This window comes from Stegastes partitus, unplaced genomic scaffold (assembly GCF_000690725.1).
Source record: "Stegastes partitus isolate 25-593 unplaced genomic scaffold, Stegastes_partitus-1.0.2 Scaffold3630, whole genome shotgun sequence".
Lineage (NCBI taxonomy): Eukaryota > Metazoa > Chordata > Actinopteri > Pomacentridae > Stegastes > Stegastes partitus.
Window position 1 is genome coordinate 28,191 of NW_007581361.1, and position 72,089 is coordinate 100,279.

At 39.9% G+C, this 72,089-nt stretch overlaps 2 protein-coding genes across 3 annotated transcripts; one reads left to right on the plus strand and one right to left on the minus strand.

Moving 5' to 3' along the window:
* The first annotated feature begins 1,220 nt into the window (after nt 1-1,220).
* neil3 (nei-like DNA glycosylase 3) lies at nt 1,221-10,365 on the plus strand. 2 transcript variants are annotated; one of them, XM_008306211.1, is made up of 10 exons: nt 1,221-1,384; nt 1,509-1,618; nt 3,197-3,331; nt 3,736-3,949; nt 4,880-4,954; nt 5,279-5,445; nt 7,364-7,527; nt 8,809-9,223; nt 9,544-9,724; nt 9,857-10,365. In XM_008306211.1, exons 1-10 carry the CDS (start codon nt 1,280-1,282, stop codon nt 10,037-10,039), a joined length of 1,749 nt encoding a protein of 582 aa, XP_008304433.1. In that variant the 5' UTR covers nt 1,221-1,279; the 3' UTR covers nt 10,040-10,365. The 2 variants fall into 2 exon arrangements, with proteins under 2 accessions (XP_008304433.1, XP_008304434.1); XM_008306212.1 differs by lacking the exon at nt 3,197-3,331.
* Nucleotides 10,361-22,459, minus strand: aga (aspartylglucosaminidase). The gene is made up of 9 exons (XM_008306210.1): nt 22,144-22,459; nt 18,919-19,072; nt 17,528-17,640; nt 16,647-16,759; nt 14,930-15,038; nt 14,417-14,492; nt 13,438-13,545; nt 11,406-11,539; nt 10,361-10,577 (listed from the first exon to the last, which is right to left on the minus strand). Exons 1-9 carry the CDS (start codon nt 22,274-22,276, stop codon nt 10,477-10,479), a joined length of 1,041 nt encoding a protein of 346 aa, XP_008304432.1. The 5' UTR covers nt 22,277-22,459; the 3' UTR covers nt 10,361-10,476.
* Nucleotides 22,460-72,089: the final 49,630 nt, after the last annotated feature.

The following is a 72,089-nucleotide window of genomic DNA, read 5'->3' on the forward strand; positions in this document are numbered from 1 at the left end:
AACAAAAACATCAGTCATAAAATTCTCTTTCTCACTGTGGGTAGATTCTCAAAAAGCATTTTATATATATGTATGTTACTGGACTTATTCTTTATTTGTTTTGACCTTTTCTGCTCCTTAATCCCTTATTTGTTTTTATTATTCTCTTTTTGAATTTGTGCATGGACACTGTTTGCTGGGAGGAAGAGTACATTTCATAAGAATGATTTATAAATAAATGAATAAATATCGAATCTGAATTGAAAGAAACAAAACAAAAAACTATTGAATGCTTGAATGAAAAGAACACACACACACACACACACACACAAACACACAAAATCTTAGCTAATTAGTCATTTTGGTCATGAATTTGTTGCTAATGCATAAGACTAACTTTATTTTTAAATATTGATGTTGCGCTTACTTCAAATGCAAAATAGCTGTTGCGCAACACATATTGAAATAGTTTTTAAAAAAATTCAATAGTTGGATTCTTGCCAATTTATTCAGAATTGATATTCCTAGGACGTAAGTTACAACTTTACCATCTATAATTTTACTTTAGGGGCATTTTCTTCCCTGTTTACTCCATTTTTTACAACAGTATTTTAAACATGCATATCTATACAGGTGTAAAATGAAGTTCTTCCCCAATTCTAACCACCACTGGTATGATAAAGCATGTGTAAGCACAGGTCAGGATACTGTCGTCCTCAGATTTATTCATGGTGGTTCAACAGAAATATTTTTTGAAAAACAACAAACAAACAAAAAAACAAGCAAACAAGCACGATGGGACCCGTAAACTAATATTTTGTTGAACAACCCTTTGAGCCAATCACTGCAATCAAGAGTTTTCTGTAACTCTCAATCAGACTTCTGCACCTGTTGACAGGTGTTTTGATATTTGGCCCACTGCAAAGTGCTCTATTTTGACAGTTTTGTATGTTTTTTTTTTAATTATTATTTTCAACCACAATTTAAAAGCAATGTCTTATTTCACTAAATTGTAATTTAGCAATTTTTTATTTATTATTACTTTTTTCAGTTTCTAGTTATTTGAGTAACTAGGGTGAATTTTGCCCTTTCTTTAATGGAAGGATATGAATGAATTTGAGGACAACTATAAAGATGTTACTGTCCCTTTAATGCAGCATCTTTATGCGGCCCCTAATACAGCGTAATGCGCATGCGCAAAATTAAACATTATGGCGGGGAACGAGGACGTCAACAAACCCTGTAGCTGTTGAGCTGCTGATGAACAGTGTTCTACTGACTTTACATACTGAACTTGAAGATGGTTGAAGGACCGGGTTGCACATTAAACGGAGAGAAAATCCGTTCAAAAGTCAAGACAGGACAGAAACTAAAAGAGTTCAAGGGCAGTTTATTAACATCAACCGTAAGTTAACCTACGTTGTCATGACGCAGTTAGTTACTTAGCACAATTAGCACGTAGCCACAAGCCTCGTAGCTGTTAGTTTGTTGGCTTCTGCTGCTTTTAACTAGTTTATGTCCCTTTACAGAAAAACGACTCTGGGACAAGTGCTTACCGCCGTTTTCATGGCTGTCAGTACACCGGTGTCGACACCCTGGGCAAGGAACTTTTCATGTACTTCGGTCCAAGAGCTTTGAGGTAAATCGCGCAGTCGAGCAGCCACTAGCTTAGTCAGCTGCCTGGGGTTTCTGGGGAGACGCCAGACTCTGTTATCCGTCAGATTGTGTGACCGGATTAGGAATTTCTTGCAGACTTTGTTGTCACTATCACTATGTCAGACATTTCATTTGAGAGCAGTGGGTGCCGACCACGGAGCCTGTATAGTGTTTACATGCTGTCACACATTTTGATATCTTATTTAGTTGTGCCAAAAATCGGCGAGACCCCAGATTTCGCGACTTCAGCTGGAGGATTAGCGACACGCAAAACAGTGAAGGGTCGAGCAGACACTGACAGCTCAAGTGTCGGTGCTGTGCAGGCAGAACTGTTTCTGCTTTACAGCTATCAAAATTCCTGACCTTGTCTGTATTTGCTTCTTTACAGGCATTAGTTTACTGTGGAGGCTCAGTCCTTGGTATCAGTTTTCTTTACAATCATGTCAATATATATGATAAAAGAATATTTCCTGTGAAAATAAAGCTGTAGGTTTGCTCGAGACGTTGTTTTTTTCTCAAAGTGTCCACTTAAATTAACGTCATATTTATTTGTTTGTGCTGTTTTCTGTATGGGACTACTGTGAATTTAACCTTTCAGTTTTCGTTTTTTTTTATTTGTGATTGTAAGAAGAAATGGATGACAGATATCGGCAAAACCATTTTTATTTCTCAATATGCAATTCTATTTCTCAGTGTCAGTCATAGCACAAAGAAGAATATTTTCTGGAGAGTCTGCCGACAACTTGTTTGTGAACAAAATAATGAGACAAGAATGTCTGATATTTGCTTACCCAGTGAATCACATACCCAATAAAGTCATAAAGATACTGCAATTATGCAAGAGATGTTAAAAACTGTGTGAAAAATCTATTATTTAACAGTCGATGTATCTAAATATATATAAAAATCTCCAGAGTTTAATAAAAACTGGATGCTGCCTGTATTTTTTTTTCTTGTGTACAACATTGTGTTTGTGTATATATAATTCATTTGGTGTTAAATTCACTGGATAAGTGATAAACAGAGTTCTTTTTTCTTTTTCTTTTTTTTACAAATAGGCTCTCACTTGACTTACAAGGCAGTAAATATACTTTCTTTCTATCATGATTGACACTTAAAATACAGCAGACCTTTTTTTTTCTTACAATTATCTACTTTAAAAACCCTCATACAAAAACTATACTTAAAGAAACAACACAATTGTATAACATTAATTTAATGAATGCTTTTATAAAAACAAAATGTCTCAAGCAAACTTCAGCTTCGTTGCCAGTGCAAACATAGTTATTGCACTTTATTGCATACTTTATTTCAAAAAAAGCTGACACCAAAAACTGGTAGCACTAGTAAATAGTGCCTTTTCCTTATGTATGATTATTCAAATTAATTGGTGTCAACAAGCAGCCCGAGGTGTCACTGCTTTCCACCAGAGCACCTGCAAGGATGGAGACTGTAATATTTATTATACAGCTGAGTGGCCGTGTACCAGGCCACCTTTCTGTCCTTTTGTCGTCAACTCAGGAATTTGTCTTTTACTTTCTTTCATGCTCACATCCTCTAGAGTCCACTTTGGTATGAATGGATCGATGCGTATAAACCCTGCTGAGAGGAAGGATAGAACGGGCTCCGCTCCAGTGTTGGAAATACACCTTACCAACGACATTGTGTGCTTCTTTGACAGCACAGTAGAAATAAGGTAACGGGGACACCAGCCTAGCCTAGATAGATTGAGGTGGCAGAAGTTCACCTTGGGGTGTGCGTCTCATTCAGTGAGTATGTCCTATATTCTGCTCTGTCTGAAGACAGTAGCTGTTGTTGCATGAAAAATGCAGCCTTTTTGGCTTGACATTTGTCCTGTTTATGACCTGTAAGGTGCTGGTGTAATGTCTGTTGCCAGACACACATTTATTTCTTCTGTCTGAAAATTTCACCTGCGCTGTCCCATATCATAACAAACAAACCAAAACAGAATATATGAAAGAAACAATTTTGAAATGTGTAACCTCAAGAGATCACCTGTTGACCTGATGGCACACTTGCAATAACAGAGGCCATATATTTTATAAAATCTACCAAAACTAAAAAGCTGTGTGCGTGCAGGTTAACGGAGGACTGCGAGCAGAGACTGAGGGCCATGGAGTGTCTGGATGTGTGCTCCAACAAGTTCAGCTTCTCCCGCTCTGAGGAGGCGGTGAGGAGCCAAAGTGGCAGGATGCTTTGTGACGTTCTCCTAGACCAAGCCGTCATGCCGGGAGTCGGCAACATCATTAAAAACGAAGCCCTGTTTGACTCTGGCCTCCATCCAGCCGTGAAGGTATGGAAAAGATGATGGATTGTGTTCAGCAGAGGAATAAAAAAAGAGGGTAAAAAATACAAGACAACTCACAGAAAAAGTTTAAGCCCTTGTATTATTGAGTGATGCATTGCAATGAGGAGGGTGAAATAGGGATAAGACAAACAAGCGCATTGCGGCACAGATGTGCTTTCCCCACTGTGCACTTTTGAAATGGAAGTATTTTAGTTTTTTTTTCTTCCCATATATATATCCACATTGACTGTATTGAATTTCAAGGGTTTTCCCTCTGATTTACAGCACATATTTATAAAATAACCATTAGTAAAATATTTTGTAATGCTGATCTGAACTGATACCTAAAATGTGAGAGATCCAATGCGTCACATTGCTCTCAGGGAATGTTTTAATAAGCAAACTAAACATGAAAAGTGTAGTTTTAGAGTGACCTATTCACTGCAGGTAAGAGACACTTTGCAGCATGACTACTTCTATTGCTCAACTATTACCGGGAGCTATGCTTCACTATGTCTACCTCCTTTAGAAAGTATTACATGTGATATAGGAATATAGCACACTGGACCAAAACATTAATCTTGGACTCTTGGCCCCTTCTTCTTCTGGGACCACTGAATCTTTGAGCTTCTCCTCCATTACCACGCCCCTAGCTGTCCTGAAAGAGCAACAAGTCCATTTTTTTCCCCACTCTCTGAGCCAGACTGAGGTCCTTTGCTGCTTTGGCTACAAGTCTGTATGTGATTTTTCTCCATTGCATCATTTTAAATCAAGTTTTTTCATTCATGGCTGGTGTTTTCATTGTTTATATGCTTGTATTATTGATTTGCTCACTGTGAAGCACTTTTCGCCTCTGTTTTGAAATGAAGGGCTATACAAATAAGGTTTATTCACTCTCCGGCTGTGAACTGTAACTAACTGCTGCTTCATTTTCAGGTTCAGCAGCTGACAGACGAGCACATCCACCACTTGGTGAAGATGACTCGTGATTTCACTCTTTTGTTTTACAAGGTTAGACTTTGATATATCAAATGTTAAAGTAGGCTTGTTGTACACCTGGAAGATCTGAATAGGTTTCTATTGATGTATACACATTTACTCTTAGGTATTTAGCTGACACTTCATTTAGAGTTATTTGCAAGAACAGATGAACTTAAAATCCTGTTTTGCAAAGAAAGAAGAGCATAAGTCAAAGCCCCGCTGCCTGGAGAATAGATGAGACAAATATTCCTGTCTATATACAATAGACAAGTGAGGGAACATGATTTTTTTGTTTGTCTGTTCTCTTTATCCTTCTTTTTATTCATGCTTGTCTGCCCTCCTCATCTCTATCAGTGTCGCAAATCTGGCTCTGCTCTCTACAAACATTACAAAGTCTACAAGCGTCCCCAGTGCGGCCAGTGCTTTCATACCATCACAGTCTGTCGTCTTGGAGACAACGGCAGGATGACTTACCTCTGTGAGCGCTGTCAGAAGGGAGATCCCAGCGGGGTTGACATCAGGTAGAAACCCCTGTAGACCTTTGGCACTTTGACTGAGAAGGTATTGTCTTGCATTCTTGTAAGGGCTGTTCCTCTGAAGGTTCATTCGGATATTGTTCAAAAACATGATACCAATTGTGTTTAACATCAACGGTAAACCTTTCAACATGCTTGTTTTTTTGTTTTTTTTTCAAGCAGTGTGTATTTTATACCACAAATCTGTGATGTTTTATTTACAGTACAAACTGTAAAAACATGGTGCTCAATTGCGTCTGTGGGTAGAAATTCTCAAGTGTTAAGATAAAACCTAAAATCCTCTTGTAACAGTTGGTTTGTAGTTTTTATTGGAATTCTTAATGCACTTGTTGCTAAAAATGTAATACCAGCACAGAAAGCAACATGGTTAAGCTAGGTGTCACATTTCATAACCTAATCTTTGCCGAAAGTTCTAAAGCTCTTTAGATAATATGTTCAAATTTAGAGGGGCCATCTTTGCAGGCAGATGGGCTTGGCAGGGAGTGGGAAGTGTTATGGGGGGAAATTAATGCGCATATAAGGCTGTGTTTGCCAGACAGGGCACAGGCTCAACACCTCCTGGGCTATGTTTGAGCAAAGCTTTGCGAGGGGTTAGAGTCTAAAGCCCTTACAACGCATTACACAGCTGATAAAGCAATCTGTGAGAAGTTTCCTGAAAGCCGCTGCTACTTTCTTCCTCCGTGACTGTTGGCATTGCAGATCTGCCTTCTTGTCAAACATAGTCGCACTTCATGTCAGAGCACTAATGTGCACGTTTGGATTCTTGCATATCTTCATCTTCTGCTTGAGCCACAAATGTTTGTCTTGTTAAATTTTTAGTTTCGACTGTGTCCTTTACAGTCAGCTGACAAGAATAGGTGAATCAGCTATATTTATTGCTCATTTTACATTTGCAGTTGCTATGACTAATTGTTTTCAATACAATTAGTCAGTCAGATTTATGTTTACGTATGCACACTCTGAATAAATGCACAAATAGTTCTGGAAGTATTTGTCAGCCACACACCTCGACTGTTGGATGGTGAAACGACAAAGTGGATTAAATTGAGTATAATTGGTGCCATTTTGTGGCCAATCCGTAATGACACATCTTTACATCAAACATTAACAGTCCTTCCCACAGAGAAAGAACTTGCAGTATCATCACATATTGATTTGAATAATCCTCCCAAAAAAGAAAAGAAATACCAGGAAAATAGACTCATGAATAAGTCGTTATTGTCATCATCATAATCACCCACTCGTTACTGATGCAAGGCTCTCTTCCTGACCCGTCATTATTACTTAAATAAGACGCTGTTTGAAATCTCCTTTTCAGACGTTTCACTTGTTTCGAATCTTTCATATCTATCATCTCAGTGATGTCCTTTATATCACTAAACAAACGACGTTTCTGGTATGAAGGACAATTAAAATCAAAGTTTACTGTTCTTAAACTTCATATTTACAACACATATTATAGGTAACAGTAATTTATGTCACATTGCCTTGTACTGAAGGGTAATTTTCCAAAAATGAAATTGCACTCAGTTGCCAGTTTATTAGGCACACTTTGTTATAACTAATACAGTATAATAACAATCCTGCAATAAATCCTTCCCTAATGAAGGTTATATTGTTCAGTTTTGTTGAAACTGTTTCAGAGAGGTGATAATTCAGTTTCATGGTGGTCGTTGAGGCTGTAATTTGTGCTGCTGTTGAGTTGTATTGTGTCGTGCTGTGAGATGTTTATAATATTTATCGGCATTACTTTAACTTGTGTGGGAAAATATGTGCGTGTATGTATATATGTGTGTACATAAACATATATAAGTAATTTCAGTGGCATTACACATTTTTCCTTCAATACTTGGCAACAAAGATGTGTTAGGATCATCCTTGTTGTGCTGTTTTCTTTACCCAGTAAGCTCCCCCTCAGAAACAGTTTGATCGGTTGGACCTACAATGAGAGAAGCAATGATAATGTGGCTAAGAAGGAGGAAGAGGACTGGGCCTGTCAACTCTGCACGCTCATCAACCAGCCAGCAGCAAAAGCCTGTGATGCCTGTCTCACTCCAAGACCAGAGAGTGAGTGAAATGTTCTGCCTTTATAGTCACAGAATTTAATGAGGCTTTGCTAACAAGAGCTAAAATAATAGTTGCTGTCGTTTTCTGAATGATAACATGGACAGTTTGACAACTGTGCTTAAGTACTTCTAAGCAAGACTGTAAACACCTAGTGACTCTGCAGTCAAGTGGACTAAGCTCTCTGCGGTTGTGTTTGTATGTTGCAGCACGGATAATGAGCATGTCTGTCAGTTGGCTATTTTTCTCTGACTGTCTTGAGGTATCGTGTGACAGCAGTGAACTAGTATGAAAGAAATATTCTTGCTGTGTCTCTGTTTCTACAATCAAACTGCAGCTGAATGGTTCCTTTCGTACCTTTTTACGTTATCACACTGACAAATTCTAAAAAAAAATAAGGTTTTTAAATAGTAGCCGATCGAACAACTAAACAAGTGTCACTCCATCGTTTGCCTGTGGTTTATTTTATACTGAGCTTTCCAGGCGTGGGCAAATTAATAACTTTTATATGCAAGTCTTACATTTTGAATCCAGCAGTCGGTTCAGATAATGTTCTCAGTCCAAACAAACAGGCATTTTACTGTATTTTTTTCCTGTATTTACAGTGCCCTTATATATTTATGTCTTCCACTATTGTAAGACAATAAAACATTTCCACTTCCAAGGGGGATGATTATTTTTTAGAGGAACTGTAATAGGTAATTATCTGAGTGGCCCTCAACGGTTAGGGTTAGGGTTGCTTTTTCAGCAGAGAGTCTGAGTAAGTAAGAGTGTTGGTTGTATTTTTAGATTCCTTGGAAATCCGTGAAATTGAACAACGCTTTTTTTTCTCCACAGAAAGCTGACTGAGCACTCTTGTGTTTCTCAACAGTGCCCTGATTTGCATATGTACATTTATATAAGTGCATCATCCACAGCTGGGGGTTAAGGGCTTTGCTCAAGGGCACATAGTGGTAGTTTCTGTGGGACCAGAGAGTTACACTGATTCACGTCTCCTTATTGGTGACGGATTTCATGTCCACTGTCAAAAACATGAACTTCTTTTCAGAGTATTTTAATATGGGCAGCTCCTTTCACAGAATTTTGCATATGGCCATTTTTAGCACCACAGATTGTGTGACATTTTATGTGACTACACAGCAAAGCATTATTCTGCTTACTGGCAAATTTTATAGCAAGCTAACCACGTAAAACAACCTGCATTTTATGAGAGCATCCAGTGTATGAGAATGAGCTGCAGCTGCTGAACGTGAATTGAGTTTCTCTCTGGCTCTGTCTCCACAGTCCACAAAGACAACATTAGCGCTGAAGCATCACCCTTCACCGCTGATTTGATTAAATACCCCTGCACCGCTTTCAAGAAACCACAAGAGGAGCTCAAAGTCAACTGGAGGTCTGCCTTCGGGACTTCCACCCTTGTTTTCTCTGACTTGAGCAAGAAGCCAAAGCCTGTAAACTTCCCGCTCTCCCCAGTCGGCAGTCATTTGAATTCCTTGGCGGCAGAAGGAGGTTTATATAAATACAGCGTCTGCCAAGGGACAACAAGCCCCAATTATGCCTCTGGTGGCTGGCAGAAGCAAAGTGTCGAGCTCTCCAATGGGGAATCACTGGCCTCCTACAGTCACCCATCCAAGAAAATGAGAATTGATCACAGTCCCTTTCCCAGTAACAATGCTCAAAATGGAGCCCCCAACTCAGGGTGAGTGAATCTCTTACTTGGCTATTCATGAATAAGTTTATAATAAGAGAAGTTTTTTGCAACTTCAGGGAGATGAGCGGAATAAAAAAAAAGCATGTGACTGTGGAATTTTAATGCAACACTGTTAAAAAATAAAAAGTTCACATTGATGAATAGCTATGGTAGGATTCCAGGCATATACAATTATTATCAACACACATCATCACACACGGTTAGAAAGAGGTTGTTTGCTCGCTAATAAGTGTTGATGTGACAGGTACTCCAGCTTTTTATTTACTATGTGTTGCCAACTAACAAGACTGTTCCTTCACTTCTGTCAGTATGCGCAAAATAGATGCGACAAGCCGTGCAACTTCCATTTCTTCCGGTCCCAGCGCTCCTTGTTGTGCATCCCATCGTCGCCCAGCTGTACTCAGAGTGGTCCACAAGGAGGGAGAGAATAAGGGACGGCAGTTCTACTCCTGCTCGCTTCCAAGAGAGACCAAGTGCAACTTCTTTGAGGTAAAAGTGGAAAGCAACTTATCTCTTTGCCATTGCCCTGAGTTTTAGCTTATCAACAAACGCTGTAATATGTTTACGGCAATAACGGAAAGTGTCAACGAAGTTAATAAAACCTTATTTTCTCTGTTGCAGTGGGCAGACTTGCACTTTCCTCTTTGTCACCATGGCAAACGCTGTTTAATGAGGACAGTTCTAAAACTGGGACCCAACAACGGTAGGAATTTCTACACCTGCAGCTTTCCAAGGGGTAAACAATGTGAGTTTTTCAAGTGGGCAGAAAATGGACCAGGGGTGTCCATCCTCCCTGGCTGCTAATGTGTTTTAGACATACATTACTTCTGCATAAAACTCTGAATCTTATACACTTACAAAAACACACGGAAATGAAAAGTTGCTTGATAATGCAATATTACCAACATAAAATACACGTGTGTGTGTGTCAACTATACATTTAAGGAGGAAAGTCTGTTCAATGTCTGTCCATCAGATCCTACCAAATACTATGCTTGAATAAAATGTATTTTAATTAGGTGTCAACTTGCATTTATTTTGTAACTATGTTCATCTTTTAAAGATTTTTGTTTTTATGTTATCATGATAAAATTGTGATAAACCAAATAAAGAATCCAAACGGGATAACATTTGAAGTGACCAATGTATTTATTAAAGTGACATTTTATTTAGAAAATAAGTAATTTGCATAAAAAATGAAGTGTGGAAACTTTGAAAGAGAGCATCCAGTCATACACCATCTAAAAACAATCGACAGATTTCAGGATTGGTGTGTCTGACTCAGAGTTTGACACCATGAAGTGGAACTGGTTGAAGCCGGGGACTTTGTTACAGGCTGCACCTGCGGATATGAAAAAGTAAAACAATGCACTGGTAAAGGGGGGAAACAAAGACACCTCTTTATCATTAATGTCTCATTCAGTTGTAGAATCAAATTTGCATTTTGATCTGCTTGTGCTATCTAAGTGATGGTCCCTACTGCCTTCTGTCACCTGTTAATCCAAATATCTCTTTACATTCTCATCTCAATTCCTGTAGTGCAAAGTAGGAAACATGTTTGCAAAAGGCAACAAAACACTGCAAATGTGAACAGATATAATATTGAACAAACTGTTGAAGATGAATAGATGATGAGTTTTTTGAAGGAGAATGGACAAAGGATGTGCCCTTTTGCTGTCACACTGATTTCAAACTATGTCATTGTGGTCATGAGCACTAAGCACTGTCAAGGTAGAACAGCTCTTTATGACAAACTTCAGAACAGAAGGCAATTTAATGTAACTTCCAGGTAGAAAATATTTAATTAGTGGCTGACCTTCCTACTATGACAGGATATAGAAAACGCTTCTGCGAAAATCTCAGAGTGCAACTATCACAAAATTGTATTTACTACTGTAAGTTTAGATAACTTTTGATTCTCGGTATAGCCTTAGATTGTAAAAACTTTGATTACACTAAGATGGTGTATTTTTCATACACGTGGTCTCTGTGTCGGCCTGATCTCGACTGGATTTTCTAGTGATTGTTAAATATGTTTCTTCATATGTTTACGATGTAAGTTTAACGTGCTATTAGGTGAATATATCTATGCCTACATCTCTGTCAATGCGTGTACCAGTACCTTTGGCAAGGAGCGCTACAGTCTGTATTTGCGAACCCAAACACTCACCATAATGGCCTGTTGTGTTAGCACAGATGATGGCTCCAAAGAACTCGGAGTAATGCCTCTTGATTCTGGAAATGGCCGACTTGCAGGCTGCCGAGGGATCGGCCCCGGCCCTCATCAGCTCCACGGCCAAGTAACTGTTGGCAGGATTACATGGAGTACCATGAGGCAAACTAACAAGTGCTGTCAAGGCCACCAACCAGGATGATGATAGTGATGTTCTTGAAATTATAACGTGGGATGGAGCTGATGCAAGAAATAATATGGTGTCCACAAACCCCTCAGTAAATGTAGTTTAAAAATAAAAAGCGGTATTATTCCCAGGGTCACTCCACGGTATGCAAAATCATTATGCCACTACTTGTTAAGTGTTGACAAGTGTACAAAATCAACAAATTGGGAGAAAATGTAATGTAGTAATTTGCCATTCATTTTAAATTACTTCCTCCAAGCAGAAACTATGACTGTCATTAACTCCATTAGCCTGAGGTCACTAGTGTATAACAATGTGTGACACGTCTGCAATTGGAAAAATTGACCTCTGTGGAAATATATGCTTTTCAGAATGAAAAATATTGAAGAACCTCGTTTCTCAGTCAATACTTCTGACAGGATACGTAATATGTTACATGTTATTTCTAAGACTGCACAATAAGCCAATCAGTGGATAAATTCCCTGTTTTGCAAGAGTGTGTTTTATATATACACCAATCAGCCACATTAGAACCGCTGACAGTGAATGACATTGATCATCTTGTCACATTGCAACGTCCTGCTGGAAAGTATTGGATCCTGGCTCTCGTGGCTTTTACTTTGACCTGTTCCATTCACCTGAATATTTATTGTTTTTACTTATTTACTTACTTAAACGATTCAGGATTGTGGATAATTCCAGCATACGTAACAGAAGTGTTTTTTGAAATAGCCATTTGATGTGTTATTGCTGCATTTCTACAGTGAAGTCCATTGAAAGGCTCCTGATCATAGTTAAAATATCTGGACTCCCAGTAAAATGTGGGCATTTAGAGACACACACTATTAACAAGGTTCCTCCTGAAAGAAATAGTTCTAGGAGGTGAGTCAGAAAACCATAACTGAAATCGGCAGTCCAAAGGTATGCTATATGTGAGCATGAAAGCTAAGAGCTACTGAGAAGAACAGTGTGTGCTCACCAAACTATCCGGGATAAATAAATCTTAAGGAGAAAAAAAAAAAAAAAAACCTTCTGAGACTGCCGTATTCTCACAGTCTGGAAACAAACAGTTGCTTTAGTGAAATCTTGCTTTTTCTGTGGAATGTACAAATGACAGTTTGGGGGCAAAGTAGTCACGCCTCCACTCTTTATTATACTATTTATGCACTTGCAGCTAGAGGCACTCAACCAGAAGTTGGATGTTTAAAATCTACATGTCACCAATGTCAATATTTTCGGAGCTTTTTTTTTTTTTTTCTGTCAAGGAATAGCTACATAACAGTCCTATTATGCAAAAGGTAGCTGGGAAATAAACTCAGGTTGGGACGTATGAAGGATTTGGATTCAGTCAGCACGTCTTATGGAATTTAAGATGCAACACTGGGGTTAATTGTGAGGTATGTGAGGCTGTATATTTGGGTAAGAAAAAGATACACGTACGGCTGTATGTGGACAACTGTGTCTACACTCCAACAGATGAAGCATTTATGAAGCTAAAGCAATCAAGCTGCTCTCACCTGAAGCAAAATGCTTCTGTATTTCACTACTTGGGTGAAGTCGGAGCAGTCTGTTAAAAATGTAGTCCTTTTTTTTTGCCCTTAGCTAACAATACAAAAGTCTACTAAGACACATACAACAGTGTGTCCTAGTAGACAAATTAAAACCTTAAATTAAAGGTGAAAGAATCTATGTAGGTCTGAAGATTCCTGACTTTCCCTTTTTAAATATCCTATTCAGTGGCTTTGGGGCTATCATCTTCTTGCATGCAGTAGTGTAGCCACAGACAAAAGATAAGAATACAGAAAAGACATTTTTAATTTATTAAGGACATGGTTGAGATACCTGGGTAGAAAGCACATCATTACGTCTCCATCTCCAGTAGCTGCAGCTCCACCAGCTACGCTGTCTGCATAAGCTCCTGCCCCAACAACAGGAGAGTCCCCAACACGACTGCAGGACAGAAACATGACCAGGGCTTGAAACACAGATCAGTGTCGATATTAAATGACACTAATCTAGTACCATTTTCCTAAATAATACACACTTCAAGTACATTTAGGGCAAGCCAATGCATGTGCCTTTGAATAGCTCTGCAATGCAATAATAATAAAAACAAAAAAAGCATTTCTGCGTTCATTTCACAAACCTTGTTGTAAAGCTCCAGCAGAGCACTGTCTGAAATGTCAAGAGGGTATCTCTACCACAGTGATACATTTAGTTACTCCTCTGTGATCTTTTTGGTTGCTGTTTCAAGGAAATGTTTAAGTATTCTCCAGCTTGTTTTGCTTCTGTGCAGCCTTTGCCTGATTTACCTGAGTGAACTCATTGAGTTCTGTTTTTTTCGGTGCCCTATCAAACTTGTAGTCCTGAATGCAACCTTGTTCCTACGCTTAAAATACTTGGATTGTGGATATCACAAGTAGCTGCTGGGTTTCTTTAGCATTTAAAATATTTCCAAAATGAAGACATTTTAGCGTCCTGCAGCAATTAGTGTGCTCTTTCCAGCCTCCAGGACAGTAGGTGGCAGTAACGCACCTTTAACATGATTGCCAGCTGCCAATCTGAGCAAGAGAGGACGAAGACGCCCAATTGTGCTCTCCCTTCATGACACCAAAATGGATACCATTCAGTTATTAAATGCCTCAATCAGTTCTGATCCCGATCATTGAGATCAGATCAGGACTTCGCCATCTAAACTTATACCGTATGGTCCACAAAGCCTCCATATGTTTCAAAGCATTAAAAATGAGCAAACAAAAAACATTAAAACAAAAGATCTCTCTAAAAACTCTTAGAGCTCAGATCAATGTAATCTACATACCCTGGAACCTTGTGAGTAAGTCCATTGGTTGATGTGCCGGCTGCCACGTGACCATGATGATCAAGAACAATCATCCCTGGTGAAAAAGCAAAATGTGGACACTTGAAACTCCAGCCACTGCTTGGTAGTTGAAAAATAAATAAAAAGGGGGAAGAAAAGGAGACTGATTACATTTTTTAAGCACACCACTAAATTCCTAGAAGCTCCAGGTGCACTGATCATTACATAAACCTTGCTCAGACCCATTAAAAGATTCATGTTCGAGGAATAACTCATCATTACCTTTCTCAAGATTGGATTTTTATTTAAGAAAGAAACACAAATTCAAGACCTTAAAACTGAATTGCTCCCTGGCAAACCCTGCTTTAGTCGGTCTGCCTATGCTCATTTCTGTTTGGCCTGTTATACTGCCACATATTCTCTCATACCTGTCTTGTTTCGATGAGGTGCCGGAATACTAAACTATAAAATGCCCCAGGAAAGCTGGCTTCGGTGTCAGCTGATAAAACCTACCTATAGTGTCATGGGAGTGCATATTAGCATGCCGTGCCCTCTTGCTCTGTGTCTGTGTCGCCTTGGGCCTGTAGGGTCCACAGGACTTGGAAGGATCTGGATAGACATCCTTTTGACAGGAGAGAAAACAGCATCACTGTTTGCATAACATCTTGGGACTTAATAACTGTCATAGCACACAAACAAGGCATGCTGATCTGTAAGGCACTTTGATTTAATTAAATAAAACCCTAAGCACGAGTGTCAACAAGTGGTTTGGTACCTAAGATACAATAACATATAGTGGGGGAGATTCGTACCTCTTTCAGCAGTCAAACACCATATTATAATGAAACACGGACCGTACCTGCTCATTCATTCTAAGCCGTTCTGGATCGTCAGCACAGACTGCAATGATTATCTGTCAGAGTGTAGTGCAGTATGACAAAGGGTATCCCTGTCTCTCTAATTCAAGGCTCCTTCTCTGCTCTTACAAGTGACGGAGTGAACCGGCTCGACCTGCTGGGAGGTGTGAAAAGTCCATCCTATTCCTTGGATCCTACAGGTAAGTGAAATCCTGCTAACAACTGAGATCAATGACGAGTGACGACAAGCTGTGATGTTTGTAAAAAAACAAAAAAAAAACAATGCACTGCCTTTGGTACAGGTTCACTTTAACGTGAACTAAAACTTAGAGGTCTTCTAATACATATTATGTGAGACAATTACTTTTTTTTTTTTTTTTTGACCAGGCGTTCATCATGCCAACGTTCAAATTTGCTTGCCTTTGTTCTGAAAGTGTATGTGCATTATTCATAAAGCAAAGGCTGGTATATTACCTTCATGAAGGTGAGTGGAAAACCCTCGAAAACATTCTCCTTGGTTATAAGTAATGCAAGCACAGTTTTTCTCCTCAGCAACAATCTGAAGTTTTGCAAAATAAGCATGTCGACGAAATAATGTATTTACGCTATAAAAGGAGAATAACTTTGCTCTGAAGAGTCAAGCTGTTGCGATTGTGAATTTATAACTTAACCACACCTAAACCTCAGCACAAGTTGGACTATCACTGCCAGCATACTACACATATATGGATTCTACAACTTATAAGATGCTTAACTTATCTAAAATTTATGACAGTAGTTGATGCATACAGTGTGTGTATGGTGACCAAAACTGTACATTAGTTCCTCTAGGTTTTTGTCTTGTTCCATTTTTCAGTATTTGCAGATTAACGTTTTCTATGCACCAACTCGAAAGCAAATTTTGATGTATTGTAATTAATGAAAGACATGATTCATTTCTATGGGTAGTTCGAGGAACCCTGAACCGATCGAGCGAGGGGAAAATCGGGTCGGTAGAAGTGGTTTGTTCCTCAACTTGAGTCATCATGAGTTTGAACACAATCTGTCCTTGTACTGGGTGGCCCCGAGTATAAACGGTGTAAATTAGATCAACAGAACACTGGATACTCTCTGGATAGAAAACAGTTGACGTATTGTGGAGATTTTGGGATGTTATTGGGGGATTGAATGGGAGAGTTTTAACGGATTGCAACAACTCGGTGCTGTGGGGCATTGCCTCGTCCATGAAAGCTGACTTTTTATGAACTACTTTAGTATGCCTGTCAATTTTGCAGTTTAATATCAATCTTTTAGAAGCAGCATGCCCGTAGCCAACACAAGTGAGGAAAAACACACACGCGCACACGCACACACACACACACACACACACACACCTTTCGATAATTAGGTTGGCAGTTGCCCTTCAGCCACTGAGAGAAAATATTCACAGATTTGTTGGTAGTCAGGTCTTCTGCGATGAAGCCCATGTTTTCAGCAAACACCGAAGCTATAAAGAGAGAAGTAATACTTTCAGGTCAAGTTAAACATTCTGGACCACTCTGACCTTGGGTTATGAGAAAAACAAAGGGTCACAAACAAAGAAGGCACTGGAGGCAATCTCATCTCATTTAAGCTTGTAGCCTTGGTTTGTGAATGAGGACAAGTTTGCTGCTGCTCTGAATAGTGGTGACCTTACCGCTCCCTGAAGAATGACGGTTCAATTAAAATGAATAAGCTGTTCTTCACAGACAAACTAAATTATTTGATTCCAAAGATACTTATCGCACTGGAATAATGCGTTTCAATACTAACCTACAGTTTCCTTTAAATGGCTGGTGTGCTATTCTTCTCTCTCTACTCACATACTGCCCTCATGAAAAAAAATACAAGCACACGCTTATATATGCTTTGTTTCCAGGCACTTCAGTGCTCCTCAATCAGCATTTAAGACATTATACGATAGCTTAGACTCATGCAGTCATCATTAACTGCTAATGTCAGACTTGTAGAGATTAAAGCTTATACTGCGTCTACAAGGTTTTGGCCCTAATGTACTAAGTGCCTACTTGAGATAATTAATGCAAATTCAAGTGTCCTTAAAACACATTTCAATCATTTTCTTTCAAACTCGACAAAACCTGCCACGGAGCTTGTATTAGATCAGCAAATTGAATTTACGTACTGTATGTTGTTCAGATAAATGAATGGGCTTCAAGATGTTAAGATTGATTTTTATTTTAAATTCAATCTTTCGTGGTCAACAGTCCACACATACCTGACTCTCCCACTAGCAGTGTGTGGTCAGTGTGCTCCATCACAGCTCTCGCAACCCCAATGGCATTCTTGATTCTTCTCAGGTCTGCAACTGCACCAACCTCCATTGTATCGCTGCTCACAGAGAGTAGACAGACAATGCACATTCCTGCTGGCCTCTTGGACACAAATAGTATCTGCGAGTAATCTATCTCCAAAGTGTAGGAGCAAGTCTGTCCTCACCCTGCTGACCCCCTGTACTCTTCATAGATAGCTGCCTTGAGATTAATACAAATAGTTTATTTTCTTTGGTAATAGTAGACACTTGACTTTAATCTATAATTTGACTAGAAATGCCTAAAGTAGAATATTCAGTTTTCTTCATATCTGAGTGAAGTGAACCCAAAGTTCTCATCTATTTTTTGAGTCTGCAGTTTGTGCTGGTATTGTTATTGACTGTTGTATATAACAAGACACTGAAACCTCAATAATTTCATAGAGTTGAGTCAACTGCTCCCTGACACAATATGAAAAATTTAACATTTCTACAGAGCTACTATTTATTGCCAGACGGTTCTATTGGATTACATTAAACTGTACAGGTGTTTAGATTCTTGCACTGCGAGCGCACAATATGCCCGCTGTTGATAGCTACTGGATTTCTTATGCAGCTATATTGGATCATGTGTGGGAGCCTATCCTCTCCCCACAATGTATTCATGACTATGTAACCAAAAAAAAAAAAGTCAATTTTCTGGCAAAATGAAAGAAGGAACATTCCACAGAGAAATAACAAACAGCTTTGCCGCTTTGCTTTTTTGTTGTGAGCTGACATTTACTTCTAATATTAACTTCTGAATGTGTAAATGTTTAGATTTAAGGACCTAATAATTGGCAAGCTTTCAGATCCCGATGAGACACTTAATTGGTGTTTTATTGAAGCAAGGCTAGCAGGAAAGGTCAACCAGTTAAGTCTGTAAATGTTACAGATATATAGACAGCACCGGCACAAATTGCAACAACATGACATAAAGATGTTGACAGCTGCAAGTGCCTAATAAACATGATGAAGACCTTGGACGGTTTCAATTAAACACAGGTAATTTCTAATTTTTTTAAATGTCACAAACATTCCTTTGTTCATTTATTCTTTGGTTCATGCTTAATTAAATAGTACTAAAGCATAAAATGTAGGAATAATAAAAACGGGCTTGTACTGTCTTACAAAGCTGCTTTTATGGTGCACATATGACAGCTAATATAGAAACATAATATCTGTCCGATGTTATTACCATAAAAGGAGATTTTTCATGTTAACAATCTTGACTGCTCGACTGCACTACATTTTTTTTTTTTTTTTACTATGTCATGGCCTATTTTTCCTTTTAGTAACAGTGTATGTCCGTGCTTTACCCGTTCATGATCATGGCATCCAGCGTGGTCTCTCCAGACTCATCTGGGCTCCCGCCATAACCTACACTGCCATCGCACTGCTCCATTTCACAGCGGGCACAGCCTTTCTCCACTGCATCCAGCACTGAGCCGCCAGCCTTCAGGGCACTCCATGCTACAGATGCAAGGAATCATTCAGCATGTGATATGCAATGAAACAAGTGCCGTAGCCATGAGAGGAAACACAACCTCTGCCAGTCACAGTATTGAATGTGACAGGGCGTGTTCAGCCTGTCCTAAAAATCTCTATTTGACTGAAGTTTGACAAAGACACTGCTGACAGAAGACGGTTGGTGTTATTATGATACCACAAGAAACTTCAGATGTGTGACCTTGGCTGAGCTTGATAGTGGATCAGTCTCACATTTAGATTAAAAAAAAAAAAAATTTTCATATCCTAAAAATATTGATCAATAGTATCTTAACTCATGCATGCTTTCTCGAAGATTGAGTTTAAAGGTCCCATATTGTGCCCTTTTTCAGCAAATTAATCAAAGTCAAAAGTCTTTTCTTTCTACTCAAAATATTGGAAAGACGGTTTATTTCACCATAACGGTATAAATCCTGGTTTTAGGGCTGCTCAAAATGGGCTGTTTTGCTCTGAAAACCAACGATCTGCTGCTGTTCCCATCTGCCAGAGCTCTCAATCACAGTTTAAGCTGGACAACTGTTGGTTAGTTGGTGTTACACGGTACCTGGGTCAAATTCTTTTTACTGGCTTTTGAAACTGGGAGGCTACCTCGTTGTGGCGGGGCTTGAGGAATGGCAGAGGCGATTGTCTTCACAACTTAACAGCTTTTATTTAAACCTCCAAGTTTATAACAAACAAACAAAAAAAAAACACAATAAAAATGGATTTTCACCAAAAGGGACCTTTAAATTGTGGTAAACATGTGAAACGTATTTAAATCTTTGAGTTTTAAATGAGTTCAAGTTTCATATGACGATACGTAAGATGACCGGTGTGATGGCGTCCTATTAAATCTGAAGCTGACAAGCATTTGGTCTCTGATCTCCCAAGTGCCCATGGGGGGATCAAAATACCAACTGGTACCACTGCCACCAGCTTGGCTCGACATTTTCAAAACCTTCTCCTATGTTGGGCAGGATATTACCACAATTTCCTCCTTCTATCATTTCTAATTTATCAATCTATAAATTATATTCATCCACTGTCTTCTCTGTGAGAATTTGTCTCAGGATATAATTCTTTTTCCTTTATATCAAACACAGTAATACACTCTTTTTCTTTTAGAAATTGCTGCAGAATAGAAGAGTAGATTAGCTTTCTATTGTCAGCTGCTTTTGTAAGCCCCCAAAGGGAAAGAGATCTGCATGGGCGGATCAATAGTAGTGGCTCACAGACTACACCTTTAAATATCTCCCTGCAAAACAGATAGATGGGTACATTTTTCATTTTCAGAGCCACCACGGGGAAAAGAAGTGACATGCGTCTGATAAATTAAAGGGCATCCATCTATCAAATAGTGAGATTTTGAAGTTAACTTTAATCACCTACAGGTCTGAGCTGTTGCATGAGATGTTTTGAATACCATTTCTATCATTTTCTTTTTCTTTTTTTTTTTTTCTTTTCCTCTCCGTGCTGAGCTTCGCACCTGGTGGAAATCCACTTGACGGATAAGTCACAAGCAATTTGAACATGTCCAATGTATCATCCTGAAGGAAATCAAATAGAGTGAGGGCACACCTGGCAATGGCAGTTATGAAGCCGAGTGAGTTCTGCCCATTTCATATCCGCATTTAAGACCCTATTGGTCTTATAAACTGGGCAGATAAGCTCGAGTTTAATCACAAGGACATGGAAAAAGAGAGAAAAAAAAACAAAAAAAAAAAAAGTTAAGTATAATTGTTTGAGGGGGAAATGATGAAAATACTGGTTATGAAGCCTGCCAGGGATTGTACTGCATCACACACACACAACACACAGACACACACATTACACACTGCTATTTCATGATGGAAAAAAAATCAGACAAAAAATATTTGTCCAGGACTGCAAATAACACATACCTTCTTCATCAATAAATCTGCTGATCAGTTTCTTTATCAAATGATTCATCATTTGGTCTATAAGATGTAAGAAAATAATAAAAAACAACAGTGCTGATTATTATGACTAATAAATAGCCTAATGCCAATGCCGGGTGGCGTTTTCATTTATCAACACACAACAAATCCTCACTGGATACCTCGCTGGTTTATTTATTTAGTAAGTAATTACCACAATTTATCGATTATCATAATGGTATAGCATATGATGTGACTGGATTCCTTCATAAAACTACGGTATGAGGCTAACTATGGCTGCAACTAATGGATATATTCACTGTTGATTAATCTGTCTATTATTCCCTTTATTAATAAATTAGTTGTTTAGGTTATAAAATGTCAGAAAACAGTAAAAAAAAAAAGTCAATCAGTGTTTCCAAAAGCCCAAGACGAAGTGTTTTGTGTTTTCCACAACACAAAGGTGTCAAGAAATCACAAAACTTCCAAATTTAAGAAGCTGGAATCTGTGAATTTACACTTTTTTTTTTTTAAACTAAAAAAACTACAAAAAAAAAAATAGTTGCAGATTCATTTAACAGTTGACGATTAATTAACCAACATGCAGCTCTACAGATAACTGATAACAGATTGTTCGGCAAGTAATTGCTTACGAATTTGATGCAGATGCTGTCTTTGAAAAAAAAAAATCCTAATAATAATGTCACATAATCAGAACAAATAAGACATATTAGACTGCCTGGAGGAGTGCAGATGCTTAATGCAATTACTGCTTCTCTTTATTAAACTATAATGGACCACCTTGTGATTCTTCCTCTGCAAACCTCATAGCTTATCGGCGAACATAAATACACAACATGTGGACAATGCTGTTCAACAGGAACTGTACTAGTGACCTACTGCAACTGTCAAACTGAAAGGAAAAGCACAGTGACAGTACAATATTGTAATAAGTGCAGAACTTCTTGAGACTGATCTGTCCAGAGATGTTTAAAGCCCAGACAAATGCAGAGACAGCATGTTTGTGAGCTGTTTTGACCTGGTTTTATGGACTGGTGTTATATTTGCTGTTGTGGCCAAAGTGTCACATGACTGGCTCCAGACTGAAGGAGTCTTTTCAACAACTCCGTGTAAGCGTAAATACACAGTATTTCCTACCTGCAAACGTCGCATTCTTGAAAGGCCAGGTGTTGATAACAAGAGGCAACGACGTGTGTCCAAGTGGCAGCAGAGACGCTAAAGAGTAAATGAGGAGCGACACTAACATTTTGTCTTGTCGATACGTGAACATTACAGCGACTCAACTGTCTCATTTCATAGCCACCGTCACTGCGTTAATACCTAATGTCCCAACAGACTAAATAAAACAAGAGAAGGCTGTTTACAGAGTCCGCTTTGGAGATAAAATGCAGTTTAATTGAATCAAACGTTACACTTAAACTTCCTTGTTGTGTCACATGCTGAGTGGGCGGGTCCTTCCTTAAAGGGACAGTACACGTATTGCAGAGCAGGTAGCATTAATAACAATAATACAGTCGTCCTCAAATGTATTCATGCCCGTGCATTAAAAAAAAATACAAAATTCACAGTAGTCACTTAAATAACTAGAAATGGAAAAAAGTCATAATAAATAAAAATTTGCTAAATTATAATTTAGTAAAATAAGGCATTGCTTTTGAATTGTGGTTGAAAATAATAATTTAAAAAATACATTTAAAAAAATGTCCCAGACAAATTAGAGCTCTTTGCTGATGAGCAGTGGGCCAGAATCAAAACACCTGTCAACAGGTGCAGAAGTCTGATGGAGAGTTACAGAAAACACTTGATTGCAGTGATTGGCTCAAAGGGTTGTTCAACAAAATAGTAGGTCACGGGTCCCATTTTGCTGGTTTGCTTGTTTTGTTTTGTTTTAATATTTCTGTTGAACCACAATTCAAAACCAATGTCATGATTTTTATAAAACTTTTATTTATTATTACTTTTGTCAATTTCAGCTTTTTTCAGTGACAGCTGTTGTTTTTCCTTCCTAAATGTGAGGGTATGAATAAATTTGAGGATGACTGTAATAATAACTTTATTTGAGTAGCACCTTTAAGAACAGCAATTTACAAAGTGCTTTGACAGGTAGAACATAGAAAGGCCTGGGCATACAAAAAAAGCAAAAATAAGCTGATTGTAATAGCCTTCAAGTATTTAAATAATGCATGCAAGCCTTTCAGCAGGAGTACTTCTTGTCTTTGTGGCAATTTCTAAACAACAAATGTGGAAAAAATAAATGTAAAATGCCTGGAGAATTAGTTCTGAATTATTTTGAAAGGAGGCAATCATGCTATGTGATGCAGGAAAATATGAGACGATGAAATCAGTGTCATTTCAGGTAGTTATGTTTCTCCACAGCCTCAGAGTTTACTTATTTGTTATTTGGGACCCAAAACACAGTTGTGTAAAAGTGTTTTGGCTGAATTTTGAGTATTTAATATGTTTTCAGAAAAGAAAAAAAAATAATAGTATCTCGGAAGCCATTGAAAAGTTTTAAAATCTCTAAAAATGTAGCTCCCACAGCTGTGGAATGCTCTAAGGACACAGACTAAATAGTTTTCAGCAGATCCAAATAATTGAATGGCTCCAACCAAGGCTATGTTTTTAATTTCTTGCTAGCCCTTGAAAAGGCAACAAAGTGCAAAAGAAGATGGTATTGGGGGCTCAGATAGTTCATGTTAGCATTTATGGAAGTATCCACACTTCCTATTAAATGGTTGGCATTTCCCCAACTTTTGAGATCCATAACATCAATCAGATGTGATTTGGGGCAAGCAATGCCAGTCAGGGTTCCAGATTTTCATCATTTTGACATGCAAAAATAGTGACGTGGACTCATTCATCGGACCACAAAAACTGGTGCTTCTATGTATTGTCACAGAGTTACAAGTTGATTTTATGTTGTCTTCACGTTGAGATTTAACAACATATGTAGTCAACATATTTTGACCCACCAAATGTTCCCACTACTTCCACTGAAGCGCAAAACTGATGGTGATTCAACACACATCACAATAAGTCTCGTGTTTATTGAAACACATTCCATTTGTAATGCTAATTGTTGTAACAGCGTGGCCAATTTGTAGCATTCTAACAAGCAAATATCTCACAACAAACAACATCCTTAAAATCTCACCACTCGACAGCCGTCTTGGTAATACCCCCAGGCATCAGCCTAACAAGACTGGGTCCCTATCTAAATGAATTGGGGAAAAAGCCAAAACTGTCATTTCAATTTCACTGGTCACCGGAACATAAATTACTGCATGTATGGAATCACCAGTCAAGTCTAATAAAAAAAAAAGCTTACAAATTGGGTGACGTCGCCCCAAAATAAGGCTGAAAAAGTATTTTTCTACACAAATTACAATTATTATACTTCCTCTACGTGTGCACAGTTTCATGACTGTGTGAATGTTTTCAGGTTGGGATGTATGAAGCAGATGGGACATGTGTCATACAACCATGATCCATTTTCTGTGTACCACTTTGTCCTCTGTATGGTCACGGGGGGGGGGCTGGAACTGATTCCGGCTGATTTAGGTGAAATCTTGGTGATCTTTGGTGAAATTTTCCCATAAATTTCTGTTCAAGATTCTTTAAATTGTTGAATCTCTCTCCTATAACTCTCTTCTAACAAGCTAACCTGACAATTACAAACATATTACTCGCTATTTGGTATTTCTGGTATATCCATCCATCCATTATCTATACACCGCTTAATCCTCACTAGGGTCGTGGGGGGCTGGAGTCTATCCCAGCTGACTCAGGGCGAACTACACTTGGAGACAGACAACCAAGCACAGTCACATTCACACCTACGGACAATTTAGAATCACCAATTAACCTCAACATGTTTTTGGACCTTGTGGGAGGAAGCTGGAGAACCCGGAGAGAACCCACGCTGCATGGGGAGAACATGCAAACTCCACACAGAAAGATCCCGGTGCCTCCAACCAGCGATGTTTCTGGTATGTAATAATCATGTTTATCTTTGTTTATAGAGCACTCGTAAAATCTAAGTTACAAAGGTCTTCACAATAAAAACAGACGGGTCATAAAACCATCAGAATGTAAACGACAAATTCGAACACGACATGATGTGAAAAAGAAAAACGACAACAACACAGTCATAAAAAGGGTAAAAATGTCAACGTTATTCACTGATTTCTTCTTCTCTGTCCACTGTAGTTTTCTCTCCCTGACATTCTCAGAGTATATACTGGTGCATACGGAACTAAAAGGTCAGATATGTAACTAGGAGAGAGAGAGAGAGGCCACGAAGGACCTTAAAAGTAATCACTAAAATGTTCAAATCTATCCCTAAAATGCACTGGGAGCCAGTGTAAAGAGGCTAAAACAAGAGCGGTGTGATCTCTTGGTTCTGGGTAAAGCCACAGCAGGATCACCCAGTTATTCAAACAGGTATGCAGGTTGGGTTTGCAGCCTGACAGTTTTCAGCGGTTGTAGCCTACTCAGTATTTACATCAGGGCGCTCAGATTCGACTACTTCAAGGGGGGGAAGCAGAAACCTGCCTGTACTGCTGGCAGCTCGGGATCCTGCTGACTTCTCTCGTGGGGTTAATTTACTGTGGAGATGCCAGGAAATCAAGTATTTGCTGCTTGTGCTTTCAATCGATGTTGCTGCTTGTGCTTTTAGTAGATGGTTTAGCTCAGAACAGGCCGTGCTTGGCAAATGTCAGCAGGCTGACATGAGCTACCTTTGTTGCTGGCTGTTTCTCAGGCCATTTTCAGCTTTTGCGCCGTGTTTTTCGTTGGAAGTGGCTTGAACCAGTTTGTTGCAACTTGCTGCAGTGTCTTTATGGCTGTCTTTCAGATTTGCTATATTCAGCTCCATAGTTGATGTCTTCTATCTTTTTTTTTAAGCTGATCCATCTACATGCATAGTTATTATAAAGTGTGCTGAATCCAAGCTGCTTCATTTAGTGTCAGTTTTTGCACCACAGAGTTACACCTTCATGCCGCTATTGTCAGTGTTGAAATAGAAACATTTAAATATGAGTGTTCAACCTTAAAGACAGCAGGTTAATGTGTATTGATATGTGGCGTCAATGTCTTGCGTTAGTTTAATTTTAATTTTTTAATTGAATTTCCGAAAAGTCATGACAAGTGTCGTTTATCTGATTATCACGTGGATTTTCTTCCCACATACTTTATAATCAGATCTGCTAAAGTTTGCATGTTCACTCAAAGAATTGATTCATATTTTCTTTATGGGATCTGATCAGCTGATCGACAATCTGACTCATTGTAAGCAAACTCTCTAAAGAGATCATCTAAATGAATAATAGTAATCAGGCAATTGCCCAACATGTCTTAACTGATGTTAAAAGGTACATCAAAAACTATTAAAAGCTGAAATTGACTCCAGTGGATTCAGACATTTTCACTTTTTGTACTGTTACTATCGTATTGTACTATTACTATAGATGAATAAAACTGAGAGATGTGAGAACCTCCCGGAGGGATCACCATTTCAGCAGCACTGAATCAATTGGGCCTTTATGGAAGAGCGGCTACATGGAATCTACTCAATGGGTATTTGGCGTATGACATCTTGAAGCTTGTTACACAATATCTAAAGGACTCAGAGAGCATATGAAAAATATGGTCCAAAGAAATTGAAGTCTTTGGAGAGAATTCCAAACACTTTGTCTGGTGAACACTAGGCGCTGCTCATCATCTGACTAATACCGTCCCGAAAGCGAAGCATTGTGGTGGCAGCATCATGCCAAGAGAGCGCTTTCTAATGGCGGGGACAGAGAGGCCGGTCAGAATAGAAAGAAGAATGAATGCCTTGCAAATAGAGTGGGGCCATTGAAGAAAACATGCTCTAGAGTGCGGCGACCAACCTCAAAACTGGGCGAGAGTTCACCATTCGGCACGACAATGAAGCATACAGCCAAGGCAGCGCTGGAGATTCTTCAGTACAAGACTGTCCTTGAGTGGCCAGATTTAAACCCCATCTGTGGAGAAGCCTGGAGATGGCAACACACAGATGCTTCCCATCCAACTTGACAGAGCTATTTTTTCATTTTGCATTATTGGGTGTAGATTGATGGGGATTTTTTTTTTTTTTTTCCTGCAACCAATTTAATATTACATTTGAAGGAGTCTGAACACTTTCTAAATGTACTGTAGAGTACAATCCCCAGGCTGGATTCTCCGAAGAAAGCACTTTACAACGATTGGTCCTCTCAGAAGACACAAAGTCTGCGCTGAGCCTCCACCTTTTTCCAAAATAAAACGGTCCAGCCGAAAATCAAAACTAATTTTACATGCAGTCAGTCGTTCTCAGCTGCAGGTTACACATAAAATATGGACAAATATATAGTTGATGAAAATAAAGTTTATTATTTCTCCACTGCCAGAGTTTTAAAAAGTACTCTAGCTGCACAACTCAGTCGATGGTTTAAATTTTGCCTCAGACAGTGATAAATCCTTTTCTCTGTCTAGAACACAAAAATGTGATACTGAAACTATTGCACACAGCTAAAGGATTTGTTTTCTAATAAATTAATACGGGAAAGTGAGGATGACACCTCCGCACAATACTTGCCTTCCCTGCTGAATTCTGTTCATAAAAATAGATTGTGTGATCGGTGCACGCAGCTCCCTCATAGCTGCTGCCCATTGGAGAGATTATTGGCCCATCACAGACGGAACAAATGATGAATGTAAACCTTTAGATTTAATGCTTTGGATTTTGATTACAAGTCACTCATCAAACTAAAATCCCCTTGGAGAACAGTTTTGGCATGAAGTCATCAGTTAAGTGTCATCTTTAATCATTTCGGCATATAAATCTATCCCAATGTTCCCTCGGTCCGTTCCTCATCTCCTTCCATTTACCTCCTGGTAGGAAGCAGTTGATTGTGAAAGAGCGAAGGAGACGGGCTGTGGTGAGAAGTTCTGGCACGCTCTCCAAGTCATACCATATGGCAGTGCCTTGACACTACATACCACATGCTGGGAATTTCTTTCAAGTTCCTGGAATAACATAGCAGAAGAGGCAAAGTGTCCCTCAGAACAGAAAACTTGATAGAACAGGATCCTCTCATTTTGTACCAAACAAGAATAAAGCATGGGCCAGGCGGGGGAAACTAACAATATAGTCTAACCTTGAGACGTGGACGCCAACAGTGTGCCCTCTTTTACATTATTCATATGAAAAATACAATTTTCACTTATATTTTATTCATTGGTTTTCCTTAAACAATGGGAAGTCCCAGTGTGATTTGACAGGTATCTGATGGAGAGAAAATGGATGAGAGAGAGAGAGAGTATTATTACCTTCACCTGTGTTATTGATCCAAATTAAAGAACAGCACCTAAAAGAATCTCTTTTAATAATAACTTCATAAATCACCAATGTCCTTTCAAGTTTTTTTTTTTTTTCTTAATGTCCTTCATAGCAGTCTCAGAGGGTATAAACAATGTCAGTATAGGTGAGGGCAATGACATTCTAAAAGATGCATGTATAACCAACCCACTACGCTGCTGTATATAATACCTGATGGACAATATCTGCTGCCTGATTGATGGCCGCTGACAAATGTTGTAGCAATTTACAGGGTGTTTCAAATTATAGCCTACCTGATATTGGATTTTTGAAGCCAATACCAATACACACACAGGCACGCACACAGACGGGAATTTGAAAATAGAATGGCGATTTGTCTTATTTTGTCACATGAATATCTGACATCAGCAAATGTTTTGGTTTTTTAAAAAAATCTAACTACAATATGTAGTTTGCATTTGCAAATCGAACTCATCCATACTTGCTGGTGCACAATCCAGGTCAAGAAAATGCTTTATAAATGACCGGAACGTGCAGGGCTACGTTTACTTGAGAAAATACCAACTCAGCAAAAACACTTTTTGTCAGTTTTTTTTTTTTTTTTTTACAAAACAGCGCCTTTTTAAAATTCATCCTCGAACACAAAAAGTAAATATAGAACAAATCCACCTTAATCGACATTTTTTTTTCTTTAGCATTCCGTATGCCAGCTTAGTCTTATTAGCACTTTCTTTACGTTCTTCCGTGTTGTCCAGAACAGATGGTTCGAAGGTTTGTCCAGAGACCTGCCTTTGAAAAACAAGCGCCAAAGAAGAAGTTTCTGATGGTGTTAAAAGACAAGTCAACTTTCAAAGGCAATAAATGGGGTAAAATGCCAGTCAGGTGAGCTGCGATACCAGCTGTCAGACCCAAGAACAAGAAAAAAAAATAAACTCACGGTTGGCACAGGATGGACTTTTCCTCGGAAACAGATCTGTCTTCAGAGAAAACACGACATAAGTCTTTTAACCAGCATCAGTTAATAAAGTACTTCCACCAGAAAAGTTTTTTTTTTTCATGAAGTTACAATTTTTCTCCTTTATAGCATCGCCAAAAAAATCCCAATTACCTAGCTAATTGCTACTTTATTTTACATACCTTTACCGTCAAGTTCATCGACTTGTAGGTGATTAATATATAGTATTCGCATTAATATATAGTCTTGGAGTGAATGTGAGTGTGCATGGTCGTCTGTCTCTAAATGTAGCCCTGTGATAGACTGATGACCTGTCCAGGGAAGTCGGCTGGGATAGACTCCAGCCCCCCCCCACCATCGTGAGGATTAAGCGGTGTATAGATAATGGATGGATGGATATAGTCTTGGAGCACTACTATGAATGCCATTGCAAAGACAACCATTCATTCTAGTGTTTTCATTTCTATTCTACGATCTGCTGTGAATGCTTCGGTCATATGGGTGTTACATTAACATGTAGGACTCACCTAAACATTGTTGCAGACCACGTACACCCAATCATTGCAGTAACTCCCCAAGTAGGACAATGCGTCCGTCCAAACTGCAAAAACTGTTAAAGGAATGGATTGAAGAACATGATAAAATCAAGTCACTGTTATGTATGAAGCACATTTAAAACAACAGATGTTGAGCCAGACTGAGCTTGGGCCGGCTGTGGCTCAGGTGGTAGAACGGTTGTCCTCTGATCGTAAGGGTGGTGGTTCGGTCCCCCGCCCCTCCACAGTCGAAGTGTCCTTGGGCAAGACGCTGAACCTGAAGCTGCTCCCAGTGGCAGACAGCACCTGCTCTGTCACCATTGGTGTATGAATACGTATCTGCTCTCAGATGTACATCACTTTGGATAAAAACGTCTGCTAAATGAAATTGTAGAGCAACAAAGACTGCAATTGTGAATTAACTTAACAAGTGTAAATATTACGGTTAATATTCAACAGTGTAATTTATGATGCAAATGTAATTAATTTTATTAAATATTGTGGTTTAAACCCTTCAAAATGATTTAAAAATACCAATTTACATGACTAAGCTAAATATTCAAAGTCAGTCCCTACATTATAAATAACTGTGGAGATTAATCTGATCAATTTAAAAGTTCCAGCTAAGACCCTACAAAACTATACATGAAAAACCCAAAGAATCCAGAGATTACCCATGAGCAACATGTTTGCAACAGCGCAAAGGAAGAGCTCCTTTTTACCACGAGGAAAAGACCTCCAGCAGAACCAGGCCCAGGGAGGGCAGCCATCTGCCTCAGCCTTTTGGGGTGAGGGTGAAGAAAGAGAAAAGGATATCACGTACAAACAGACAACAAACAGGAGAACATGAACACTGGACTGACTAGTGGGACAAGTAGCTGAACATCAGATCTCTGCAGGTCCAACGGCAGAAACAGGGAGAGAGGACAAAGCCAGAACTATGATGAAATGCAATAAAAGCATGGAGGAAACAACAAGGATGAACACATGTAAAGACAACCAGAGGACAGCAACAGAATAGCTAAGGTAAGGCACACTGGATGGATTTAAAACAAAAAGAAAAAAGCCAAAAAGTAAAAGAAAAAACTGAGTGAAATCAGGCAACCAAAGAATACAAAACAGCGGTGTGATAATACTATTGTGACAAGGTCAGCTCCAGGACCGGAGGAATAGTGAGCCTTTAAATTTGATTTGTAATTCCTAAAGGTGGGACAGGACATAATGTAGAGGGTGAGAAAGAGCCCAAAGCACTGACCTGATCTTCAAATTCCCTCGATCCCATTCTTATCCACGGGATGCACCGGAACAAGACTGATCCACAGAGGTCCCACCCTGCAGCCCACAGCTCCCAAAAGATCTGCTGCTGCTGCTGCTGTCATGGTGCCAGACGCCCCCAGAGGTCCCGTGTCCATGCCCCGACAGGTCAGAGACGTTTTGACGGCTCGAGAGGGACCTCCCCACAATATTAGGCAGAAGGGTGGTTTTAATGTTGTGGGAGGCTGGGGTGTGAGAGTTGGGCGAAATCTATCTATAAAAAGCTGACTGTCGAATTTGTTTCTCAGATTGTAAATGTCATTTTGAATTGCACATATCTTAGTTAAATTGGAAACCACTCAGAAATGTTGATGGTAAGAAAAAAAAAAACAGCCCCCCTGGCTGTAACAAAGTGCAGCAGGGCCCGGCTCTTCATTATTCTCGTGTTGCTGGCAGCTTTAAAACAAATCACACGAACGCTTTAATTGCATTTTACCGTATGTTAAATCTCTCCCCTGTCACTGTGCTATACTATAGTTTTACATACTATGCACATATGTTAAGGAAATGTCATTCAATAACAAGACCTCATTTAAGCCAATCCATTGCTTAAACCATTTTTTATTTTTTTTAAACTCCCAGTCATGTCAGCTCTTGAGATCATGTTAGCAAATCTGCATAGTCAGTCAGCCATCTACGGAGGCTTCAGGAGCTTAGATACAGCTGTATTATTTGTGATTGAATGTTTGAGTCTCCTGCAAACCAGGATTTGTGGCCATTCAGTGTTTGCTTTTTCATTTAGTTGAAGCTTGCTGAACAGACTGTCAGACATGCCGGATTAAAGATAAATCCATGCATGCACTTCTAACTAACAGTCAGACTTCTAAGTAGCAGGAAGACAGTGCCCAGTTGGATGTCAAGTAGCCTACACTCTGCTGCTGCTGCTGCTGCTGCTCCGGGGGGAGAATAGTGGAGAACACCATAGAGTGTGAAGCACATAATGGTTTGTTGTCATGTGATGGCATTGTCTGTGGGTGGATGAATGTTTGGGATAAACTTCAGTCCAACCCCAACGTTCCTTGTGCCACGGACAAGAAATGTGTTCAGGTACACTTGAAGTATCAAGAGCCTGTTTTTTTTATATGTTAAGTGGGCTGTAATGTCCTCTGTTACCTCTGCTTTCAAGTTTAATTTAAAACAATTACACAGTAAAATATTTGAAAGCTTTTTTTTGAACTTCATTTTGTGCTATTTCAGTTTGAAAACATCACATTTGTAGCTCCTTAACATTTTACAGTACGCTTTTTTTGTCACACCTGTTTTTGCTGGCATTACATCTTCGATAATTGGTATTTGAGGAATACTAAACTAATGAAAGTCCATATTTTTCTCGGCGGTATTAACGTACAAACTGCCAACCAATGATTTATTTCCCATCGCACAAGCGACATCTGTCTTAGGACAATATAAGAAAATGTGTAATCTCAACCTAGTCGCTGTGTTTGCTCATCTCATCTTACGTTGTACTCTCTAGTGTATATATAATAGAGTATAATGTACTCTGTTTCATATGCTGCAGTTGTGTGATGAATGACACAATAAGTTGTTGGTTGTTTGCTGAACACATGAAAGATGGCAACAGGAAATTAAGCATTACTCTTATTTGTTTTCCATTTCACTTAAAGGACATTCATCTCTCAGGGGTCTATTTGAATAAAATTGAACAAAGAATGCCCCCCAAGCACATGAATGAAACAATTTGACTTGGGGATTAATTCTAGAAAATATATATATATATTAAAAGCCCTTTGCAAAGTTACATCTGGGACAAGGCTTCTTAATTCTATTACATAGATTTCTGTGCTGCTCTTTCTGTTTATTGAAGTCACTCTTCACTTCTCCTTTTGTTGTCACAAGTGATAAATTTAAACATCTCTGTAAAGGTTTTAGATGCACTTCACACACTGCAGGTCTATTAAGGTCACTCTGCAGGGAGGGAGGAGCGCTGTTTAGACAAAGAGAAGTGACAGAGCAGTGCTCATCAGTAGCTTTAGTGATCCAGCTAAGTCAATCACAATGTAATTGTGCCTGTGATCCAGAGGATGGGGCTGAAGCATTAACCACACAGTGCTATCCTGCAAATCTGTTTATGACACAGTGTGTCTGATAATAAAGCTGCAGCCTTGTACTCGCATGACAAGGTTGAAGACCACTAGAAACTTTAAATGAGATTTCTAAGTGGCTAAGGTCTGCTTGACAGCCTACCGATCTGTCTGAATTGTCTGAATATAAGTAAAGCAACCATAAAAGCATAATACAAAAAGAAAATGAGGTGGATGTGGGACAATTTTCGCAAAAATAAAGTGTTGCCACATAGAAAACTCCAGTATTCTTCCAGTACATTGGATCCAACCGCTGCATAAACCTGATCCCTAACCATTTTCAAAAGATGTTTTAAGGGGGTTTTGAGATGTCTTTAGAGGAAAAAAACATATTGGTAAATGTATCACAAAACCACAGGTATTACTCTGGAGATTTAAATTCCTCTTCACGCATAAGAGAGCAAGAAGAGGCACTTTTTTCGGCACTGGCAGGGGCACGTCTGTCTTTTCTTTTTCTCTCTCTATTCCCTGCTGCCTGAAATGTCCTGATAAGACACACAAGTATCTGGGGAGGAGTAACCTTAGCATGCTGAGGTGGGATTCAAATTGTTTGATGGAGGGACTGATTAACTGTTTTTATTTTTGAACTCCCTGGTGTTTCTACGGGACAGCTCGCCTTTTAAGTGGTGACAGTCGTGCTGTTACACTTTTTCTATCAAGACACTGTGGTAGGGATTGAAATCCAGCGTTCTATTACAAAAAGTGTTCAAACCCAAAACGGTTGGTCACAGCTTGAACCTAACCGCTGTGACTGTGATAAGTGAGAGCAGAGGCCTTACGCGTTCTTTAGTTGGATTAAAATGAATTATGTTTGCTCATTTGGAATTATTTGTGGACTTTTTAAGTACAAGGTTCCCTAAATGTGTTAAAATACGGCCGCTAACTGATGACACCGTTGCATTCTTTCGTTATTTAAGATGAAAGAACGGCATATATTTTTACAACATCTAAGACGAAGGAACTTGTCACACATCTATTTAATGAGGCAGGAGAGTGAAAAGTGTACCACAAGTTTCAAACAGACTCCTGCACATTGTCTAACTTGCAAGAATATATTTATTAGCGACGTCTCGGTGCTCGACCTTCAAATGGTTTAGTACAAAAGGAAGCAATCTTAAGTAGAGAGTTGCCACAACTCTGCCACCAGTGAACGTACTCCACATATCATATGGAAGTATGACTTACAAAACATTCCACCAAATGACAGTTTTCAACAGCATGCAGAAAATAAGAATAATGAATCCATCACAAGAAGTCTTTACATAGCATGAATAAAAATTCTAGGATATGAATGCTCAAAGCCTGCCCAGGGCCAAAACCACACTCTCCAAAAAAAACAAAAAAGAAACCTTAGACAGGTTGCATGTGAAGGATAATTTGCAGATTTTTTTCAAAAAGCACAGGTTAAGTAGATCAGATTACACATAGCAAAGAGGAAAGATGCACATTAGTTAAAAATCAATTGAAACAAGCAAGAATATTACCAGCCTGCATTATGCTTTAAATAAGCTGTACAGACAAATCAAACTTCTGGCTGTTAACATATGGTATGTTAGATAAGAGTTAATTATTTTACACATTACTGTGTGTGTTCACAGTATCAGAAAAGAAGTCGTTTGAGATGGCCACATAAAAATTCTTGGAGTGTAATCTTCGATTGCCAGACTTAAAGGGAAACGTGTGTGCTCATCCGCCAGCTGGATATTAGTGTTATCCCCCAGCATGATATTGTGACATCGTACTATTACCTGTTTGTAGCTGTTTGATGAGTTTGGGGTCAAGGGCCTTTGTCAGTGACTTTGGATCAGTGTTGTTCTGCACTAAAGAAGTAACACTTGGAAGCCCTCAGTCACTGGCTCACTGAGGGAATACAGCCTCCCGTCAGGGATTGAGCCAACTACCTTATTAATTAGCCTTTGCAGCTTTAGGCCAACCTGCTAACCCATTTAATGAGTAAATAATTGCTTCTTAGGTCTTATGTCATCATGTCTTTTATTAATATGGGAAGTTATCTCAAAATTACTCTTGAACCCTCGGAGTGCCAAAACAAATTTGGAGCAGAGGAGAATTTGGCCCAGAGATCCTTCTTTGGGCTATAAATCTTGGAGGATTTGTTCCAAAATAAGATAAATTCCAATTTGATTCCTTAAGGATTTTTGAGAATTGTCTAAAGACTTTTTGACAAGGGATTGTTATCAAATAATTGGAAAAGTACATCCAATTTGAATATCTTTCTAGAACTTGTACAAACAGATAAATGAAACTTTCACCTCCCTTACAGTTGCTCGCTGTTATTCCTTTCACCTCACCTTGTTTTCACTTTAGTGTTTGCACGCCGCACAAATAACGTATTCGTTTTTATTTTCTGCACATAATAGCTGCAGAGTTTATAAAGTCACATGCAGAGTGATCAATAGTTTCTTTATTAGTCTCCAGGGTCAAACGATCATAAATAACAGAAATTACCGGACATGCTGTCGTAACTTTGAAGAATTCCCAAAGGCCTGAGCGGCAATTTGCTTAGCAGTTCCTCTTTCAGTTGAAAATCAATAACTTGTCTTGGTCTATAACTGACCTATGATTGATACATTGCAAATCAATGAAGTTTTTATTTGTTTTTTTTTTTTTGTCATGAAGTTGATATATTTATTACACACTGCAGTGATTTGAGTGCGTTAATTTATTGTGCCTGTGTGGAGCTGTGCTCTTCTGCAGTTAATCAAGTCATGAGATGGATTTGAAATGGGTATATTTTGTTTAATTGCTCACTGAGTTCTAATCAGGGGCCTTCTGTCAGTACGCTGGGAAGGTGCGCTGCCGCTGTTCTTTTTCAGGGAAGCTAAGATATGTCTTTCAGATTGACCTTGATTTTTTTTTTTCCACTTTATTTGCACTAAAAGAGGATTTAAATAAGTAACTATCTGAATATTCATATTGCACATTCATATTGTTCTAAATTAGAAACACAACTCCAGCAAATAAAAATGTAACTCATTTACTGAATTGCTTCTACAGCTCAGACTTTTTTCTTTAAACACACACACACACACAAAAAGAGGAAACGCCTGCGTATCAATCACTCACCTTCTCGCTGCTTAAAATCTGCACTTCGTTTGTTAAAGTAATGACCGTCGGTGGGTTTGTAAATAATCTACTTGGAGAAAATTAGACTAGAAAATGTGCTAATTAGCAAGAACAATGTTTGCACTGGCAGAGTAAAACCATCTAATCCGTGTCCTCTATAGCTTAATGCTTGCTTTTAATACTTCGGGGTCCATTCTCCAACGCTGCAGGAAGAGAGAGAGAATCATTCTTTTGCTGCTTGTGTTTGACTACTGATGCCAAAAACTTATGTGCTTATGTTCATGCTGTGCAGCTCTTTAGATAATTGCACTCAACACTAAATAAAATGAACAAACACAAACATGTTTACAGTTGTGCAACACATGTCACGCATCACCGGCAAATGTGCGACAGCATCTGCTCGTCTGTTTTTTAGATTATGTGAGAGGGGAAACTTCATTCTATCTCAATCTCTCCTTCTATCTATCTCAATCTGTCTAAATGAAAAAAAATCGGAATTTGTGGGATTTCAGAGGTGGTCAATTAAAATATCTGGCGAACTCCTAAGAGAGATTGATGTCTTAATACACATACTCCTTTGCTGTAATTACTAATTTGTTGTTGTTTTTTTTTTTACATGACTTGATTTGATAAAGAGCCATATCCAGCTACAAAGTGAATTTTTTATGACATGTCAAATTAAAAGCATTAAAACTGACAAAGCTTTATATGAGTACATACATCCCAGTAATTTAGATGAGGGAGGAATACAAAATAAAAATAATAAATTGAAATGGATGAAAGGGTTGGGGTTTTTTTTAAGGAGTTTTTGTATTCCGGACCCTTTGAACCATACACTGTTCCGGCTGTGATTGTGATAATAATTTAACCAGAAGGCTGTGTTCAAGCTACAGTGTAGCTGTGGACAGTCCTGAACAATAGAAAAATGTTTTTTGCTGTTATTCATGCTGATGCCTAACAGCTATGACAACAGCTGCTTTTTAACTGGCTGGTTATGAAGCAATTTGTCAGGACTCTTGACAACTTAGACTAGAAATCCAGCAACAGAGGCATGTAACTGTCAATCCGGCCTTTGTAATGTAGACAGGCGGCGATGAGTCAAGATGTAGTGCTAAAGACTGGATTTCTGACCTGTCCTGAGGGACTGGGAAGTTGTAAAAGTGAAATGGTTTTGGTCTAAGCTCAAACACTGATTTCATTTTTAGGAGAGGAAAAATTCTGATGTGGAAAATACAGATAAAGTTTTCATGTGATAATTGGTCTCATAATCCATTGTTACAAAAAACAAAGCTTTAATCTACAACTCTTGTCATACCTCACTAATTAATTCAGTGTATTTGTAAAGCGCATAATACCCAAACATTCACTGGCTCCAGTTTTTCTCAAATGTCAGGCTTCTTTTCTCAGTTTTCTGTTATTGTTTCACAGCTTTATTGTTTTATTTAACAAAGAATCACATCATCCGTTTATTGTTTTCATTCCTCATTTGAAGGTAAGCTCGAGCATTTTGTGAGACAGGCTCACTGAGAGCTAGATGAGAGGATAAATATGAGGCGACAGTACAACTAATGTGGCTTATTTAGCCAGTCACAGAGCCTGGACACAGCTAGCCTGGTTCTGAGCAAAGCCGGCAAAATGTACCTGAACCTCACCATTAAACAAAGCAGATTTATCAAAATGTCACACTTTTCCTTCAAAAATGTCAGCTGTAGATGTGAGAACAGGACACTTTCTTCTAATAGTTTCTTGACATATTATACATTAAAGAATCATCTGTAAAACAAAATTCAAAAATCCATTATTTTATTACCATTCATCACTATTAGCAGTTCTAGTGTGTTCTGTATATGCAGTATGTGGCTCCTCAAGGCCACCTGGACTTGTGTAGCATCAGCCTCAGTTCTTTCTTAGATATGTTTGCTTTTTAATCAAATATTAACTTCATTGTTTCTCAACTCTTCCCTGAGTTTTCTTTAGAGTTCAAGAAGCTATCACTATTCATTAAGCTTGAAATGTTTCCTGCTTGATAAGCAGTTGCCAATCAAATGCCATATGACCGTATTATCGAGGCGAAAAAAGAAGAAAAACGTCTTTTGCTGTACAACCTCTTGAACGCATCCTTTTAAAAAAAACATGTTCTTTTTCTTAATGGCTTAAACATTGTGTTTCAAAGTCATTTTTCACTTTGCAGGGTCTTTAAATACACTTGGGATGGAAAATGGAAAAGAATTTAAGGTGAAGTAATCAAATCAACCTCAGTATCTTCTGAGCACTGACCACTGTTACCACTGCTTCCTAGAACACAACCAATTCAATTGAAGTTAATTAGAATGAATGTTGGAGGAATTATTTAGACGATTGAGACAAATAACCAATCTGTGCACCGCAATTGAATTGTTTTGTTGGCAATAGAGCTTCCAATCAGGGTTGGACACCTCTCCTCTCCCTGCTGACTTAAGATACCAAAAGACAATGTACGCTCATTTGCTTAGTAAAGATTTTTTTTAGCCATGCTGATTTCCAAATTCAATTTAAGGCCAATTTCTTTCCAAGCACAAGAAAAGGCCCTCTGGAGTGCTGCAAGTATTGCAGTCCCTGTTTGGATCATTGTTTTCTTTCAGGTTGGAGAGAGAATTATTGATTTGGATTCAAATGAAGCTGTTGTGAAGGTGAAAGGTCCATTTGTCGAAACTCGCTGGCGTGCGTCTCTCCAGATAATGAGGAGGCATAATGAAGCATGTTAACTCTACGCTCCGTCATCATCAAAGTCAGCGGCAGCACTTTGATTGGCACCTGTCGCCAAATCAATGGAAGTGAATCACATTTATGCCTTGCCATCTGTTTCATTGCCATACAGTACGGGTTTTTGAATGAGTGGGAAGAAGCTATGATAATTCCTTTCCTCTGTCATTTTTTTTTTCCTCCTTTTGTCATTTTTTCTGACAGTTTCATAGCGTATTTTGCGGCATACGGCTGTGTCATTTCCATTTCTCCACACAGAGAAAATAATGCATGATGTCATGTTGTGGAGAGCGCAGAAAATCACGTGGATATTTATGTCTCCCTATGTGCTTTATTCTCACACAGCAGGAGCGCTCTCCCATCACCCTGCCAAATATAGAATCGCTCTGTGGTCAAATCACAACAAACTCAGATCCGCAAATGAGCTTCGGTATACCGTGTGTCCAAAAGTAGAAGAGGAGGTGTGCCGTTGTTGTATGTGATGGGGCATATGAAACAGTGGAGTTAGTCCTCCCATGTGGGGCTATCCCTTAGATCTTTAATTAGGGCAAGTGAAGACAGGAAAATGTAATCAATCCTCTCACCTCTGGGGTTTCTGTAGTGGGAATATGCAGTAATTTATATTCCCAAGGGACAGTATTTTCATCAATATTCCATTTAACAAAGCCCGTTTTTTTAGAAGTGATGAACAGTTCTACAGAACGCCCAAACTGAAATTTTCTGGCAAAAGCAAATTATTTGCATTACGCCTCATAACTGTCCAGCATATTCATAATGTTAACCCAAACCATAAAGCGATATTTGATATAATAGCTTTAATGGATGACACATAACCAGCAAATTTGCTCTTATCCCCCTCCTCTATTGTCATGCAGATAAACATTAACGCTATTTTTGGTAAAGGACACCAAAGTTGTTTCCAAACCACTAGCTGTTTGTGATAGAGAAAGGTTGTGTTATAGTCCTAATTAATGCGTGTGGAGGATTGAAGCTTCAATTTATGCCACAAGACATTTGGGATAACTTTAATTTATGGAGTACAGAGAGAACTGGTGCTCTGACACAAGCAGCAGGGGGTCTTTGAAAGCGGGCGGCATTTTACCGTGGAAGAGCTTTGAACATCTCTCCCTAAAGCAGGACTGGAATCAAAAGCAAAGGCTAATGTGCCTTATGCACCACAGTGTTCCATATCCAAAATTGTCTCAAACTGTTCATTATTCATAACAAATTCTTGTTGGGTTAGGTGCGTGTCTGACATGGCAACAGGCAGCTTCTCGTGCATCTCCTAGCTGGGAGACGCATGTTCGCCGTTAGATTATTAGAAGCGTGTGTCACTTTAATGGCGCTCCTCCAGATTTACATGAATTTAGCGGTAAAGCTAAATTTAGCTGTTGAGCTGGAGTGTGTTGCTGTTATGCTGTTTGTAGCTCGATGCTGTTTGACCCTCTGCTACCCCCTGCAGAGCAACAAAGATGTTGTTATTCCTGTCAGATGCTCGCAGCAGCTAATTAGAGTGGGCCTACGATTGGAGAGAACCAATTGCATTGATTAATGGGGGAAAAATTGTGTTCGCTTTCGGTAGACATCTAAGCAATATCTCCTTCATAGAATTCCTACAAATACCAACCAAACTAAATGAGGTGTTCGTCACAGCACATGTAACAGAACTCCCCGCGAAGGTGAAGTAAATTGAAGGAGATCAAGCGTGTGATGCTGAGCTACTTCTACTGATGTTGATGCTAATGAGAGCTCCCATCATAAGGGCGACATCTCAGAGGACGAACATTCGGTTCCGACGTGTAAACACTTGCCTAACTGAACAATCACACACTAGATCTACAGTAATTGTACAGAGACAAGATGTCACATGGTAGCTTACGTACACCCTCACAGCCAGAGTGCAAAATGTTTAGTTTTGACACAGCAGGGATTTCAGCGACTGTTATTAATGCTGGCACGTGTGGATCACAGCCACAGGAAGTAATAATGTTGATAATAAATACCTGGACTCGAGTCCAAACTTGTGTTACGTTATCCCGTTATTCAAAATTACGTTGCGATGATGGACGAAATGACTTCTGATGGCGTCAGCTACAATTATCCCTCCGTGTTTTGTAATGGGGAGAAACAAATTGAATAGCTGTGCAAATGAAACAGCGAGCAAAACCTATGATCTGTGAAATTCCAAATGTAGCCTTGTGGGGTGCAGCTGGTAACTGTTTTTATCTCGCTGAGCCCGAGGAGTTAAATAAACTTCATTAAGCCTTTTTCGCTTCTACTAGAGCTGAATACGACCGAAAGTTACTCCCGCTACACGTCCCACCCCCCCCACCACCACCATAAAATCAGTGCCTTAGTTAAAATAAAACACCCGAGAATCTGTGTTAAAATGTGTTTTCCCTTTGGCCCATTCCTGTTCTGTCTGGATGGCTTGAGAATACGCTCGGATAAAATGAGAGTAAAATAGCGCACCTTCAATTTCTCGGGGTTGGCTCGGTGCCTGGCAGCCACACTCTTTAGTGCTTTTTTGTCTTTTGTTTAGATTTGTATTGTTGGAGGGAAACAAAAACACATGTACAGTCTGTTATCTAATGAATGTCAATGAAGCCATTTGTTACTGTCCATTAACTGTTTAACTGAGCATTGCAAATTCTTAAACTGAAATGACACCATACAGTTGTATAGATTACTGATAGAGCATCACTGAACATGCCAAGTTACCTAATGCCATCTCCTGATAACTGTGATTATTAATTGTTATACAATTGTCCTACATGATGTCTCAACAAACCTTCCAGCGTGAAGCAGATCTCAGGAGCTGAAATCTTCATACACAAACGTGGCTGAAAAATGGGCAGCTTATATACATATTACACGAGTTCAATTTTCAGTCAGACAGAAAGCTAAGGACTAGATTTAGGCACGAGTGACTGAAGTGTTGATCTTGTTCCAGAACATACTGAAAGACAAAGCTCAAGGTTTTCAAGGTGTCACATTCATGAGTGAATTGATGTCAAGTGGAAGTCCAACGTAAAATGCGCATCTAATGCTTTTACTTCATCTTGTGTGGAAAAACTTAGCAAGGGATTCATTACGTTCTGCATATTTAAAGTACAGCTTTTTAATTTGGACATATTTGTATATCCATTTATTTAATTTTGATTAATTATAACAACATATTAAAGATCGCTCTTGTCTCATTAATTGTTTTCTTGAACTAGTCGAATTCTCATTGGTGTTGTAGCACTTAAAAGGCATGGTTTTGCTCTGGCAGACGAGACGTCTTAAATGTTTCATTTCTCCTCCAACTACAGTCACAAAAGGAGGTTCCTAGTCTGCTATCCTGGAGGAGAGAAGACCTTCAAAATGACATCATGCGCTGGTGTCTACCTTTGGGCTAAAGTATTTCATGTTGGCAGAGAAAACTTCAGCTCTTCCTGGCTGTAGAAGTAATGTGTAGTCTTAAATCAAGCACTATTTCCTCTATTTTTAGTTTTTTTTTTTTTTTTTTCTCTGAATGCAGTTCTCTGAGGGGGAGGGGGGGGGACTGCTGAACGCCCACACAGCCTCTCTGACAGCCTTCAAACTAAGCAACAGCACTAAAGCCAAGATGCACTACCTCCGTTTGTGTCATTGGAATGCATCTGCTTTGACGGTCTTACAGCAAATGGATCTGCCTCACACACATACAATCACACACACACACACACACACACACACACGGCCCATGACATCAAGTGCTGATGGTGCGCCTCCAACCAAAAACTGCTGAAAAGTGACCCTGGCTGTGCCCTTGTCACCAACTCGGGGTAACAAGTGAATGGAAATTGGTTTTACCTGAGTCAGGTAATCATTACTAAATGAATTTGCTCCTGAGCCAAGGTTATAAGTGGGATAAATATATATCTCTGAGATGAATACAAATTTCACTTATGTAATGAAAGGCAGGCTGGTTATTGATTTTCGAGGTTACACTCCGCATGCCTTTCAACGCTGGCCTGTTCTACATTAGAATGATGAGTTTTCAATTTGGCAGGTGTTTACATGAAACTGTCAACAATTATAGCTACAGTGAGTTTAATGTTTTGTTATTTTTCTCCTGGCCTGCAGGTCCTTCAGTCCACTGCCAATATGCAAATCATTTTTGTTTCATGCATGCATAATGAGCATAAATGCGAATGTTGTCACCATGTTGATTTTTTCCCCCCAACTCATGTCTTTGTGCACCGTCATCATCATCATCTCGGGCACCCGTCACCTTCATTATCACCATCATCTCCAGCGCCGCCATCATCTATCTGCATTCTAATCATCATTATAATCACAAATATCATAATTATTACCGTTGCGACCGTACGGATGGCACAATCATTGCCATTATCGTGTGCTAATAAAGTGGCAGTGATTCATTTCTCCACGGCTATGACTGTGTTCATTACGCCTCAATAACAGATGGACCCTGTTAACTGCACACGTCTGACGACTGCTGAAGTGTCGGCTTCAGCACACGGAGCAGCTGGGAGGACATGGCCCGTGTTTCAGAGCTGGTCCGTGCTCTTCAATTATTCAACCCTTCCAGCTGTCTCATATCAGGCCCAAACCTCCACGGCCTCCGAGTTCACATCAGACTTACACCAAGACACCGAAGAGTACAACTAAATGGGCCCTTGCTTCAGTGTTGCTACTCAAGAACCAATGTCTTTAACTCAAACAGCTGCTATATGAAGAAACTTTCCCTGAGACCCTATTCAGTTTAACTCATTTGCTTTAAGAACTGAAGATATTAGTCTCCTTCCTTTTTTTTTTTTTTCACTCAAGGCAGACTTTTTTTTTTGTAAGGAAAGATATCTTTAATTATTGACTGGTGCCCTGAAGGAAAGTGGTTAAAGACCCTAGAATTTATTTTTCTTCTCCTATAGGCTTCCTGGAAGAAGAGAATGGATCTATGGATGTGGCATCCTGGTGTGATGAAAGTCTAATTATCTCTCAAGAAAACGAGTGGAAAGGCTTTTTAATTAGGATCCAACTGAATCCGCGCGCTGAGAATTTGTACATTGTGATGGATGGAGTGTGCATCTCCTTAGTGACTGCAGACGGAATAATAATGTGACGTAGGGGAGTGGACTGTGTAAAAGCAGGGTGGCCTGTGAACAAGAAACCAGGGGGAGGAACGTGTTCAGTGGAGGAAGTGCGGTTGAGTATTGTGGGGGGTTGAATTGGAAGGGAGTGCTCTGGAGTATAGAGGTTGGCGTCTCACTAACAGAGGTGTGTGAGGCCTCGGTCGCCTGATTCGCGAGGCGGGCGGCTGTGGAGGAAGAAAAAGTAGTAAGAGCTGCAGAGAAAGAGCGTTTAGGAGGACAGAAGTAAATAAGATGGAGATGTAAGAAAAAAGGGAGAATTACAGAGAACCAGGGAGCAACAGAGCCCCGAGCTGTAGCCATGATTGGTCCCGTTCCCAGCGCACAGCCGATTGGTTAGCCTTCTCCACACTCCCCTCTCCTTGGCTCTTACCTCCCTTCTCATCTCAGCAGGGGGTCCCACAGTCGCCAAGCCCCTTAATGCTCCCCTCCACTCTTGTGCTGCGTGGCTGGCATGCAGAATGCATAATCACTATATAATCATAATCAATGTCTGTGCATGTGTAGGAGGAGTATAATAGCGGCTGGATTGTAACAGTTCTCGTGTTCTTTTTTTTCTTCTTTTTTTTTTTTTCCTTTCTCACACAGTTTAGTAAAAAAAAACAATAATGGCGTATATGAAACATACCTATGCAACAGCAGCTTCTCATGTAAATTCACCAGCAAAAAGAGAACACATGATAACGTGATTATGTCTGTGCTAACTCGATTATAGGCTTGAAAGAGTGGATGCGAGCTGTGGGTACATTAGGTGTGCCTCAGAATTTGAATGCTTTTAAAGACAGCCTTCCTTTTATGTATTCAGGGCGGCTCAGAGAAAGAGCTGATATTCATCTATTCAAAAATAAACATGCAGGTTCACTGTTAAAACCAGCAGCTTATTGATTTCACTTCAGTAGGTTCTGAAAATCTCAATAATTGTCCTCTTCTCTTTCCTCCTCATCTCACTCATTAAAACTATCTAATAACCTCAACACAACCTCTCATCTGTACGGCGGCGGGGAATCATCATGCCTGATTGATCATTGAGAAAAACCAAATGAATAAATGAATCGTCCTGATGCTTTGAGGATACAGTTGACAAGCTAGTCTGGTCATCAGATTAGCACACACGGTTGTTTTGACATTACTTTTTGCGATCAGTCTTGCAGGTGGAATAACAAATATGCAAGCGACCAGCGGAGCTGACATAATGAAAGCTGTTTCAGAATGAATGTCAGGGTTCGGATTGACTTCTACCTAAACACCGGGCAGCGAGTTCAGGATTGAGGCCCTCAGGGGGATAGCAAGGTAACTGGGTCCTTGGGGTCTAGAGATGATTAATAGAACGTGAAATCTCATGTAACCTAATCGTGATATATTTTATCACGTCTAATTGTTCTGCTGATTCCTTTTTTATTTTGAACTAATGAACATTGTTCAGCCTCTAGGCTTTCTTTGATAAGTAATTAAATGAAACAGCTTGAAAATGATACAAAAAAAAAAAAAAAGATCCCATGTTTCTGTGTAACAATGTGAGGGACTCGCATACCTATGCAGGAATGTTTGTTCACTTTAAAACAAACAGGAGTTTGACATGCAAGAGCTAACTCTGGAAAAAAGGAAAGCACACAGTAAAAAATACAAATATAATGGTGAGACTGTTACTCGCATGGACTCCTTTACATCCTAATCACAACACATTCACTCTACTCTTTAATTCCCAGCTGAGGACACTGTGACCTGCATATAGCTGCACAGCTCCTCTGAACTCTTGTGAAGATGGATTAGTAGGATTCAGTCTGTCACGGCTCCTTTTGATGAGGAGTAACAAGATGGTCTCAGTCTCTCTTTCCATTGACCATGAAAGAGACTATATTCTTCTGTCTCTAGTCATTATCAGTACAACTTAACAATGACATGTGTTGCTAAATGGACATTTTATCATGCGCAAACTATCATTTTTTTGCCTTTTCAAGTCTGTATTAACTCAGATGTCCAGACTGTGTGTCCCTGACAAGGCTTTTGACCCCTCGGCTGCTCAGTGTGAATGTGCGGTAATTAGGAACCGGCACCATGTGTAGGTGCACTTTGATGATGGATATCAGCTTGTGGATTTCAGATAACAAGTTTCAAACTCTGCAACATATCAATTTATTTTTGCCCATTAATACCATGTCTCATTTTAGTGTAAATAGCAATAGATTTTATGCTGCGCTGTGTTTACGTTGTCAAGTAGACACACTTACATTAAATGCTCCCCTCTGTGCGGCTAAAGGTCTGGTACAGTTTTGAAGTTACTCGAACTGCACATGAATTTTTCTGTTCATGAAAACATGTTTTAATGCCACAAAACTTTCAAGAAAAAATATTTTACCTTTTCCTTTAACACATACATCAGTTGTGAATTTGCAGAGTATGCAAAACTGACTGTGATAAACTTATATTATGTGATTGGATTTTTTTTTTTTTTCTCTCCCTCTCTCTCTTTAATTGATTCCGATTGTGATCAATAGCCAAATAAAACGCCCAAATACAGTACATTAGCTGACCAATCACATGGTTCACTGCCGTTCAACAGTCGAATTCTGTTAACAGTGTGGTCAGGAGGGTTTCCATTCATCTCCCCGTAAAGGCTTGCAGACCAGTGTCTGTTATCTGGCCAACACATTCCTCTCAGAGGCGATTCCATATTCGGACAGCAGTTTGGATTAAACCTTTGTCCAAGGAGTGTGCTCATGAGTGGAAGAGGAGATACGGTGGTCTGGTATGGCAAGTGGTGCAACACCTGACATATGGTGGAGGGCACATGGGCAGTTGTGGGTGGGCAGCTTACAAGACAGCAACAACCTGACGTCTGAGGCTACAGCTAGTTGGCTAATTGGGAAGCGGCAGGAGACCCGGTCTACTCCAATAATTTTTCAAAGCCTTCGTCTGGCCAAGACGAGTAGGTTGAGCGCTTATCCGTCTCAGTGAAGCGTACTCCACGACACTGCTGACCTGTGCTTCATGGATTGTGACTTGGCTCTTGATGTTCAGTTTAGTGGCCACTTTCCTCAAATCTCCTGCTTTCTGACCCGCACTGATGGGGTTCCAGTATCTGGGATTTATACACTAGCTGTATACTATTAAAGACTGAATTCAGGTGGAAGCCATCATCATGCAGGACTCGGTCTTTCTCCCGCACGCCACATGAATGAGGGTCACTGGGAACAGAGACAGCACATCGGGAACAAGAAGCATTACATTACATGCGCAATGTACTCCTGGTTGCCAAGCAACTAAATGGGGCAAAATGTTGCTGAAAATAAAAATAGGCAAGAGAAAATATAATTCTTTGCATGTACTTTAATCAGCATCAATCAGTGAAAAGCTGACTAAATACTGTTAATATTACATACCAGCTAATGTCACTCAACAGGAGTTTTATACCTCCTGCTTATTTTATTACCACCCAGGTGAGAACAAGTACGTCGACAGAAATAGCCGCTAATTAAAAACTTCAAGTAATAAGCTTAATTAATGACATCATTGGCATAACAGGTTATGTTTAGCCCCATTACCATAAATGCTCATGGTTAATGTATCATGGTGATTGCAGTGCTTAATGAAGCTCATGTGTCTTTTGATTCGCTTGAAATGTCTGACACAAAGTTCAGTGACCAGTGCTGGGAAACAATACAGCAACAGTTGTTTGTCTAAAATTTGATAGAGTAAACATCATTTGAAAAGGTGAGGAGGTCTGCGTCATGATTTGATAAAGGATGCACGAGATGTACCCAGTCATGCATCAGTCTTCTCAAACATTTTGCTCCAGCTGTTTAGCTTGTCAAATTAACAAACCAAGATACTGTTATTGTTCAGAGATTCCAGTAAAAAAAAAAAAAGAACTCGAGGGCATTGGGGGTTTTACCTAAGTGGAAAAAGCAATAATAAAGTGTTGCAAAAGTCTGGCAATTCCGAATCATAGTGATGCATACAGTGCTCATCCAATAAGTCCTTCTGAAATGCATAGAAGTACAAAGTTCCCTAAAATAGAAATAGTGCAGTGCTTGAGCAAATGTTCTTGGCCACTTTCCCGCGTCCTCAACAATCCAGTAAAATATCTAGAATTTAGAAAACAAAAGCCCCTGAGTAAGACCATTTCCCTCCCCGCTGACACAAACACACATGCAGAACCTAAATGACCACTCACAGGCAGTCTGCAGTGAATTTAGCTGAAAATAGATGTAGATGAACCCTGGACTCCCACAGTCTAAGACATGGCCAGGTGAGCATAGCATATCTCTGGTATCATGTATGCCGGTTCAAAAGAGTCAGCCATTTCACGGCCTATTTCTTTCTCTCGCAAAACGAAATGGTGACATTCTGCTTTGTCATTGCGCCACCACTCATGGCTCCGTAGGCCTCCTGACAAATTAACCCACGCCCCAAGAGTCACTCAGCCTTGTCACTACCATGAATTTATCATGAGAACTGTCAGTCAGTCGAGCGACAAACTCAGCAGCGTACTTGGCACTTTTTTTTTTTTTCCTCATTGTTTTACCTTCTCCTTGGAGCACAAAAACCCTTTCATATAAAACCTCACATACGTTGCATAACTCCAAAACATGCGTAAGTTGTTTCTGATTGTTCATCTCTATGATTGATATACAGATTAAGAAAAATAACACAACTAGTTTTCATTTTTTTGAAAGACTTATTCTATAAACCTGCAGTAATTGCCTTAGTTTACACTACACACTAAAAAAGTTAATGTGGCAAATGTGTTTGTCAAATTCTGGCTTAGTCTCACATCAAAGAGGCACGGAGCAACATAAGAATTAATTTGGAGTTGTGTTTGTGTCCACCTGACAAAATCCAATATTCATTCGCTTTTTAACTTTGCTTTGCACATCAGTCACACCTGAGGGAGATATCTGACTCAGAAGCTGTTAAATGATGCACTGTGTTCATCAACTAGTAGCAAACTTTGTGCACCGTTTGCTGCAGTGCAGGAGGAAAACAGAGGGTTTTTAGAGTTTTTCTTGTACAACAGTTGCATGAATTGAATTGTTTCTGCTGGGGAAAAAAAAGCAGTGAGATGGGAGTGAATGTTAAACAGTATTGTTCCTGGTCATTAAACCAAAACCCTTAATGACTAAGCTCTGTCTTATCTAAAAGACCTTATAGTACAATATTATACCCTTATATCATAATATACTATATTGCACCAGACTCAGGTGACCCTGAACCATCCTTTAGTTATGCTGCTATAGGCCTAGACTGCTCAGGGACTTCCCATGATGCACTGAGCACCTCTCCTCTCCTCTCTTTCACTCTCCACGCACTTTTATGCCACCACCGCATGATATTAACTTTGTGTCTTCTTTCTCTTGTAGTTTTTTGTCCTTACTGCAGTAATCTCTGACTCCGGAGCCGCACAATTCTGATCCGCCTTCCAACCTCCACCATTCTTATCGTTATCTTATATGTTGTCTTTTTTGTTGTTGTTTCTCCCTGCTGCCCTTTTGTCTCTCACCTTAAGTCTTAACCCAACAAGATGAGGCAGATGACCAGCCTCCCTGAACCCGGTTGTGCCTTTAACAGGGAGTTTTTTTCTTCCCACAGTCACCAAAGTCCTTGATCAAACTGAATCATCTGGATAGGTTGGGTTTCACTCTATGATGTGACATTGTGAGATCTCACCCGTTTATGTGAACTGTCCTGAGATGACTCATGGTGCAAAGAGACCCTATTTAAATATGACTGAATTGATTTGAAATGGGGAAAATAATTCAATGACAGATGTTAAAAGCTGATGGAGGTTGTAATTAATTATCACCGGGTTCATCAACTGGCCTTAATCTAGTTTTTTGGTTGTTTGTTTGTGTGTTTTTTTTTACCACTATTACTATTTCTAAACAGGTACTTTTAGTTTGACTTGAGTAAAATTACCTTAATGTAAGGAAATGCAGTGTCAAAATATTTGCTGGTTGATATTTAGCAATAGAGCAGTTTTAAAGAAGACAATAGAGAATTTGTCAGTTTTATTATTCTATACTGGCTGCGTGCATTTCTATTTCTATTTCTACTCCCCAGGGTTTATCAGCTAATTGGCTATTGGCCTGCATCACTATACACATACTGCCACCTGTCAAAAGAGGCATCTATAGATATACGTGATATCCAAGAAGGAAATCAATGCAGTGGGTCATGTCATTTCTGTGTGGAGTCTACATGTTCTCCCCGTGCAGCGTGGGTTCTCTCCAGGTTCTCCGGCTTCCTCCCACACAGTCCAAAAACATGTTGAGGTTAATTGGTGATTCTAAATTGTCCGTAGGTGTGAATGTGAGTGTGCTTGGTTGTCTGTCTCTAAGTGTAGCCCTGTGATAGACTGGTGACCTGTCCAGGGTGTCCCCTGCCTTCACCCTGAGTCAGCTGGGATAGACTCCAGCCCCCCATGACCCTAGTGAGGATTAAGCGGTGTACAGATAATGGATGGATGGATGGGTCATCAGCTCCACCAGAAGAACTTCATAGTATTCATGCCAAGACCATTGGGGGGAAAAGTATTTCCTTCTAACTGGAAGATGTTTGTTAAAATCATATCAGAAAATACACATGATGCCAAGATAACGAACAGTTTTTTAATCAGTCCACAAGGCGTATTGAACTCATGCTGCATCGACAGGTCTCACCAAACCTGACCCAGTTATGAGTTAAACTGGCTGCAAATCTACCTATCTATCATAATCTACGGATTTATAATTTAATCACAGCTGCCTTGATTTTCTTTTGTTAGTTTTCTAGGCACAATAACAGACCATGATTTGGTCGCACAGAAGAAAAAAGAAAACATTCACTGAGGGTACCTTATCACGTAGCATCGCTTACATAAACATGTCGTCACAGAGTCGCTCCCAGAATGCACACGTCATAATGAATGAATAAATGAGAACGATGTGACACTAAGAGGGGGGTTAATAATCCTTTAAATCCATCCAGATTATAAAATTTATCACAGGGGTGATGGCACTATTTCACTGGGATTCTACTGTATATGTCACTTTACCTCCCTGCAAAGACTGAAAATAGCTCATGGCCCTGGAATTTGGTCATGTTTTAATTGTATTGGACACAGTTCTGTCAAAATCCTTTCATTGTCGGTGAACAGCGAGTCAAACTACATGCCAGGACATTTGATATTGAAAGGCTGTTGAGTGGCTTATCTTGGGGTTTTAACAGTCACATTGGTTGCCCAAACCTTTGCTATTACTTTAATACAAAAACAGAGAGAAGATCAGGACCTTTTTTTAGCAGGCTCATCTCTTCTCTCTCTTTACAAGCCTCTGTATCTTCGCAGACACCAGCGGAACCCCCTGCAAGCTCCACTTTCTCCTTTCCCACATGTAAATATTGATCCAAAAGAGATGCATGAGAAATTGATTATTCTATTCAAACACTGGTTCAGGTCAGAAAATATAAACAAGTTTGATTTTCTGCTTTGCATAAGAACATTACGCCTGCCTCTCTGTAACATGCAGCTGGATTTACAGAACACATACGGTCCTCCACATTTTCCGTGTATATAGTATGCCTAAAATTGCCTCCATTCATATTTGCTCTTTGCTTAATTCTATGGACTAAATCTCAGACTTCAATTCAAAGAGTTCAGCCTATAAATCTGTAAAGAAGTGTTGTCGACGAGGCTATGTCAGATAATATTCAAAGCATTAAGGTTGCTCTGTGTCTAGCCGATAAAACATCTTGTTATCCCTTGGGGCAAGAATTATGTCTCCTATCAAAGATTTGATGGTAGGCAGCCTAATAGATGAGTCTCTTTTCAACCTCTTTTCAAGACAAGGAATGAGAGAGATGATCGTCCAATCACTGCACAGCATTAGATTGAACAAAGTATCATTGCCATGGGAGACCAATTTCAGCTCAATTATATCCACTCCCCGCTGCTTGTGCCCTCTGTAGTGCTCAGCAAAGCTTCTGTGAAAGTTCTTCTCATCTTGGAAAGATGTTGAGATAATTATTTTTCTTAATGGTAAACTTAAGTTCCCGTTAGTCTGCTATTTTTTAATGGGAATGTTGATTTACTCCCAGCTCCCTCACTGTCCATTTTCCAAAACTTGTCCATTACTACCGAATCTGATCCCGGTTTTTCATTCCTGAGACATGTATATTGACAGCTTGTCTTGGGATTTGGAGAGATAAATCAATTGCATGTCTGTCAAGTGTTGATGTGGATGCCTGGGCCTTTGGGGGTAGGTACTGCGTACACACTCTCACTTGCATGTTAAGTCGCTGAAAATCACACGATGTGGAAATCAAAAAGGGTTTACAGGGGTTAGAAATAGTTTAATACAGCTGTGACATGTTCTAGTTTGAGTTTGCAGTTCAACTTCGGATGAAGCTGATAGCGAAGGCCTCCGAATTACACTCAAAGCAAAAACCATGAGAAACTCAAATTACCACCTTGCAGTTCCACCAATCAGTAAAGTTGCAGTTTACATCCGTGTCTGTCCAGACTTCTGTAGCACAAAGTACGATCAAAAAGTTTCAAGACTGCGCCTTCAAGAATCATAAACTGTACCTAATTTAAATTTGGCTGCCGTCCCTGTGGAAGTAGTCGAGTTGTGCTGCGATACAGAGCTCGCAGCGCTTTTGCAATGCTTGTAAGTCACATTATGTAAACATGTCAGGGAGCGTATTTGATGGGTGCTGAATCTCCTAAAGTGTGTCAAAACAGCAACCCTCCAACCTGAACTTCATTTTGGGGAAAGAGAAAGACAAATTTGGGATGTGGGGCTAAAACTAGTAAGTAGGGTGGGTGGGGAGCAAAGACTGTGCTGTCGTGGCCAAAAAACTTTGCTGTGACCCGGTGGAAGTGAGACGCCATCACAACACAGTTTGTTGTCATTTTTGTCCTATTAGACAGTTGTTATAACCACCATATGTCACATTATATAGTTTAAATATCGAGTCATTGCCTAAATATGTGTTTTGTGACAGTGATCTTGACCTTTGATTTTTAAATGTAATCAGTTCATTGTTGCGTCCAAGTGAACAATCCTACACAATCTGAAACCATTCCCTCAAGGTGCCTCTGAGCTTGCATGAGTTACGGCCAAAAATGGATTTCTGAGGTCACATTGATCTTGACCACTGACCTTTGACTACCAAAATCTATTCCGTTCATTCTTGAGGCTAAGTGAACATTTGTGAAAAATGTAAAGATGATTCCCCCTGTTCATGAGAATAGGACGGACATCTCCAACGCACAGTGCCTCTTGCTTCGACTGTTGCTGACGAGGTGGCACAAAAAAATATGAGAGAACTGGCTGTTGCATCATTTTATTCAGACAAAATAAAAATTTAATAAAACAGCCGTGCTGAACAGTCAGCAGTGTCTGTTGTAGAGCTGCATTTCGAGGATGTGCATGGCAGCTGTGCACAAATGGTCTTTGTTCTGTGCACATAATGCTGCGCAACCAATCAGCAACTATTTTGACAGCAGCAACAACAAGTCCTTTTTCTTGGCAAGTATGCCAAGCATTCTTTAGTTCCAGCTTGTGACTTGTGAAGGAGGTGTCACTTTTTTTTCTTTTTTTTTTTGTCTTATGTGAAAGTGAACTGAATATATCTGGGTTTTGAACTGATACTTGGATAAAACAAGACACGAATATGGCACAGTGGGCTTTAGGAATTTATTTTTTTTCTGACATTTATTTCCTCAACTCATTCATTTGAATTTATTTTTGCAAACTGATATTATAATGTGAACAAATCAAAACCCTGTGATTCCAAATGACGATGCGCCACAGCCTATTCATCCCCGTCTCTGTTCATGCCACATGCTGAAGTTGACCTGTTGCTATGAAAACCGATTTCTTTTCCACCTGTTGCGCCTTATCCACAAATAGAAATGTCAGGCAGTGAATAAGTATTTTAAAAAAAAAAAAAAGATGCCGACTGCCCAGTTTGTTCTTGTCATCACAATGTACCCATATAATTATGCACATGTCATGAAAAATCTGTGAAACGAGCAAGATGTTTATATCTCACAGTAGCTCAATTAATCTCAGATTAAGCCAAGCATTTTAATTAGATTTCACATAATGCGAGTGTGAATGTAACCAGATTATTCTTCCGTATTGAAAATAAATGATTTTATGTTGCCAGCATTTATGATTTCAACGTGGCTGCAGTCTGTACAGGCATAATACGTAAAAAGCCATGGTGTTTAATTTATTTGATGCTCAGCCTCTCACTGTCTTAGAAAACCATTTGAATAGGAGCTCAGTCCTTCTGTTATCAACAGCCTGACACACTGCAGCGGTGGAAGACGGGGTGAAGGTACTGGACATGCAAACAGAATGGACGCTGTATTTTGAAAAATTCTCAGACCTTGGATACTGCCGCCGTGAATGAAGGTGTTATTTTTGTCAAGGTGTGCTTACGCATGTCTGCGGTGATGTGCAACATACCGGGGCGAGGAAATTAATCTTGAATGGCTGTGTCTGTAATTGAATCACAGCACTCGCTCACACTGCTATTGTTCGACAATAATGACAAATAATTGTCAAAGAGGAACTATGTCATTTATGAGTGGAGGGGGAAAAAAAAGAAAAAGAGGAGACGAGAGACGTGATAATGATGAATCTCAATGTGTTCCACAGAGCCAGGAAGCAGAGATTTTTTTTTTTTTCTCTCTCTCTCTTCTCCCTCTGGTTCAGGAACGGTGCCAGAGCTGAACTGAAATGGCCTCCCGTTTGCCTGTCACTAGAGGGGGAGAGAGGAAGTTGAATGAGTAGAATTAGATTGCATTTCCCATCCCCTTCATTGTTATTTTTGGTCAAATAACACATTGCTTTTCCACTCACAAGCAGGAGCAAAAAGCAGTTGGTTTGTAATCAATCCTTTTGGAAGGGGACTGAGGAGGAGTGTGTGTGGGGGGGGGGTGGTTGCTCGTTCTGTGCCTGCCGCTGTGCACAAAATGGAATAAATGTGACATTAGGGGCGCGGGTATCATTACCTTGATGAATTACAGAAGGTATAACGATTATGGAAATTGTCATCGACTGATCATTCATCTCAATTTATTGCAGCTCAGTGCCACTGTGGCCCAGCAGACTGAAATGTTATCATGTCAATAGTTCTATGGGCTGTTATCAATGCTTGCTTTGCTCTCATAATGGCCGAGCTGTCGGTCTATCATACGTCACCATCGGCGACGCGGAGCTCAACGGGTGGACTCTCTCGGTAGGTTGTGAGGTGAAGGAAGAGGCTAGTTGAAAAATTGACTAATCACAATCCTCGAGTGGTAATAGACTGAAAGAAGAAGAAGATGTAAAACCATCGATGAAGGCGTCCCATTTCGATTTCAACTCGATCTTCAAGCCGCTCTCTCAATCTCGCCGCTGTCAATCCTGAATTAAAACTGCTCTAATATCTCACAGAGGAAATGTAATTACGTCTAAAAAAGAAAAAAAAAATTTATGAAGTAATAAACCCATCAGCATAAAATAGCTCAGTGCTTCCTTTTTACAACAAGTGGGATTTCTGATTACACATTAACAGGCTGCATTGTAAACTCTTCAACCTACAGCATATAGAAAAATTACAAATCAATCACCAAATTGCAATGTCAATACTCAAACTACAAATTACGCACACAACATTAACGACAGCGTTCGGGTAATTATGTCTTGGAAGACGGAGCGGTTGTAATATAGCAGCGTGCCACAACACAAAGTGAGTCCCAACGAGACGCGTAGAAAGATATTGCTCTGTGCTCACCATCAACAATATCAGGCCACCTCAGGGAGCTTGTTAGTGCTCTGCATGTTTGCAAGTATTATCATAACACACCTACAATAAAATGAGAGAGACATTTAGGCTCTTTTACTCACATGACACATCACATTCCCCTTGTTGAGAATATATATGAATATGATTAAACCCTTGACATTCATAATTTGCAGAGCACTGGTGAAATTGGTAAGCCTCTGAGACAATAAATCATAGTTATGTCAAATGCGCTCATTAGACTTCAATTTATGAAAATTGTGCAGGATATGAAGATTTGCAAAGGTCCAGACTCAATGAAAGCCCGTGATAGAGCCCCTCTGGAGAGTTTTCAGATCGCTGCTGCAGGAATATTGCAGCGTAATGGAGGACATATCTCTTCATTAGCCCTGTGTTGGAGTACAGTAGCGTTCACTCAGGCTTTGATAAACGTAGTGCTGTTTTCTTACCCTGGCACTTTTAGCACACAAAAGTTGCCTTCGTTTAACCAAGTCCTCTCGGAGAAAATGTTATTGCTTACTGAATGAAGGCAATAACCAGCCAGGGAGAGCATAATGGTGTACTTAGCTAACATTAGATCAGAATCAGTTTTACTCGGGCGAGCGCAAGGAATTTTGCAGTTTAGAGGTGCAGTGTTTAGGCAAAGCAGACTCTTATTGCAACATGGTCTTGTGCCTGTTTAAACGTGAATTTGTATTCTCTAAGACCTGCTCTCGCTCCTCCGCCGCAATAACAAATCATTTTAGAGGTTTGTTAGATGTTTAAATGTGCGGCGCAGAGCAGACATCTCTGTCACATCATTGGACCACAGCTGGGAAAATAGCAGCAGCGTCGGCGAAGCTATAGTTTTGTCACATCTGTCGCGCAGGATCGCTTCAGACTCATCTCACCATGTCTCTGTGTTCAGCTAACTGAGGGATTGTGCAAAAGTTGCTTTAATGGTTGTGTGCATTTTTCAGTTTTTGCTAATAGAAAGGGTCTTCATTTGAAAGTCATGGAGAGTCTTTAGTACTTTTGTCTCCAGGGAAAGTGTCATTTTGTCACTATTTTTTTTGACCTTATGAGTTTCATAAACAAGTAAAATCTCCAGAGACATTATTCTGTCTTTGAACTTTCTGCCCACATTGGAAGTGTGAATGTGTTGCATTGTGTAGCTTGACATTTGCTTGTTGTGATCATTGTGCACCTGCAACTGTCTGACTCTGCATAATAAACAGAAACTGCCTGAGCTGGAAGAAATTAAGGCACCTTCTCTTTTACTGCAGTCTGACAAACATCAGCTGCTAATAACATCATTTCTCTCATGCGGTGCAGGCATCAGATGGATGCGCTATAATAGCTATCGACTGGTCGGAATATGTGGCATTTCTGTTTTATTAGATGTTTAGCAAATCAAATCTAAATTATTTATGCAGCGCATTTTAAAACAATCCGAGCTGACCAAAGTGCTGTGCATGTTGTACGACGGGCAGCAACGATAATATGTGCAAATAAGAAAGACAGAAAGCTTGCAAAATGCATGAATATAAAATACTAACAAAATAAGACAACTTGTAAGATCATTTTCTCCAGTAAAATGCATTGAAAATACTGAAATATTAGGGCCACTGAGAGCAACAAAAAACTATTGTAAAGGGGTTAAAAATGTCAATGGAGGACCAACGTTTCCTTGAGAAATATTCTGAAGTTTTGGAGCTGCAACTGCAAAGGCACGATTTCCCTTCACCACTAGCCTTGACCATGAAAGCATTTGTTTTGAGGATCCAAGAATCCTAGAGGTAGAATAGAGGCACAGAAGTTTTGAATGGTCTCCAAGTGCCAAATCGTGCGTGGCCTTAAAAACCAAATAAAAGGACCTTTAAGTCAATTGTGTATTTAACAGGTTGCCAATGCAGAGATGCTGGTACGGGTGTGATAATTTCCCTGTTTTATAAAAAATCAGTTCGAAGTCCTACAGCAGCATTCTGGTCCAGCTGCAGATAAGACAGTGAGGGCTGTCCAACACCCAGTGAGTTATAGTGGTCTAGCCTTGGGTAGATAAATGCAGTGGTCACACTCTCATGTCATTTAGACAGAGGATGGATTTCAGTTTGGCAGCATTCCTCAGTTCAAAGTAGTACCCTTTTACCCCAGTGGTAATCTGTTTGTCAAGAATTGAGTCAAATACGATACCGAGATTCCTGCATGGGCATGACGTTTCAATGTCAGCGGCCCCTAAGTGGCTGCTGATTGTTATTGTGCTGTTGGGAATGCAAAACATTCATTGAGCTGAAGACAGTTTCTAGCCATCCAGCACTTCACCTCCTGAAGGCAGGTGAGATGGATGACATCGATGTGGAATCTGGGATTCAAGGACAGGTAGATTTGTGTAACACTGGAGGGAGACATTATGTTTTTGCATTATGGAGCCTTACGGTAGCATATACATAGCTAATAAAGCTGATAAAGCCTGGAGGTACTCCACCAGTGCTTGGGGGCAGCAGAGGACCTGTCTGCTAAGTGAGAGGCAAACCACTTGAGCACAGTGCCCTGGATACCAACCTGGCCCTTGAAAATCAGAAGTCATGCTGAGGCCTACAAGAATTAAAAGGGCACAATTATCAGAGTCTGAAGACAGGTGCAAGTCATTGAAATCCTTAAGCAGAGCAGATTCTGTGTTATAATGAGCCCTGAAGCCTGACTGGAATTTATTTTGGACAATGTTGCTATTGTGTGGACACGTGATGGTGAGAGGTGAACAATGTACAGCCTGAGGGGGGGAAAGAAAAAAGAAAAAAAAGGATTTTGCACAATAACACATGTTTTTGTAGAGCCTGAAAATAAAATTATGAGCCTCTAAATGAGCATAATATCAGCAGCTCAGCATTAAACAGAGCTACGATAACGTAATATTAGTAACAAATGGATATTTTGTCAACATTTTCTTTATTAACTCCTAATTCCACTTGTATTGTACAATATAATATTCATGTAAAAATAATTATTTCATCATGATATTACGCAGGTATGCGCTGATATTGACACCAGCATCAGGTAGCTGCCCGATCCTGTGCTCATGTACTCATAAACCATATTAAATTATTCATGCACTTTTGGTTATTAATGGCAAAATTACAGCAACTACCATTCCAGCAGTGTTATATCACTCTGAGATATTGTGGGGTGCTAGATTTTCTTCTACATTAATGCCACCAGGGAGGGCCTTGCTTTGTAAAAAGGTGAATTATACCGCTCAGCCTCTGCTCCCCACACCAATAATTTTCACACATTTCTTAACAAGAGAGGACAGGCTGCAAACACACTGTAAACATGCTATTGGATCTGATCTTTGCAGCCAATGTATTGTTACCATAGCAAACCTAACAAAAGCCAAGTTGTTTCTACCCACATGGAAAACAAACCAGAGGTGTCTTTTCTGGAGGAGTGTGTTTTCAAACTCAGGACCAATTAAAAAGCGGCCTCTGGCTCCACAAGGTCTTGTTATCCAACATGTTCTGTGAAGAATTTCTCCAACTCTCTATAAGCTTGAGACAGAGGTGTGGCTACGTGCAATTATTTAGCGAGCGTCTTGCTTCCCAAACGTGAGATATTTCTCGTCGAAATTAGGGGTGTGTCTGCAACTCTTTTAATTGGTTGTAGGTATTACAAACTCAGGAAAGAAGCAAAGACTCTTAAAAGAATCTAAAGAAGGCAATACACAAGTTGTAAACTTCAAGCTGTTATTCCTGGAAGTGGAATTGAGAAAAAAATGTGTAAAACTTTCTGTGGAGTGAGGAAACACTGGTGTAATAGATAGCACATGGGTTAGACCGATAACTAGTCCCACATTAGTTCGACTGAAATTTAATAGAAATGGGAAAAAAAGGTGATAGTGATCTTTTAAGACCCCGTCCGATTAAAATCAAGTTTTGTATCCTGTTAACACGTCTGCGCGTGGCTTTTTTTAATATGATGGAAGATGTATCCTGAGCGAATTAAGCCGTAAACACCACGGTGGACCATTTCCACCACCGTAATGATGACAGTCTCTAAAGCACATATTCATAGACAACAAACCCAAGGAACCAATCATGTCAGCTCGGATGGAGACACTTTCTATCTCTTCGTTTCTATTCAAAAGCGGTTTCCAGTTCAAATAAATATCGCTGAATTACTCCCAACATAACAACTGGGTGTTGTGTAGCGTGAAGTAGTTACACAGCGTTTAAGCACAATTGTAGGTGAATTTACTTTAATGGAATAACTTCTAAATAGGTAACGTTAATGCATTTGTAACTTAAGGGGATTAAATTAACATTAAATGTGACACTAAAAAAACATAAAAATACTCTGTAGTGCCGTTGCAAATAATATAATACCCAAAGCCAACCGTTTTCATTCCCAAATAAATACATTTAATAACTGGTGAACAGTCTGAAAGTAACCCTGGAATTTGCGAATTAAATACTGCTAAGCCAAAATTCACATTTTAATAGATAAAGCTCAATAAAAAGAAATGTGAAAACGTAACTTATTACAACTGTCAAAGTTAAAAAGTCTGAAATGGTATTACTGGTTTTTAATTTTATGCTTGTTGGTTTCCAATTAATTCACTACTGGTGATTGTGTGTAAAAACTAAAGTAATGAGATTTTGATGATAAAATGCGATGATTATGCTTTTAACAAAAACAAAACAAAACAAAAAAAACAGCCAGTGTGTATGGAACATATGTAGAAAGATTATCTTTGCTTTTTTTTCTTCCTCTGTATTTAAATTTCGAATCTTAAGAAAAGCAATGCAAACAGACATGTACAACTTCTTCCCTGTTTCAGCACCGAGTCAGGCTCAGGTAATGGTCCGTAGTCTTTTCACAATGAAGTGCTTGACACAGCTTTGGGTAAAAATGAAAGAGTGGCAGTACAATAAGCACACACACAAGGGCATGAAGCATCTCACCTGCAGCTGAGGAACAGGCGATGCACGACGTCTGCTGTGACAGGAGACAGCCTTGAATTATTTTTATTGAAAGTTTGAAGAAGTATGTGCAGAAGTGGTGCTATTGTAGGACAAAGTGAGGGTTTAGTCTGTTCATTCCTGGCATTGTACCGCTCTGAGTTTTGTTATTTGTGTGTGTTTTTTTCCCCCCACATTTCTGTGTGTGTTTATGAGACAGACAAAGAAACATACTACGTGAGACAATTTACAGAAGTGAAAAATCAATTTGTCAGCAAACACTGATAGAAAACAATATAGCAGCTAATATATGAACCCACACATCGCCCTGGAAGATTGATCAGTATAGCTGTACAATGCACGTTATCATTTTCACTTCAAACACGCTCGCCATTAGACTCACATCTGCGTTTTATTAGGTTTGTGTTCTTCATCTTTCCAGCAACACTTAACTTTTTTTTTTTTTTTCCTGATAAATAGAAAAGACTAGGGGTCGATAGGGGCCATCGTGCATGAACAAAGACAAGAGGGCCACTTTATCAACAGGATAATAGTGATGATAGAGAAGCAGAGTTGCAATAACTCCCATGACAGACAACAGCATCCATTCAGTGTCTTACAGTGTACTTAGCATTGTGTGTGTTGTTTACACAGTGACAGAAGGGGATGAGTATTCCAGGACGAAATGTCAGTCCTCAAACTCTCTCTGTCTTCACTTCATGGGCGACTTCTTTGTTATTTTTCATGTTTCCCTTACGTGAATGATTCTGACATGCAAGGAAAAAAAAAGAAAAACACTTACTTTACTCAAGGCCACGTATTCACTTTTTTTTCCCCTCGCTTTTTCCGCAACGTGCTTTGTTTGATTTGTATATGTTTTAAGTGCAGTGTTAAAGACCGATGCAGGACATTGTAACACAACTCTAAAGAAAAGACTCTACTGTCATGTAGCCATTGGTAATTTAAAAGAAAAAAAACATTATGTACAGAACAACCATCACCTCTTTATCAACAAATCCAATATCTGAGGAATGTCATGTCAAACGGTGGTGTAATTAAGCAGAAGAGTAAATAAGATATTTGCCTTCTTCCCTCAGTGGATTATTACTGTAGAAAGAATTGCATATTTTTACTCAGGCTTGCTTTCACAGGAATATACTGTAGACATATGAGAAAAAAAGTCATATTAATGATGCACATATTTTAAGACGTTTCTCCCAGAGTTGGATTAGGTTTTATTCACTTATAACTCCAAATGTTACTCAGCAGACCATCTGCCAAATATCCGCTCAAATAAAACCGTGAAAATTACCACAAAAAAAAAAACATATACGAAGTTTAAAGCTGCTTTCTGATGAGTAACTGGTGTGTTTTCAACATGCCCTTTTCACGATAATCCCACAGATGTGACTTTATATGTTACTCACAGGAAAAAAAAGTCAACAAAGCAGCTTCTGCCTTCTCCGCTAGTAGAGAGAGAAAAAAAAAAGTACTCTGGACGGAAAAGGTGTCTTTTATCTCTGGAGGCTGCCTTCTTGGTTACAGGTTAATCTTTTGGAATTAAATGAATGTAGTTCACAAGGTCTTCCATCACAAGCTTTGATTTGCCAGAGGTCTCTCGCCTTTGAGGTTGTCCATCCATCTTAAAAATTTGGAATGACACTGAGCCTGTTTAATATTTCAGAGGGTGTTTCGTTTTACTGTAAGCACATATTTTAAAATATAAACTCCATTTCTGTCAGCCTTAAGTTTAAAAGACTTGTCTTTTAACATTAAATTCAAAATAAATTGTGACTAACAGGAAAAAAAGCAGCGATGCATCCTAAAAGTCCAACAGCTTGTTATCTGAGACAGCGTGCAAAGGACTCAGGCATGTATGTTCAGTGTTATTCTAAATTAAGATAATGCAAGGATAAAATTGTCTTTTCACGTCTTGTATAGAACATTGTTATGTGACTGTCTGGTATCTTCTGCTTCCCTCTTTCATCTTGGTGGTGCTATAGCGACCCACTACAATCGATAGACATGTTCAGAGAACAGTCTCAGAAGAAAACCACAGCCCTCCCTCCTTGTTTCTAAACGTCCTCCGAGATTTGAAAGCTTGGCAGAGAGGCATCCGTCTCTGTCCTCCTTTACTGTAGGTGACTCACAGAGATTTTTTGGGCTCTCTGAATAAATCAGAAATTCATTTGCAAAATCCAGCACTTCCCTTTTTTTTTATTGTTATCATTTTTCCAAAATGTTGATATTGCCTGACATAAACTTGTATTTGTGCAGTAAATCTTTGTTGTGTTTTTTTCTCTCCCCCCTCCTCTATCCCTCTCCCCTTTTTTTCTCAGATATAAAAGAAAGAAAGGTGCTTCCCTAAAATCCTCGCTGTATAACCAAGGGTGAAAGCTGTTTTGTCCCTTTGGAAGGGATTCATTTCCACATGAAAAGAGAAGTTCTCTGCAATCCCTTTATACATGTCCGTTTAGTTTGCCGAACACAATAGTACACTAACAAAAGCCAATAGCCTTTACAGTGTGAATATAATGCACAGCACACATATAGAGAACACGTCTATTGTAACTTCTGCTTTCTAACAGACATCGGACAAGACAAGACACAGTTTTGAACACATCAGATTCGCTGTCTGACCCCCACGGGGACAAATTCCTGCATACATAGGATGAGTAAGGCGATGTATGCATAATTTGTCAACGTTGCTTTTTTTTTCTTAATGTCCACAGGTCTCTCTGTCCCCACGGTGTGGCCCATCTGTTTTCTATGCTGATGCCCAACATATGTAAAACATACGGGCCTTAACGGAGATATGGGCCTTTATTCTTTAATGTATGCTATGCTCTTGGGCTTCACTGGTGAAGTTTCTGGTTCATGTTTTGTGTATTCAGGCATGCACCCTGCTGCCTGTAAGTAGCCTGGGGAGAAAATGCAGCAAATAATAAGGTGGTATGTTCCTAGTGTGCTGCGACATTTAATTTTAGTGGCTATTGCCGGCTTTTATCTGCGAGCGCAAAAAAAAGCCCACCGCGCTACAGGATGCACGAATCAAGCACTGCGTGTTCGTACTGATAAAACCGTGTCCTGCTTACAAGCTGTCAATCTGTAACTTGTCTGTGGGTCATTTGTTTGGTATAAAGCAGTTTTTTAAAAAATTGAATCCTTACATCTCATTCATTCCAAATTCCTTTAATGCCCTTTTCATCACGTAAAACACACTGTGCTTTAGTTTTTTTTTTTTGAATTTGGATGTTGAAAGTGAGTGGCCTCCAATAGAGGGCACAGTTGACTGCACGGACACGCACCGTGTGTGTGTGACTGGGAGAAACCAAAGCCTCGCCGAAGGTCTCGCAAATAAAGGAAATCTGTATCAAGGATGGAAAATACATGCAAGCCATAATCAAGGAACATTTTTTGTGGGAGAGAATGAGCTATTTTGCTCTGTTCAAGAAAGTGAAGGACTGTTAATCTATCATTAACCCTCTAGTGTACCAAACTTAAAAGAACCTTCATGTGGATGAAATGTGTGAATATGTTGCTTAGTAACCAACTTCCACGTACAGTCTCTCTGAAAAGCCCCCAAGAATATTACAGAAGTGGGAAAAAAGTAGTTTGACTTGAATTAGAGGAAAGAGGGAGGGGTATTGGCTTCAGCAGCCCTTACAAGAAAAAAATTCCTCTCCTTTTTTTTTTTTTTTATGTCCTTTCCTCTCTTTTTCGCATGCCCTTGACTGAAGATTGAATGGCAGAGTCGGAGATAGATTGTTGGGCAGTTGCCTTTCATGCTGATAATGCCATTTGATGGAGGCAAGTTTTTGATGTGCTCCGAGTATAATAGAAGAATCAAGCATCGAAGGGTAGGGCTGATTTTGCTTGGAGAAAAGCTGTCCTCAGTGATAACTTCATCACTGCATGTGGTCAGACGTGGGGTAAATTCAGGAAGGGGATTAAAAAAAAAACTGCCCAGTCAGAGCTGCAGCAGTTGGCCCCCTATTGAGCCGTGGGGCCTGCAGACCATAGTTTGAAGGTCTGTGATCTACCATTGGTATTGTTAGTCTTTCTCTCTTCTCTCTCTCCCTCAGAACCAGAACGACTCAGCCTCAAAATGCCTTTCTAGTGGGATTAGTGAGCTGTTGCTTTTGTAATTAATGAAACTCTGCTTTCTGCGGTATATCCTCTAAATGCTATCATTTGAAGCCTATCAGATAGCGCCTCGTATGTTTTCCTAAATCACAAAGCCAATTCAAAGTAAATGTGGTCTCGGCATTAGACCGGGACAGAGAATGGCCGGGAGGCAAGTGTACTTATCTCTGTAACTGGAGCTCATCGTGATGAAGTTTTCCCTCTGACAAAGTGCTGTAGAACTTCACTTCTGTCTACTCATTTAGCAACAGAAACCCTATCGCTGCGTGCGCAAAAAAAACACACTATCATATTCCATTGAATGTCAATGTGAGCAACAGGGGGGCGAAATCTTCCCCATTAGAACATCATTTCTTCGCGCTTTGGATTGATAGAATGCAAAATGTGCACGTCTCCGCTGCGTTTGATCCACAGTGGATGGAGCAGAACAATATGAATCAAGCCTTATTGGACAGCCAGTGCACAAGCAACATTTTTCAAATTTGAAACAACCAAGTCATTTAGGCCTTCTTGTTTATCTAACAGCTTAATTAACAGCTTCAATAACCCTTAGCCGCCAGTCTTGGGCGAGAAATAACACATTTATTTACATCAGCCTTCCTCTCCTTTTGTCAAGACTGAAGGTGAGAAAACTGGAGATTTGTGAGTTGGCCAATTATATGGCAGCAAGAGAGACCATAGGTAAGCTTAATGAACAGCATCTGATACAAAAGAGGGAGAGAGGAGAGCAGGCTGAGGGGAATACAGGCAGCTGGGCTCCACTGGAAGTTGTGGCTCAGAATAAATCCACCTCTGCTGTTTCATATTGAATTCATGTTTTATTTTCTCCCTCCTTCTTCCCTCCTCTCTCAGCTTATAACTAACTTCAAACTGGAACTTGTGAAAGGATGCGGTCAAGGTCCTTTGAGGTAAACAGGATGGAACTAATTCTGTTTACAGGTGCAGCCGTTCGCATGTTGCTCGGCGGCTGGAGGTCATAGTTGACCCTCCTTTTTTTTTTCTTTTTTTTTTTCCCCCTTGCATCCACCGGCCTACACCGGTGCTGATAGGCAGACCGGAGGAAGAGGCTGAGGGGAGCGACGGGATGCGCAGTTTATCAGCTGACAAGTGCATATCGGACAAAAGAGCAGCAGAGCGGCTGGCGAGCCTCCGCATCGAGTGAGTTTTTCCCAGTTTTTTTTTTTTTTTTCCTCCTCTCTCTCCCTCTTTAACAACATCCTGCACAGCTGCTCGGCGACAGGAAACATATAACTGTGTTACCTCCTGAAAAGGAAAGAGAGAGAGAAGGTGGTGGTGGTGGTGGTGGTGATGATGGTGGTGGGGGGGAGAAGAGAGAGACGGCTGCATTGTTGGAAGTATTGAGCTCGAGCCGAGGAAGATTTCAGAGCAAGAGACAACGTTTTCACACGGAGCTGCCAGCTGAAGCTCTTTCTCGCTTTAACGCGGCACAACGACCGCGCACAACTCCGCTGCAGCCGTGCAGCTCGGCTACAACGTGCCAGCGAGCCAAGAAGGTTTTTCTTCTTCTTTGGAGAAGCAGTAGTGTGTTAAGAATCAACACTGTGCCAAATTGCACACGCGGGTTTTTTGTTGTTTTTTTGTTTTTTGGAGAGAGGAAGGCACCGTTACGCACTCTGCCCGCTGCAAGTTTGGACTAAAGCGCACCGCTGGAAGTTTATGTGCCGCTGCCTCGGACTGAAGCTTCATGCAGGTCAGTGTGCCGCTAGATTTTTTCTCTCTCTTCATTTTCGCCTTTGTTCTAATTGGAAATCACCCGCGTAATTTAAATAAATGGCAGCACCGGTGGCCCGTGCTCAGTGATGGAGTCTAATTCGGTGTAAACGCGCAATTGCAATCGTCCTCTTGAGTAAGATGTGGAGCCGAAACCTGCCGGGATCCCTGCCCCCTGTTTTACCCCCATCACTATCTGGATTAAAAAAAAAAAAAAAGTCTGATCACAATTTTTTAAATTTTATTTTTAGAACAAGAGCAAGATGTGTGCATGTCTCACTTCTCGGAATTTCATTGTGATCTGAAGTTTAATTATCCAAAAATATGCAGTTTGTAAGTCACCTCCTGAGCTGCATGTGTTCAAATGATCTGCTTTTAAACGTTTCACAGGTCTTTGTTAAAGTCATCATAGGGGGAAAAGTACAAGAAAGAAAATTAAAAAGATTCTGTTACTGCTTTATGAAACATTTTTTTTCCTCATAAAAAAGGATGATAATATTTACACCAGCATCCTCCTGATCTGGATCACTTCTCACCATCGCTCTCCTCAGGACCTCTGACCAAGGGTTAACACAGGGGGATGGCTCGGCTCCAAAAAAAAAGGGAATTTATCTGCATGTGAAATGCTACATAAAAGTAAATCACCCACATAGATAACCAGCTCATGCTGCTAAATGTGAATATTCAGATGTTGATGAGCTTACACAGACATTGCACTTTACTTAATCTGAGGAGCGGGAGGTGGAGAAACTTCATCAGAGCCTCTTATTGACTTTGAAAGAGGCCTCCTGGAAGGTTGTGTTTGGCACAGCGATTCAAAGGCTCCTGGGTCAGACGGGTGCCTTCAGAAGACGCAACCTCAAGGACTGTGTTTTCTGTATTAGAAGGAAGGGTTGGTTGCTTGACAACCAAGAGATGGATATGCAATGTGTCATTTGCGGTTTGGGTTTTGTTTTTCAGAAGTAGAATAATTTGAGGAACATCAAGGAGCGCTGCTAATTAAACAAAACAGTTCTGACATTAACTGGGTGAATTTCCACCTTTCATGTGTCTCAGAAAAGCAACATGGGGACTTGTCTCAGAACTTGACATGAGCCAGGGAGAAACGCTGATCAGATTTCACCGTGACACGGATCAGGCTAAACGCAATCTCCAAGCACACGCATCTGAGTCCACTTGATAGCCCAGAAAGACAAGTATATCTATCCTGCTCAGTTGATTTATGGCTATTGTCCTGAGTGCCATTGAGGAACTGCAACAGTTGAGGCCATTTTCTGTTTCATATTCTGCCTCTGACAAGGACTGTAATTGCAAAGAAATGCAGATCTTCACCACTTCAGGCCTCAGTGGTTAATTGTAGCAGCGGAAAAAAGCTTTTTGTCGCCCTTCACATCACAACACTTACTTCTATTATCATGAAAAAATAGAGTTCAGCTTTTGTCAGATGTAAAGCAGTGGGTGTATTATGAATTATGAAAAAAAAAAAAAAAAACAGTTTTAAAGTGATCGATATTTTCGTAATCTTTTGCCTTCGGCTGTGCCATGGGCCACAGAAGAACAAACAGCGGCTTCAAACTACCAGAGAAAACGGTCTGTCTTTCTTGTGCCAGCCTATAAATGCATTACAGTGACGCTTATTGGGCGATATTGAACATGTGGTTTTGTAGCAGGGCACCAGAACATGAGTACAGCTTGTATTATCTTTTCTCAAGGCACTGATCATAATTGAAATTGACTTTCCCGTGTAAGGTATAACAATCTAGACGACAAATGTTCGGGTGACTGCCACAGCATCCTGATAAATGAAGTGTGTTGTGTTTACACTTTCCAGAAACACACCTGCAGTCAGAACAGTGCTGGTGAATATTAGTCTGTCGACATATTTTGCACAGCTGTACAGAGGAAAGCAATAACCCAGTGCAGTTGTCTTGTGTCGAGTGCGCCATAATGTGACAGACGATTACACATCTTGCACTGAGACTTAGGCTTGCTGCTGTGACCCCTTACTGAGGCTTTCGACGTCATCGCCCTTTAAGCCCACTAATCAAGGCAGGTGACTACAATTTCTGATGCAGCAGAGTGCAGGAAATTCTCCAGGGGATTTTTTCTTTTTCTTTTTTCTTTTTTTTTTTTTTTTCCACAATGCTGGGAGCTTAAAATCATCTAATTAATTCTGAAATATTAGAAGAACTGTGTACACAACACTGCCACTCCGTGTTTCTATCCTTAAGTAATTTCCCCTTTCATTATTCCTGTGGAGAATTTAATATTCTGTGTGATGAGAACTGCCTCCTTTAGGGATAATGCCAGCTTGAATACTGGCCCTAAACAGTTTTATAGATTGTTAAGGGGCAATCGAGATGACTCCTCTCCGTCTTTAAAAAACGACTCCTCCGAGATCCGGGAGATATGGGGGTAGAGTCGATGCACAGACCCGCACCTATAATATTTCACCTTATTACTTGTGGATGCCGACAGTGGCTCAGGAGATGACCTTAGGAATTATAACATTTGATGTGGCAAACAGCATGGCCGACTCGCCTGTTTCAACACATCAGAGCAAACACGTGAAGGTTAATGCAGCCTGACAAACTACCCACAGTTCCCTGGGCTCGACGGATCGGTTCCATGTCATATTTACTTTACATAATTGCTGCCCTCTAATCTGTTACTATTAACACACAGCCTGCCTGGTTATTGTCTGCTGTGCTCTCTTTCACCTGTTTTCTCTCTCAGTACATTTTCCCTGTCCTCCCACGAGAGTAGCCAGACATCATGATAAATAGTTGGCGTGAAAGTAAAGCGTGCCATGATGCATTCTTTAGTTCTTCAGAAATTTAAAGAAACCCAGCTTTGCGGAGACCTCCGTCATCGGCGGACATATTTCCTTTTCGTGACCTCAAGTCGGAGGATTACTTGGGGTTTAGCACGCTGATGTGACACCTGCAGCAAAGTTTACCCTGTTTAAAGAAAAAAATAAATCGTTGTGGTTCGTGCAAGTTGCCAAATTATTGCTGAAAGTCACCCTAGGATTTGGGAGGGAGGAGATTGCGTGCTCTTGAAATGTGCTTAGAGTAGGGATATTTAGTGACAGCACTTGATGCATTACCTCTGTGGTCCTTAACTACATTGTATGCTGCGTGAGAGAGGGTAAAAAAAAAAACTCTAAAAAACACGGTAAGATGTGAGCCTTTGGAGCACTATATATGCTTTATGCTAAATTACTTTATGTAACAGATTTGTCTTTTTTCCCAATTCATAATATGTTTTATTAATTTAAAATGTGGGTGTCTGAAAGAGCGTGGAACAGCTAAGAATATAAATTGAGTTTTATATTAACCTAAATATGGATTTGCCTTGTATTTTTTCCATCTTGAATATCTGCTCTGTATAATGTGATACCTGCCATGCGCTGTGATTGGGAAGGCGAGTGGAGGTTTTCTCAAGGGAGCAGCTATTGTACCCGCCTCATGGCTACTGTAGGCTGACTGCCCGACCTAATGTGTTGTGCATAACATAAACCGATTCTGCATCTCGTTGCGCGCATACGTGTAAATGCGTCGGCGGTGCTGTTTGCGCGTAGGTGTCCGCAGACGACACAGCCAAGCTTCTAATTGTGTGCGGTGAAGTGGAAGACCTTCTGTAGCCCCGTGTATGGATTACTTAAAAATCAAGGAAAGCGAATATTAAAGCATGACAGCTCCTGGTTTTGTTTTGAGCTCTTTGGCCAAAGCAGGATGAGATGAAAGCCACCTGCGATTAGCCACAGGATGCTGTCCTGCTGGTCCAGCTCTGGGAGCAGCACCACTTCACACTGTTGTAACCTACAGATTAACATTTATGGCTCAGCATGCTCCGGTGGACTTTCTGGGTCAAGACCAAGTGGCAAGATTGAGGAGTGGGTTTGACTTTGTAACAGTGCAACTCTCGCTGCATGCTCCGGGCTGAGCCTGGTGAGAGAGAGCCAAACAGAAATGTTCTTAGTTGTGTCATAGGGAGAAAAAGATAGAAATGCATTGTGCTCTCTGCTTGTGAAAATTGCCCTGAGTGAATACCTGTGCAGTGTCAAGGTTCAGCCTTTGTGAAACGCAGACATTATAGAAGCCAGAAATTGAATATGATGTCAGGAGTTGCTACAAATTTCCAAGATGCTGTATGGCGAACATTATAGTCATTATCGTCATCCAGCTCACATTAAAGCTCTGGTGAAACTTTTATTTCTAAACATAACTTTTTTTTTTTTCCTTCCCCCCACTGTGCTCCAAGTTGCCAAAATTCTAAAGACAGATTTCTTTTGCTGTTAACTTGCACAAAGCAATATTAGTCCTGGAGGAGGTTTCCCAGAATAGCTTCAACCTGCCAAGGCCCTTAGGTCTGGTCTATTGTGGCTCCTGGACAGCCCAGTGGGAAGTTGGGCGTCAGCTATGCTTGTCGATGGAGTCGCTTGATGGCCTCAATAATTCAGTTGACGCGACCTCTGTGATGCTGAAAGCCTCAGGTCTGGTGGGTGACGAAGAGCGATGATGGGGAAAAGCGCTGGTTCATGTGGGAAGCCAGTCAGTAACACGTTCTCTGTCTTTTTTATTGTCAGCAGGGTGAAGAAGAAGAAAATATTGAATATCAAACCATTGAAGAGTGTAAAACTGGTGCCTCGGTGTCAGTGTAGTGGTGAACAGGTCAGTAGTCTTTGACTTCCAGCGGAGAACAGTGTGTATTCAGAAGCCGGTCTTAGCCAATTGCTACAGGCCAGACTCACCAAGTTTCACCCCTGGAAGTAGAGGAACCAGTGCAATGTGGTGAATTTTCAGATTGATGTTTCTTTTATAAGGCCTGCAGTCTCTCAGTATTCTGATAGTGTGCCATCATGACCTACATACTCCTTAAAACGCTGACAGCTAAAGAATAAAACCCTCCAGTTTCTTTATGCATTGTGTGGTTTATGTGGCACAATATGCCTAAAGAGAAAACACACTCAATATATTATTCCCTGTAAAGTGTAAAAATGGGATTCATTGTGCACTTCTAATTTGTCCTTCTTATAATTTCATACTATTGAAGTAAGTATATTGATTCATTTCGTAACAGATATGTAGACGAACAAAAGCAAAAGTACGTCAAAGTCTCTGGTCAGATTTGATATTTTCCAGCAGCCGCTGCAGCACCGGAGTATTGCATTCCCATTGCAGTATTCACCACTAAAGCTTTCCCTCATCCTCCTCAGTTGTCTGCCACTATTATATGATTGCTGTGTATATTCCATCTCCCCCTGCACATGCAAAAA

Coding starts and splice junctions, on each gene's coding strand:
- neil3 (XM_008306211.1), top strand. CDS start 1,280: ATGGTTGAAGGACCGGGTTGCACATTAAACGGAGAGAAAATCCGTTCA. Junction 3,332..3,735: donor GACAGCACAGTAGAAATAAG/GTAACGGGGACA, acceptor GTGTGCGTGCAG/GTTAACGGAGGACTGCGAGC. Junction 5,446..7,363: donor CCCAGCGGGGTTGACATCAG/GTAGAAACCCCT, acceptor TTCTTTACCCAG/TAAGCTCCCCCTCAGAAACA.
- aga (XM_008306210.1), bottom strand. CDS start 22,276: ATGTTCACGTATCGACAAGACAAAATGTTAGTGTCGCTCCTCATTTAC. Junction 17,641..18,918: donor GATGCCATGATCATGAACGG/GTAAAGCACGGA, acceptor CTCTGTGAGCAG/CGATACAATGGAGGTTGGTG. Junction 11,540..13,437: donor ATGATGTGCTTTCTACCCAG/GTATCTCAACCA, acceptor TCCTGCCAACAG/TTACTTGGCCGTGGAGCTGA.